This window comes from Micromys minutus (assembly GCF_963924665.1).
Source record: "Micromys minutus genome assembly, chromosome: X".
Classification (NCBI taxonomy): domain Eukaryota; kingdom Metazoa; phylum Chordata; class Mammalia; order Rodentia; family Muridae; genus Micromys; species Micromys minutus.
In genome coordinates this window covers 105,232,922-105,305,010 of record NC_137970.1, presented here as the reverse complement: position 1 = coordinate 105,305,010, position 72,089 = coordinate 105,232,922, and the positions used below count along the sequence as shown (strand labels likewise).

General features: G+C 39.6%; 1 protein-coding gene across 1 annotated transcript; it reads right to left on the bottom strand.

Moving 5' to 3' along the window:
- Positions 1-23,905: 23,905 nt before the first annotated feature.
- PHF6 (PHD finger protein 6) lies at positions 23,906-65,592 on the bottom strand. The gene is made up of 11 exons (XM_080909626.1): positions 65,488-65,592; positions 61,261-61,444; positions 60,919-61,020; positions 47,660-47,793; positions 47,099-47,142; positions 40,335-40,501; positions 40,046-40,189; positions 38,006-38,110; positions 35,202-35,335; positions 27,173-27,299; positions 23,906-26,864 (listed from the first exon to the last, which is right to left on the bottom strand). The coding sequence occupies exons 2-10, from the start codon at positions 61,396-61,398 to the stop codon at positions 27,173-27,175; spliced, it is 1,095 nt and encodes a 364-aa protein (XP_080765752.1). The 5' UTR covers positions 61,399-61,444; positions 65,488-65,592; the 3' UTR covers positions 23,906-26,864.
- Positions 65,593-72,089: the final 6,497 nt, after the last annotated feature.

Sequence of the window (72,089 nt, the reverse complement as noted above, 5' to 3'; positions counted from 1 at the left end):
GCTCTATTAAAGACCCTTGAACTGATCATGGAGATTGCTATGAGGTTATGTCTTCTAGTTAATGAACAAAGCAAGCTCCATACATTGTCACCAGCCTGAAGGCCTATGCTGGAGCCACCCAAGAACAACTCCAAGGGACATGCCAAAGTAGATGGGGAAAATCTCATTAGACCTAAACCTTACAGAAAGGAGTATATGAAGCTGAGGAAAACTAGGAGCAGGGAAGTGTTCTTCCCCAGGGAAGAACACACCAGTTCTTTGTCTAGTGCCAAATGGTCAGTCCTACAAAACAAAACACATAGGCAAGAAACATTATACAGATTAAGGTTTTAATATTAAGATATATATATATATATATATATATATATATATATATATATATATATAAGCAATCAATAACAATTAGTGAAAAAAGAAGTTATGAATTTGAAGGAGAGTGGGGAGGTATATATGGGAAGTTTTAGAGGGAAAATGGAATAAATTGTATTGAAATCTCAAAAATAAAGCTAAAAACTCTTGAATAATAAGGTGTTTTGCATTTCTGGGATGATCATCCTAGGGGAACAGTGTGACCTGAGGGAGCACGAGCACTTCATGACCCCACCCATACCCCACCCTACTTCTCATCCAACTAGGTGTTTATTTGCATCTTTTCTAATAGCCTTTAGAGTACACTGCTAAGCATTAAGGACTTCCCTGTACTACCACAACTGTTCTAACAAGAACTGAATCTGACAAGAGTATCCTGAGAACCTCTGTTAATTGCTGGTTGGTCAGAAGTACAGGTCACAGTCTGGGACTTGGAATTGGCACCTGAAGTGGGAAGGAGTCTTGTAAGACAGAGCCCTCAACCTGTAGGCTCTGATGCTATCTGCAACCTGTAGTTACTGATGTTATTTCTACCCTCTGAGATCTGTGAGGTCATTTGTTTTTTCCAGTCACAGGACATCCAAGTGTTACCTTTTGCAGACTCTCTAGGTATGTGGGGATTTTCTCACATGTCTGGCCACAAGCATACATTGTGCAATGTTAACTAAGAGTACAGACTATGGATGGGGCTGGAGAGATTGCTCAATGGTTAAGAACACTGGCTGCTCTTACAGAGGACTCGGGTTTGATTCCCAACATCTATATAGTGGCTCACAATCATCTGTAACTTAAGTTCCAGGGGATCCAAAAGCTCTTTTTTGCCCTCCAAGAGGGCACACATATGGAACACAGACATGCATGTAGGCAAAACACCTGTTTACATTTTAAAGCTATATTTTAAAAGTGTAGACTATGATGAACTCCAGTTCTGGTATCTAATGCTCTACCCATCTTTACAGTAATAATCTCCCAGATTATTACTATTACCAAAGGCTTGCTTCTTCATCTATCTCATGACCCAAATGTGGCATCAAAAGCAAAAGGAGGAGAGCAAGACAGTAGGCATAATTAACTGTGTGCTCCAGGAGTGGGTCAGTACTGAGAATTTGCAAGGTCCTGAGCGTAGCTGGCAAAGACTTCTACCTACTCTGTAGGCTGTCTGCTCTGTGTGTTCAATGTTTCCCTTGCAATGCAGAAGGTTTTGCACTATTTGGCGTTACTTATTGCGTTATTGGAACCTGTCTTGAAAGTTATTTCCCATATCCTAAAGTGTTCACATAATGTTTTCCTTGAGTAGTTTCAGTGATTAGGCTCTTACTTATATTAAGGTCTTTTTATCTGTTTTGAATAGATTTTTGTACAAGGTAAGAGACATTAACATGAAGAAAAATAAATAAAAAATAAATTAGAAGAGAAAGAAGGGCTAGAGAGTTGGCTCGTCTAGTAAGGGAATTTCCCACCAAGCCTGGTAACCTTAGTTCCAACTTCAAGATCCACATAGTAGAAGGAGAGAACCAAGTCCCATGAACTGTTTCTCTGATCTTCACACGTGTACAGTGGCACATGGACACCCACATGCACTACATGTAACAAAATTATTAGTTTTTTTAACAATGATTTTATTATTTACACATTATAATTTTGTTTATTATTAATTTATAATTTTAATTATTTTTATTGTATTGTTTTTATTATTTTATGTGCATGTATGTTTTGCCTACATGTATGTTATGTACCATGTAGGCACCTGATACCCAAAGAGGCCAGAAAAGGACTTCAGATCACCTAGAACTGGAGGTAGAGACAACTGTTTGCCACCATTTGGGTGAAAGAACAGACAGTGCTCTTAACCACTGAGCCATCTCTCGAACCTCCTGTCAAATTTACTCAAGTGAGAAAGAAGTGTGACTCATATTAGGTAAAGTACTTTTGTAACGAAATTATATCTTTTCCAGCCAGGCAGTGCCAAATTCAAGTTCACATGTAAATGGCTTACAGGGTCACTATTGAAACAGTCCATCTCTACAGATTTTCTTGCTATATGTAAAATCCCTTTAGTGTTTGAAAAGTACAATGTGGCAAACGGTGGCAAGGATGTGTATGACAAGGACAGGTTGGGGCTTGTGAGGTTGCTCAGTGGTTAAGAGCACTGAGTTCAATTCCCAGCAACCACCTGGTGGCTCACAACCATCTGTAATGGGATCTGATGCCCTCTTCTGGTGTGTCTGAGGACAGCTACAGTGTAGTCACATGCATTAAATAAACAAACAAACAAATAAATAAATAAATCTTTTTTTTAAATAAAGACAAGGACAGATTTTCACATCCCGAATGAGGCCTGTTTATAACCTGTTCTTTCAAAATGTGTGCTTACCCATGTGGTTGTCACAGGCTCAATAGTTATGTGTTACCATCTCCTGCTCTGTTCCCCAGAAGAGAATTCCTTCATTTGTCCATTATTAGTAAACAAGCCATAATGATTTGATCATTTCGCAAGTGCTCTCTATTTCCCCTCACTATTGCCTAAAGATCCCTGCTGTGAGTGAGATAGAACCATGCCATCCAGTATAGAAGACACAAACTGCAGATGCCAGTTTCATAAATATAGGACTGAATTAATTAAAAGTCGATTTAAATTGTAGCCATGGTGATAGAATAGCCATGGTGAGGAACATGTTTGCCATACAAGCCTAATGACCCAAGTTCAACTCCCATAATCCACAGTAAAAGGAGAGAACCAGCCCCTGAAAGTAGTTTTCTGACCTCCACAGAGCTGCCATTATGCATATGGACACAAACTCTCTCACATGCACATACCTACACACACACACACACACACACACACACACACACACACATACACTCTCTCACATATATAAATGTACATTCACGCATACACATATACAGTCATAATAATAAAAAGATTTCATGTAGATGCATTCATTTTATTTATGTATGTGAGTGTTTTGCCTGCACATATGTGTGTTTACCACATACTTCTTATCTGTGGATGGTTGTGAGCCACGATGTAGATGCTAGGAAGGAAACCTGGGCCCTCTATAAGGACAGCAAATATTCTTAACTACTAAGCATCTCTCCAGCCCCATAAATTAAATTTTTCATTTAAAAAAAAAATCAGACTGGAGAGATGGCTCAGTGGTTAGGAGCACCGACTGCTTTTCCAGAGGTCCTGAGTTCAATTCTCAGCAACTACATGGTGGCTCACACCATCTGTAATGGGATCTGATGCCCTCTTCTAGTGTGTCTGAGGACAGCTACAGTGTACTTATAATAAATAAATAAATCTTTAAACAAATTTAAAAATTATTAGTCCTACTGTTACAGGTGATGGGAATGGGAATCTGTAGCATGCACATATCAAAAGAAAATGAGAATTGGTAAAGGGAAAATGGCTCATTTACAGAGCTGGGCCAGAACTGGAGATAGAGGAGTTCTTGGTTTCTCTCCACCTTGCCTGCAGTACTGATAACGTTTGTACAGAAGAGATGAAGACAGCCAGGTAATACACACATGTAGACATAGCTTTGAGACGAGTCATCAGAACCGTGGGGACACTGTTTATAAAAAAGTGTCAGTAGGAAGGGGGACTCTCCATTCCCAGCAGGAGACCCCAGGAAAAAGTCACTATTAGAAGCATTTTGAGCGTTGTCTAGACTGTGCATATGCAGAGCATCTCTGTCATTGCATAGTACTTTTTCCTTACTGCATAGTTCTTCCATTAGTTCATTTGTTTTAGATAGGATCTGGCTGGGTTATACCGGCTGGATTCAAACATGGAACCCTCCTGCATCGGCCTCCTAAATGCTGGTTTTATAGGATATGCACCACTATACCTGGCTATATTAAGCTTGGCTCATCCTAGGCTAGAAAGTAGGTCTTCTAGAAGGTATGCCAGAACAGTCTCAGAGACCTGCTAGAGGACCGGAGCAGAGATAGCCCTTCCAGGATAAGGAGATACCCGTTGCATAAAATTGACAAGGGCCTTGGGACGAGAGATTTCTAGGACTATTTTATCTGTGGCAGATGGATTCATGAAGGCAGACTGCAATGTATCTGAAAGACAAACTATGAACCAGTAAGATGGACTGGAGGAATCTAGAGCAGATTTCTTTGGGAATCTTAATGGAATTGTTTCTTTATTTTCCAGTGGGCACAGGCACGCCCCTTGCCTTTGTGCTTCGTCTCCAATCCTCGGTTTAATATAAGCTGTCAGTGCTCACATTTTGTTTCCATGCTGTTGGGGATGTCTCCAGAATATTCTATGAGCCATGGAATCACTCTATTCCTGAGCTATATCCTTAGCTTCCCGGTACCATTAAGATGACTATATTGTCTCAAAACTTCATTACCAATGGACCACTCAACTCAATCTCTAAACCAAAAAGTGTGACTTGTTCCTTGGTTAGTTATTATAGTTATATGACTTCATGCTGGGATCACTGACAACATGTGAAAGCACGGACATTTTCAATATTACATTGTTTGCCTTTCAACTGTAAAAATAATGCTCACTACATTTATTTATTCATCCATTTATTTCTTTGTTTGCTTGTGTGTGTGTGCATGTATGTATGTGTACACGGATGCCATGTCGGGCTTATGTCAGAGGACAATTTGCAGAACTTAGTACTTTCCTTCCAGCTGGGTCGCAAACTCAAATTGTGAGGCTTGGCATCAGACAGCTTTACTCTAAGCTGTGTTTATGACCCCCAAAGTTTAAAAAATCTCATTTCAGTTCAGGCTGGTTGGGATCTGAGCATCTACCTAAGGCTGGCCTCACTCTTGCGGTAATACTTCTGCCTGCGGCTTCTCAAGTGCTGTGATTACTACGCACTCCTCTGATGCAATTTGCTTTCCACCGCTATGATAAAATACTCCAACCAAAAGCAACATATGGAGGTCGTCACAGTTCATCATGGAGGGAAGTCAGAGCAGGACTCCAGGCAGGAACCTGATCATTGGCTTGCACTATTTTGGTTGCTTGTTTTGTTTTGGAATTTGTTTTAGAAAACATTTTTAAATTTTCTTTTAACTTTAAAATGTGTGTGGGTGTTTTACCTGCGTGCATCTCTGTAAACCACATGTGTGCTATATCCATCGAGGCCAGAAGAGGAACCCTTGGAACTGGAGTTACAGATAGCTATGAGCTACCAAGTGCTGGGATTAGAACCTACGTCCTCTGGTACAGCCAGTCACCCAGCTGTCTCTTCAGCCTCAACACTAGCTTTCCTTCCTCCCTCCCTTCCTTTCTTTTCTGTCTTTCTTTTTTAAGACAGGTTTTTAACTATGTAGCTCTGCTGTCCTGCAACTCACTACATATATTGATCAGACTAGCCTCAAACTCACAGACACCTGCTTGCCCCTGCAATTTTGAGTGTTGGGATTAAAGGCATGTGCCACCATGCCCAGCCAAAGCTAGCTTTCCTTTATACCCAAGGTCCCGCCTGTCCAGCAACAGTGGTGTATCTGTATGTGTACATTTGTGTGTATGCATTGTTTCAGCATCCTAGTTGGAATAATAGCATTCTCAAGTATTGCAAAGCACTGTTAAAAATCTGGGGAAGCAGATAACAATAAAGTTCAGGTATGTTTCAACTGCATGCCAATCTGTAATTATTTCTTTACAATTTTAAATCAAATCAATCCAGTATGAATAATGTTACTTGTATGCATGTTTTTCATAACCACATGGCACTGGATAACCAATTGGTATGCCCTGTGTACTGGCTGGTTTTGTGTCAACTTGACACAAGCTGGAGTTATCACAGAGAAAGGAGCCTCAGTTGAGGAAATACCTCCATGAGATCCAGTTGTAAGGCATCTTCTCAACTAGTGATCAAGGAGGGAGGGCCCAGCCAATTGTGGGTGGTGTCATCCCTGGGCTGGTAGACCTGGGTTCTATAAGAAAGCAGGCTGAGCAAGCCTGGGGAAGCAAGCCAGTAAGTGACATCCCTCCATGGCCTCTGCATCAGCTCCTGCTTCCTGACCTGCTTGAGTTCCAGTCTTGACTTTCTTTGGTGATGAACAGCAATGTAGAAGTGTAAGCTGAATAAACCCTTTCCTCCCCAACTTGCTTCTTGGTCATGATGCTTGTGCAGGAATAGAAACCCTGACTAAGACACCCTGGGGGGAAAATCATTTTCCCACACCTTCCATTGATTCTCTCTTTGTGTTCCTGGCTGTCCTGGAACTCATTTTGTAGACCAGGCTGGCCTCCAACTCACAGAGATCTGTCTGCCTCTGCCTCCCAAGTGCCAGGATAAAAGGTGTGTGCTGCCACCACCAACCTAAATTGTGGTTTGAAAGAGGATTTTTAGCCTATGTTGTCCTGGAATTCACAAGGAATCCCAAGCCTGTCTAGCAGCCATAGCAATCTTCCTGCCTCAGCCTCCAAATACTGGGCTTATAAGAATAAACCACCATACCTGGGAAAAGCCATATAAGGCATCTGGGGAGATGACTGGGATGGGATCCAGGGCCTTGAAGATGCTAGGGAAACACTCTACCACAGGCCCAGCCACAAATCCTGGCTTAAAGAGAACATCTGGGAGTGAAAGTAGAAAACAATTTTGAGAGAGCTCTAAAATAAACAGCCTTGGTCAGAGTTACAGAAGGGGAAAATAGCATTAACCCTACTGTGAAGCAGGAACCACCACATCCAGCTCAGATGGAGTTGCTCAGTTAAATATTCCAATGGCTTTCTCAGGATTTCTCCTGTTCCTGGAGCTTGCCGTCCCTAGGTTTTACCTTCTTCAGACTCCCTGGAGAAGAGTTGTTGTTTTGGCTAGTAAAAAAGTTGTAAAAATGCACCCTTTGTTCCTAAACACTGAATATGTGTTTTCTAAGAACAATATTCTTTTATAAATTTCTTACATTTCTCATCCTCTCCCTCTTTCCTCCCAATTCTCTCCCTCTCCCTATCTCCTGCCTTTCCCCCTCACTCCCTTCCTCTCTCTCTCCCTCCCTCCTCCTCCTCCTCCTCTTCTTCCTCCTCCTCCTCCTCCTCCTCCTTCTTCTTCTTCTTCTTCTCTCTCTCTCTCTCTCTCTCTCTCTCTCTCTCTCTCTCTCTCTCTCTCTCTCTCTCTCTCTCTGTGTGTGTGTGGGTGTAATAGAGTGCACACCTTTAATCTCAACCCCCAGGAGGCACAGGCAGGCACATCTCTGTAAGTTTGAGGCCAGCCTGGTTTACAAAGTGAGTTCCAGGTTAGCCAGGGCTGTTTACACAGAGAAACCCTGTTTCAAAAAAAAAACAAAAAACAAAGACAAAAGAAGATGGCCCTGCCCCTTGCCAGTCGTAGCATCCTGGAGAGCAGGCCCTGAGGCTCTCCTAGGCAGCACAGTAGAGCTGGCCCTGCTGTGGCAGCACAGATTGTCTAATCCTGTGGTTCCTTTGGCATGAGCATGTGAGCATGGAAGAGCTGGCCCCAAGATCATGAAAGAGAGAAAGCTGCTCTTGCCCCTCACTGTTGGGAGAGAGGGCCTTACACCTCCTCTGGACAACACAGTGGAGTTGGCCCTGATCTTGAAGTCATGGGTGAGTCAGCCCTAAGGGTATGAGAGGACAAGAGCTGAATCACCCCCTTGCTGGCCACAGCACTTGGGAGAATGGGCCCTTGACTGTGCAGCACAGTGGAGCTAGCTCCAGGCCCAGGGCAGGAGATCAAGAGAACTAGCCCTGCCTCCTGCTGATGGCCTAGCAAGAGCAGTGCTAACAGTTTGCTCTGGTGGTGCAGGTAGGAGAGGCAGCTGCCCAGCTCAGTTACCACCCAGGCTCAGATCCAGGCGTTTGAGATGGCCCAGCCCAACATCTAAAACAGTTGTGAAGTCTTGGGGGCACTTCAAAGGTCCATGCCTGCTGATCCAAGGCTGCAGGATCTCTATGCAAAGGACAACAACAGAATAACCTGAAGGAGTCCAACACTGATGGTGTCACAGAAGCCAGAGATCTCAAACCAGACCAATGACTCATTGCAGTGAACATCAGCTAGTGAAGATGTGTGGACAGAGGGGTATACTGTGGGACACGTGTGACATACTACAGCTTCCAAGACAAGATGGTGTGTGCGCGCGAGTGCATGTGTGTTTAATTTTGTGAGAAGAGGTTTCAGGAGAAAAGGACAGATATGAGGAGACAGGAAGATGAATGGGACTGGGATGAATGATGGAAAACTCGCAAAGAATCAATAAAAGTTTGTTTTAAAAAAGATTTATTTATGTATTTATTATATATGAGTACACTGTAGCTGTCTTCAGACACAACAGAAGAGGGCATCAGATCCCATTGCAGATGGTTGTGAGCCACCATGTGGTTGCTGGGAATTGAACTCAGGCCTCGGGAAGAGCAGTCAGTGCTCTTAACCACCGAGCCATCTCTCCAGCCCCAAAAGATTTTTACAAAAGAAATAACCCCCAAACTGAGAGACAAATGGAGTATGAGAGTAAGACACACAAACACACACACTCGAGGGCACACACTCACATGGGGTGGGGGGAGAACACAAGAGATCATGAGAGCACAGGATACATAGAAAGAGACACAATGGAGACTGAATGTATGAAGGTCAGAGGACAAGGATTGGGAGTAAGCTTTCTCCTTCTACCACATATGTTTTAAGAATCAAACTCAGGGGCTGGAGAGATGACTCAGAGGTTAAGAGCACTGACTGCTCTTCCAGAGGTCCTGAGTTCAATTCCCAGCAACCACATGGTGGCTCACAACCATCTGTAATAGGATCTGATGCCCTCTTCTGGTGTGTCTGAAGACAGCTACAGTATACTTATATATAATAAATAAATAAATCTTTAAAAAAAATAAGAATCAAACTCAGGGCATCAGGTTTGGCAGCAAGGCCCTTTATCTGCAGAACCATCTCACAATAATTTTTTGTTCATTTTTACAGTGCTAGAGATCTATCTTAGGGCTTTTCCAGGCAGCAGTGCTACTGCGTTATACCCCAGACCAAGGATGTTGTTCTCTTACAGAACTGCCGAAGAATGACTACAATCAAGAAGTTGACCCATTATGTAGTATCCATTCCATATCTACCCTCAGCTTAAATACTTTCTAAACATATCCTTAGAGTGAAAAGCTTACTTTCTGATTGGGGGTGTAATTCTGGTCCGAGTTCTCTTGCCCCCTTTGTCACCATTTATCTCAAACAGAGCCTAAGCCTTTCTCTGTTTTTCAAGACTTTTTTTGAGGTGTTCATGCCAGTGATCACATAGAACAAACTTCAATTTGTAGGTTTCTGCTATTTTTTTAATGATTTCAGAAGGTCTGCTTAAAATACGTATACCAAAATAGCAACAATAAAATACTAAAAAGTATTCAAATGTCTCATGAAACAAAGTATGATATAAAATTGACTATTTGGTAGCCAGTAAGAATAAGGATTTACTTTATGACCTAGGAAAATATTGCAGTTTCTATTTTTTTAAGATTTATTTATTTATTTATTTATTTATTTATTTACTTTAGAATTCTGCCTGCATGTATACTTTCACATCAGAAGAAGGCATCAGATCCCATTAAAGATGGTTGTGAACCACCATGTGGTTGCTGGGATTTGAATTCAGGGCCTCTGGAAGAGCAGTCGGTGCTCTTAACCACTGAGCCATCTCTCCAGTCCAAGATTGCAATTTCTAAGTGGAAAAAAATCTTAGTAAGTGTGATGGTTTGTATATTCTCAGCCCAGGTAGCCACACTGTTGGCAGGTGTGGTCCTGTTGGAGTAGGTTTGTCACTGTGGGCATGGGCTTTAATAATTTTGTCCTAGCTGTCTGGGAGCAAGTATTCTGCTAGCAACCTTCAGATGAAGAATTCTCAGCTCCTGCACCATGCCTGCCTGGATGCTGCCATGCTCCCACCTTGATAATACTGGACTGAACCTCTGAACCTGTAAGCCAGCCCCGATTAAATGTTGTCCTAGTAAGAGTTGCCTTGGTCATGGTGTCTGTTCACAGCAGTAAAACCCCAACTAAAACAATAGGTAGAAAAGAACATTTATATAAAAGTTGTAGCCTTAGGTGGCCTGGAACTCACTATGTACACCAGGCTGGCCTTGAACTCACAAAGATCAAGGAGGCTGAGAGCAGGAGAAAATACTGCCTAGATTCTAACTTCCAACATTCAAATTCAGTCCCAGGCTTTTTGGACCATAAAACATATTCCTGCAGCTTGATGAAGGTGGGCATCTTAGGTTGCAGTTGGCTTGGCCTAGACACGCACCATTCCATTAACAATGTACCCAGCAACCTAAGATGCAGGTACATCATATTCTGAACAATGGAATTCATCTCTCTTCCTCTAGCTTCAAAAATACTCCCTTTTGTTTGTTTGTTTGTTTGACCTTACTGTTATTGTTTCTTTACAATAATCTGGGTACTTCCTTTATGCGCTGAAGGAAGAACAGAAGGTGTACCACAGGAGGTTCTCTGTTTTGATTGACAGGCTTATTAGATGATGTAAGCTTACCTACCCCACAAGGGCTTCAATGTTGGGTTTTGCTTGCTTTTGAGTCAGAGTATCACACCCTAGCCCAGAATGACCTGGAACATACTATGTATTCCAGGCTAGCCTCAACCTCAAGACAATTCTCCTTCCTCAGCCTTCTCCTAAGTGTTGGGATGAGGGGCAGAGGCCACCTCACCTGGCCTCAAGCTGAGATCTGTCTTTACCATGCAGCATTTTGCCTAAGCAAATGAGTTCTGAAACCCCTCCATTTCTCCTGACACACCCTGTTTCAGCCTCCATTACTCTCATTGGCTCCCGCCCCTTTTATATATAGGCCTCGGTATATACTATGTAGTTTGTCCACCCTTATATCTGGGCAGGTTTGCCTTTACTTTGCCAACAAACTGCCAGCTTTGGGGTAGATTCCCATTAAATATCTGCCAGCAAGCAAGAGGCTAGGCCAAGATCTGTAGAGCCACAGACTTTTAAATTTTGGTCCCACCAACTACGATATCACTTATATTTTTGGGTCATTGGAAAAAGCAGATTAGCTGAGGACCCAGTGACAGCACTTAAACTGCTGGGAATAGAAAAGAGAGCCAATAAGTAAGGGAACAATTAGAAAGGGCCACTGGTCTTTGTAACAGGTACTGCAAACTTTGCCAGAGTGGGTGAGAGTAAAAAAATGAAAGCAAAGTTGTGAGGGTTGAGGGAGTTTTAGAGAAAACTATGTACAACTGGACCTGTGGGACACAGGAGTAAAGTTGGGGAAGAAGTGAGGCCAGCACAGTCACAAATAATCTTCGAGTCAAGTTGAAGGACTGCCCCCCACAAAACAAAACAAAATAGCTGAAAGGACTAAAATCTTAAGTACTGCAAGGCTTAAAAAGGGGAAGTAGATTTTCATTTCCCTGATGACTAGGAATGAACACCAGTCAGAATGGCTAAGATCAAAAACTCAGATGACAGCAGATACTTGTGAAGATGTGGAGAAAGAAGAACACTCCTCCATTGTTGGTGGGATTGCAAGCTGGTACAGCTACTCTGGAAATCAGTCTGGTGAATCCTTAGAAAATGGATTTAGTACTACCTGAGGACCCAGCTGTACCACTCCTGGGCATATACCCAAAAGAGTCTCCAACATATAACAAGGACACATGCTCCACCATGTTCATAGCAGCCTTATTTATAATAGCCAGAAGCTGGAAAGAACCCAGATGTTCTTCAACAGAGGAATGGATACAGAAAGTGTGGTACATTTACACAATGGAGTACTACTCAGCTATTAAAAACAATGACTTCATGAAATTCTTAGGCAAATGGATGGAACTAGAAAATATCATCCTGAGTGAGGTGACTCAGTTACACACATGGTATGCACTCACTGATAATCGGATACTAGCCCCAAAAAGCTCTGAACACTCAAGAAACAACTGATAGACCTTATGAAACTCAAAGAGAAGAAAGGCCAGAATGTGGATGCCTCAGTCCTTTTTAGAAGGGAGAACAAAACACTCATGGGAGGAAATAATGGGACAAATAGAGGAGCAGGGATTGAAGAAAAGATCATTCAGAGACTGCCTCACCTGGGGATCTACCCCATATGCAGCCACCAAACCCAGACAATATTGTGGATGCCAAGATATGCTTACTGGAAGGAGCCTGATATGGATGCCTCCTCAGAGGCTCCGCCAGACCCATACTGATACAGAGGAGGATGCTTGCAACTAAACATCAGACTGAGCATGGGGACCTAGAATGAAGGAGCTAGAGAAAGGACTGAAGGAATTTAAAGGGTCTGCAACCCCATGAGAAGAACAACATCATCAACCAACCAAACCCTCCAGAACTCCCAGGGACTAAAACACCAACCATTGAGCACACATGGAGAGACCCATGGCTCCAGTTGCATTTGTAGCAGAGGATAGCATTGTCTGACATCAATAGAAGAGGCCTTTGGTCCAGTGAAGGCTCATTTTCTCAGTGTATGGGAATGCCAAGGCACTGAGGTAGAGAGGAAGGTTGGGAGTACCTTCATGGAATCAAGAGGAGTGGGGGAGGAGGGGGGATATGAGTGAGAGGGAAAGGGGATAACATTTGAAATGTAAGTCCAATAAAATGAGATTTTATTTCTCCAAAATTTATTAATTCAAAAGACAGAGAATATCCAATAAAAATGAAAAAAGGGGAAGCAGAAGGAAAGAAATTCTGTAAATGGCTTTTAAAAACAACTTCTCCAAGTTGTCCTTTGACCTTTGTATACATGCCATGGCACATATATCCCCATACATCAACACACATGTAATAAATATATAGTATATAGATAGATGGCATATGCATGCCCACGCATGAACATACATGTACCTTCATGGATGGATAGATTATATGGCTTTTGCTTGCTTTTGAGTCAGGGTTTTACACTGTAGCTCAAAATGTCTTGGAATGTACTGCGTAATCCAGGCTGGCCTCAAACTCATGAAAATCCTCCTTCCTCAGCCTCCTAAGTGTTGGGATTATGGGCAAGATAAATAGATAAGTAGAGAGAGGGGGGTAGAGGCACATGTATGCCCACACATGCACATACATGTAATTGGAAGGAAGTAAGGATGGATGGATGGATTGATCGATCGATCGATTGATGGATGGATGGATGGATGGATCGATCGATGGATGGGTAGATGTAAAAATGGAGAGGATGGATCTAAAAAACAGAGGAACATACTTTTGATAAATTTAGTAGTAGGTGGTTGTAGACTGTACACTTCTCCAAGAAGGGCTGGCTAGTTATGTGATTCCAACTAAACCTTCCCATTTTAATTAGTAAAATAAAGGAAAGCCAGTGACTGGGCGGGGCGAGGGAAGTAGAGTGGGCTAAGAGCTCTGAGGAGTCGAGAGGACGGAGGTTAGAGATCATGGCAACATGGAGCTTCCCAAGGATGAGCTAGATAGACCCAGGTGGGATTTATTGGTTTTAAAAAGCTTTGAACATTAAGGATTTTATAAGTCTAGCATCTTATATGAAGGCAGTTTGTATCTTTGTCTATTTGATGTAATCTTGTTGTGTAGAGGTCTTGTGGATTGAGAGTTAAATATATAAACCTGTATGAAAAGCTATCGGGCTGTAGAGTTGTGTTTGTGTAGGATTTTGGGGTACAGAAATACCCCAGGACAGGCGGAGAATGGGCGGTAGTAAACCGCCAAGGGAAGGGAGTTGTGCGGACGAGTTGGGCCGTGGTGGCTCAGACCAGAGGTACCTGTGGCTCTGTATCAGGGTAGGGCCTGAGGAGTGAGACCTCAGGGCCAGTAAAGAGACAAACTGATTTTTTATTTTTAAATATTTACTGCAACAGGTGGTGGTGAAGATGGGAGCCCATAGCTAGCAGACAGCTAGGACTGAAGTCAGGAGCATTAGGTTGGGATTCATGCTTGAGTAGACATCACCTAGGCTAGAAATGTCCATGAGAGGAGCTGAGAGCACGGAACATCAGTAATGGATAGACACGTGGAATATAGAGGTAGGTGGTGGTGAGAATATGATATGGCAGAGACTGGAACCCCAAGGCTATATAGTTTGAGCTAATGTCTCACAGGGGCACACATAAAAAGCTAGGCATGTTTGGCATTCCCTTGTACCTTCAGCTCCAGGGAAGCAAGACAAGAATCTCTTGGGCTTGCTGGCCAGGCAGTCTAAAGGCTAGGTTTGTTTGCCTGCTAGTGCTATTAGGAGGCTGTGGAACCTTTGGGAGGTGAGGCTAGCAGAAGAATTTTAGGTTACTGGCGAGTATCAGTGTAGGAGAGTGCGGTGTGCTGTTCTCATCCAGATAGCCTCCTGGATGAGAGGAGCAGTTCTGCTCGGCTATGTGCTCCCATCATGGAGGACCTCATTAGAGACCCAAAGGAATGTGCCACTTATCTTACCCTGGGACTCCGAACCCGAGAGCACAAATAACTCCTTTTTCTTTGTGTGTGTTGTAGGGAGGAGGTACATGCATTCATACATGTGCCTGTGTGTGCATGTGGAAGCCAAGGTCATTGATGCGTCGTGTCTTCCTCTGTCATTCTCCAGCTTCTTTTTTTAAATGACAGATATCTATCATTTTTTTAAAAGTTTATTTCTGTATTTCATGTATGTGAGTACACTGCGGCTGTCTTCAGAAACACCAGAAGAGGCATCAGATCTTATCTGATGGTTGTGAGCCACCATGTGGTTGCTGGGAATTGAACTCAGGACCTCTGGAAGAACAGTCAGTGCTCCTGACTGCTGAGCCATCTCTCCAGCCCATCCAGCTTGTTTCTTGGAACATGGTCTCTCACTGGAGCTTATTGATGAAACCAGAATGCCAGGCCAGTAAGCCCTAGGGATTCTCTTGTCTTGCTTCACTAGAGCTGATGGTACACATGTATACCAACCATACTTAGCTTTTAATGTGGGTGCTGGAGAAAAAGAGACAGGTCCTGATGTTTACACAAGCAGCACTGAGCCATCTTCCCAGTACCTCCTTTATCTTGTGCATGCCTGAGTGTTGCATAGGTAACTGTGTGTACACTTGCCCATACATATTCCCATGACATCTAGAGATCAATTGATATCTAGCATTTTTACTCTATTGCTCTCCACTTTATTTGAGACAAGGTTGCTGACTTAGACTGCAGCTCTTCCTTTCAGCTAAACTGACTAGCCAGCAAACCCCAGGGATTCTCTCTTCATTCCCCAGCATTAGGATTTTATACAGGCACTGCTACACTGGCCTTCTACATGTATGTTGGGAACTGGAACTTAAGTCCTTATTTTTATACTTCAGGCACGTGACCCACTTACTCCCCAGACTCTTTCCTGTACCTTTTCCTTTTTTTAGATAAAGGGTTATATAGCCTAGTGTAATTGTATATGCCTGGGTTTAGGAGGTGAGGCCCTGTTGGAGTAGGTGTGGCCTTGTGGGTGTGGGCTTTAATACCCTTGTCCTAGCTGTCTGGAAGCCAGTATTCTGCTAGTAGCCTTCAAATGAAGATGTAGACCTCTCAGCTCTGCCTGCGCCATGCCTGCCTGGATGCTGCCATGTTCCTGCATTGGTGATAATGGACTGAAACTCTGAACCTGTAAGCCAACCCTGATTAAATGTTGTTCTTATAAGAGTTGCCTTGGTCATGGTGTCTGTTCACAGCAGTAAAACCCTAACTAAGACACCTAGCTTGGCCTCCAACTCATTAAGTAGCTGAGGATGTCCTTGAACTCCTTCACATAGTGCTGGGAATGAAACCTGAGACTTCTCTCATGCTAGGCAAGATCCCTACCAACTGAGCGACATCATGAGCTTTATGTTCAGCATTTTATCCTTAAAGCCCCCAGAATTCTGGCTAGCTCCCTTAATTCACTGGGGTACCTAGCATAGGTTGAAATGCTTAAGAACAGTTCTTTTAACACACATCTAGAAAAAATGTACTTAAAAATCATGTTAAACTGGAGTAAAGTGGGGGTGCAAGTCTTTAATCCTAGCATTTATGAGGCAGAAGCATATGGAGGTCTGAGTTCAAGGCCAGCCTCATCTACACAGTGAGTTCTAGGACAGCCGGTTTTACATAGAATAACCCTACCAATAAACAAACAAACTCAGTATGTAAATTAAGCCTGCTGCCGGGATCCTTATCTTTAATTCCATCTCTAAGGAGGTAAAGGGAAGCAGATGTCTGTGAATTTGCTGTTTTTTAGTCTCATCCCTATCTTCCCTATATCCTCATTAGAAGCCCTAGCCACTCCTGTCTTTAAACTATTTTCAGAAAGTTCAATTGAATCATTAATCCTTTTAAAACCATGTTATCCTGGGAAAACATCACTTTTATCTTGTAATACAGGTAAACTGCCCAGAGAGGAGTGGGAAGCCACAAAATGATCACACCAAACTCAATACAAAGAGAACAAGTTGGGGTGAAGCACAAGGAGCCCTAGTAACAACCAAGGGCACTCTTGGTAACAATCCCCACAGGACTTTGCTTCTGCAAGGTACACTCAGAGGAGCCATGCTAACAGGTGTGTTCCCCTAGCTCCAATGCTGGATGCAGTTCCTCTGGCCTGGACACCGCTAACATAGCAAGTTCCAGGACAGCCAGGACTACACAGTGACTCGTTTCCCTCTCCCACAAAAGAATGTTAAAATTTCAGCTTTTAGGGTCCTGGGAAGAAGATGCCTCAGAGGGTAAAGCACTTGTATGTAAGCACAAGGGCCAAAGTTCAAATTACAGGAACCAATAAAACTCCAGGAACACATGCCTGTAATTCCAGTGCTCCAATGATGAGATATCACCATAGGCCGGCTATCCTGGTATAAGCACCAGCAAACAAGGTGCAAGGTGAGGGCTGACACCTAAGGTTCTCCTTTGACGCTCCCCACCCCCCAGCAACTCTGATCAGTAATGTGCTTGTTCTCTAACTAAAAATGCACAAAACCATATTCCAAAGAATCATATTGGGGAGGTGGAGAAATGGCTCAGCAGTTAAGAACACTGTCTGCTCTTCCAGTGGTCCTGAGTTCAATTCCCAGCAATCACATGGTGGCTCACAACCATCTGTAATGGGATCTGAAGCCTACTTCAGGCCTGCAGGCATATATGAAGCAGGAATACTGTATTCATAACAAATAAATCTTTATGTATTTTATATAGAGAGCACACTATAGCAGTCTTCAGACACACCAGACCCCATTACAGATGGCTGTGAGCCACCATGTGGTTGCTGGGAATTGAACTCAAGACCTGTAGAAGAGCAGACCACTGAGCCATCTCTCCAGACCCCATAATAAATAAATTTAAAACAAAAAGAATCATTGTTTCCAGTGCTACCAAATCAATATCAAATATAGAACATAAGTATATTGGGAGCTTAAGGATTAGGAAGATTTAAAAACGCCTTTGCATTCAACTGCCTGGGCTGCCTCTGAAAGGTAAACGAATAACCACAGTGCCCGTGACTGCTGAAGTTTTAAGTTACAAAAATGGATTCTCCTGAAGCCACTTTATTTTGTGTCCCCTAACTATTTAACAAACTGACAAAGATCAAATAAATATAAACATGATCTAAGGCTGGGTTACTAGTAAAACATCAAAATTATTTTTGTAATGCTTAGCATTACAAAAAAATAAAATGTTTTACAAATGTTATAATACCAATTAGCATAAAATGTAATTTTTGGAATTAGAAAATAATTTCATGTGTTGATTCAGCCTTGACTTCATTCATTTAGATACTTTCATGTGACTAGCCAGCATAATAGATCCCTGGTTTGTTTGGGTTTTTAACTAATAATTTCTTTTCAGACATGTAGACATTGCTAAATTCAAATTGCTTGAAATTGCCTCATGAAACAAAATCATTTCATTGAATGAAACAAAAGCTCATTTCCTAGCTAGTCTCAGTATTTATGCAAAGCCAAAACAAACAGCTGAAAAGTTAGAAGTTCAAATGATGCTTTCCTTTTTCACAAAAGCAGCCAGCTGCTAGACACAGTATAACTGAGGCTAAGAGCCATGCCACAATGCAAGTGCTTCAGTAATATGTCACCCTGGCCAAGTCCATGGGACTGAAACAGTATGACCCCGAGTGTGGAGAAGCAAGCCTACCTGGAACTACTAGACAATGGTGAAAAACCCGCTATTCTTCAGAAATCAAGAGAAAGGAAAATGCCTGTCCACCATGGTTAGTAAAACAGGAAATGAAAACAGTGTGTTTTGGGCTTGAGAGGAGTGGGGACAAAGTCTCATGGTAGCACATTCTGGCCTTGAACAAATTTTGTACCAGAGGATGACCTTGAACTGGTTTTCCTTGCTTCAGCTTCCCAGATGCTGGAATTCTGGGGTAAGCTACCAATCTCAGCCAGAATAAAGCCTCTTAATTCTTTTGCAAATGGAACACAGTGAGTGCCTGTTTTTAAAGATTTGTTTTATGAATGTGAGTACACTGTACTGTGTTGCTCTTTTCATATACACCACAAGAGGGCATCAGATCTTGTTACAGATGATTGTGAGCCACCATGTGTTGCTTGGAATTGAACTCTGGACCTTTGGAAGAGTAGTGAATGCTCTTAACCACTGAACCATCTCTCCAGCCTAGAGTACCTGGCTTCCAAAAATAATTCACATATAGCTGAGATATAGGCATGGCTTCATGATAAAATCCAAAACCCGAAGAACCACACCATGCTTCCCCTCCTCACTAATTTTAGCACATTTTAAATGTTTTTCATTTTATGTAATTGGTGTGATGGTGTCAAATATCTAAGAACTGGACAGTTACAGTTGCAAGCTGCCATGTGGGTGCTGCTGGGAATTGAACCCAGGTCCTCTGAAAGAGCAGCCTTAACCACCAAGCTACCCCTCCAGACCCTTTAGTATATATATATATATATATATATATATATATATATATATATATATATATATATATATATATATTGGAGACAGGGTCTTACATTCTACTCAGGGCTGGCTGGAACTCACTAGGGAACCCAGGCTAGCCCCAAACTTATGAAAATCCTCCTGTCTTAGGCTTGCAAGTGCTGGGATGGGATTGTAAGCATGAAACATGGCTGCCAGTACCCTTCAGAAGTGGAAAAACAGACAGACAATTTACAAATGGGATAAAATGTTTGGGTGACCATTCTTATCAAAACTTAAAATATACATACTCCCCCACCACACCCATAGGTTGGAGGGAAGGAGGAAGACAAGAGGGGGGAGAGAGACTTATATATGCATAAAAGCATGGACAAGGAAACTTATGAAATAATTTGGGACTTTGGAGGGGGCTCGGTTGTGGGGACAAGGAAGAGTTCACACATACCTGTCTATATTTTAAATGTATGTAATGACCACCTATTGTATGTAGGGGAGGGATCTTATGTAGCACAAGTTGTCCTCATGTTCACTATGTAGCTGAGAAATGTCCCTGAAATCCTAACTCTGCTTCATCCTCCTCTGGGTTTCTAGGTAAATGCTAGGAATCACACACATGTAGCACCATTCCTGGCTTTAGTTTTGTAAAATGCTGAAGTAAAACTCATACAACATAAAATTCTTTCTCTTGGGCTGGAGAGATGGCTCAGAGGTTAAGAACACTGACTGCTCTTCTACAGGTCCTGAGTTCAATTCCCAGCAACCACATGGTGGCTCACAACCATCTGTAATGGGATCCGATGTCCTCTTCTGGAATATGTGTCTGAAGACAGTTGCAGTGTACTCATATGCTAAATCTTAATATATATATGGAGCTGGAGCGATGGCTCAGTGGTTAAGAGTACTAACTGTTCTTTCATAGGTTCTGAGTGCAAATCCCAGCAACCACATAGTGGCTCAGAACCACCTGTAATAGAATCTGTTGCCCTCTTCCGGTGTGTCTGAGGACAGCGACAGTGTACTCACATATAATAAATAAATAAATCTTTAAATTCTTAGTGTGTTAATTCAGTCACAGTTAAAGGCTCAGAGATCATTTCGGAAGAGGGATCTGAAAGAGTCCAAGAGGCAGTAGGTCAGGGAGTTTACTTTGAGATTGTGTCTTCTAGGAATGTCAAGCTACCCGAAAGGTCTCAGCAATACAACTGACCAGACATGAGCTGAACAAAGATAACAACAGACATGCTAGCATCTGTAATAGGATCTGATGCCCTCTTCTGGGGTCTGAGGACAGCAACTGTGTACTCATAAATAAAATAAGTCTTTAAAAAAGGCCATGAATTTGAAAGGTAACAAGGACAGGTTACATAGGGAGGAAAAGGAAGGGGAAATGGTGTAATAAATTTTATTATAGTCTCAAAATATAAAAAATAATGTAAAAACAATTTGTAACTTCAGTGTGTTTGTAAGCTCATAAAACCATCGACCATTATCTTCTTTCAGACACTCTTCCTTGCCAAAAGATAACCCTATACCTATTAACACCTTCGATGCCCCATCTCTGTGGGCCTTTTTTTAAACTTTCGACTCTCTTGGAACTTCATATAAATTGAGTCATACCATTTGTAACTTACTATGTCTTGCTTCTATTAGCTTATTTTCAAGGTTCATCACTGCAGCCTATACTGAGAATGTTCTCCATTTAAGGCTATAGGTGACTTTTTTCTCTTTTAAGTTATGTGTGTATGCATGCGGGCATGTGTTTGTCAATGACTACAGAGGCCAGATGACCTGGAACTGGATTTACAGAGTTGTGAGCCACGATGTGGATTCTGGGAACTTATCCCAGTCCTTCTGTAATCCATCTCTCTAGTCCCTAGATTACTTTTTAAAAACTATGTGTCTGTATGTGGGAATGTCCATCTGTGGGTACAAGTGCCCAAGGAGTCTAGAAGAGGGGTGAGACTCCCAGAAACTGGACTTACTGCTGCTTGTGAGCTGCCCAACATGGGTGCTAGAAGGTGAACTTGGGTCCTTTGCAAGAATTAACTCCTGAACCATCTCTCCAGCTCTTACACATTACTTCTAGAAATGATTTATCTGTGTTTAATTATATGCATATGTGTGCATCTATCTACATGTGGGCACGAGTGCAGGTGCCCAATGAGGCCAGAGGTGATGAATCTTCTAGAACTGGAATTAGAGGCAGTTTTGTGCTGCTCAATGCTGCTCAACTGCTGAGTCATCTCTCCAAGCCTCTAGATTACTTTCATAAATTAAAAAAAAAAAATCTGTAAGGTTTGATTTCTAAAATGTACAGAAACACTTCACCTTTAGGTACAAATAATTTTATAGAAATCCCACCAGAACATCTTAAAATGAATCCATGTTACACTATTTATTTTGGCTTCAATAACACTCTTTAATGTCTAGTAAGCGATCTTATTTCCAAGATTATCAACCCCAACCCAAACAGTTGTTTCTTTTTTTGAAAAGATGGGTTCTAACAGTTCCCAAAACATCTTTGTTTTCACATCATGCTATTTAAGTACTATTATTCACACAGCACACCTAGTTGGGGCTTATTCATCTAGCTTTTATTTTCCTACTCTCCCTGCCAGTACTGTAAAAGAAACACAGCAATAGAGAGGTACAGACGAAGGCATAAAATTTGGAAGTCTGTGAGTCTTTTCTGAGACAGTCTTTGGTAGCTAGGCTAGTCTTGAGCTTGTTAGGTAGATGAAGGTGATCTTAAACTCCCAATCCCCTAAATGCTAAGATTACAGGTGCGCGCCACTGTTTATTTTTGAGACTGAGTCTTACCAGGTAGCCCAAAGTTGGCTCAAAGTGTGTGATCCTCCTGCCTCTAGCTCCCGAGTTCTGGGATAACTTATGAGCCACTTTGCCACTGCTTCCTTCCCTTTGCAGGAGATTATCTCTCAATATGTAGCTTTGTAGACTAAGCTGGCCTTCCACTCACAGAGGTCCACCTGTGTCTGCCTCCCAAGTGATGGGATCAAAGGTGTGCACCATCATGCCTGGCTCTCTGCTGTATTTTGACAAAAAGTCAGGTCTTATCGACTTCACAATATTAACCACATGGGCAACATGTTTACCACAGTGACATTTTCAAATGTAACTTTCCAAAAACTTGATAGTTTTCCTCTTCTGAATAAAGCAAACTGAATGTTTGTCTTATCCTGTTTTATGCCCACTGGAATCCTCATCCAAACAAGGTGAACAGAGAAGTCAGAACTAGCACTTTGCCTACATAACTGAAGACAATATACAAGGAGGAGGTTTTCCTTTTGATATTTCTAAAAAGTAGATGTGAGGCTCAGTGGTTTAATCTATTGCTTTTGTAGAGGACACGAGTTTGGTCCCTGGCACACATCTTTCATATGGCTCATAACTCCAGGAGTTCTGGCAACCTCTCCTGGACTCCTTGGAAACTGGAATGTATATCCCTCCCCCCCCCACACACATATATAGAGTCATGCAGACTCCTTGTTTGAAAAAAATGGACCTGTAGGCAAACTAGGCATGGCTGTGCACACCTGTAATACCAGAACTTGGAGAGGTGGAAGCAGGAGAATCAGGGAGAATCAGGAGACTATATAGTTTATGCTATATGACACCGTATCTTTTAAGTTAATACACAGATGACCTTGTCATTGATTTTGCTAGAAAACAGTAATAGGGTTTTGGTATGACTTTCAGCAATTGCTAGGGACTATAGTTTGAAACAAAAGGCAAGTTGTCAACGGGTGTAATTAGCTGAAGAATACCACATAACACATTTCCATGTTTTTAATCTTTTAGTTGAAACTTAATCATGCATTTTAAACACATACATACATACATACATACATACATATATACATATATACATACATATATACATATGTGCCAGGTAGGTAGGATGTATAGGAAAGCTTACTACTGTGTGTCTCAGCCATCTTTCTATAAGAATACAGGGCTAGAAACTATGTCTGGGAAAAGTGAAGTCCAGGAACCAAATTTTGATTTCTGATCTGTGTAGGCTAGGCCACCACAAATGTGCAAAGTTCCAGCAGCAAGCAGTCTGTGGAAAAGGGAGTAACCTAAGTCTATGATGTGGAATAGCCAAATGACCTGTCAATCTGTACGAGACATTTTGAAGTGTTCTTTTTCAGAGTTACATACTGATTTGGAGGCAGTGGTCTTGATTTTAGCCATGGGGATCTTAGAAGGACTAAGATAAAATGCAATTCTACTGTCTTTCAAAGGCTATTTCTCTCCATGATGACATCTTTATATTGTCAAACTCTGAACTGATCATATTCATTTTGCTTAACCACACCCCTCCAGTCCATCTGCATTTTGAGTATGTGCTTTGTTTTGTCATACCAGGGGACTGAACTCAGGGCTTAGAGTATGTTAGAAATCCTCTCTAGCCCAGCTCCCATAACTGTTTACTGTCCAGCTATTAAACATCCTAGGCATTTGTAGTACCTTTAAGTAAAGCAAGAGAAAGAAACATGGCACTACAGCTGTTACCAAAACCCCCGATAACAGACTTTCACAAAACAGACACACAGACCTGAAATTCAGAACTCATTTATTGAATGAATAGTATATGCAAGAATACCATTAAAAGGAAACTAATACTACAAACTACAATTTTGAAAATAAAGCCAATATAACAGGAACAAAATATACATAACATTGAGGAATGTTTGATTTCTGACCCATGATGCATTCCTTATCTTTACAATTAACTTAAATGTCTGTTAAAACAAAACTGTGCCTTGGTCTAACTTCAGTGCTCTTTCAAAAAGCAACAACATTCTACAACACTTTTGCTTTGAGATATTTGAGATTCACACATTTGTTCAAGTACATAGATTCGAGTCAATAGCAGATCTATAGATCATGTTACTCTCTTCGTATCTTGAGTCATGTGTACTAAGCAAGTACCACCTCAAGTCTGAAAACTGCTGATCCTTGACATGAAATTCATTTCAGGTGTGGGTTTTAAAACAATGAGATGAAAGAAAAACTCCCCCCTCCCCCCAGGAACAAAGAGGTCTTATTAAAGTATAGAAACTCAAGTCTACCCTTCTACTCTAAAGAACATGTCTTACTAACATTTCTGGTAAGGCAATAAATGCTCCAGAATAATCTTCAATATACGCTTGCAAAGATTACACGGTTTAATATTAATAATGACAAAAAGGAACAAAACAAACAAAGGAAAAGAAAACAAGAAAAAAGACATCAAATTTTCAGGCTAAAAATATGCATTAGACAGCAATGGCAGTATTTTTGGAAATGATGTAAATGCCATATATTTGCCAAATAATGTCATGCTTATTAAAACTACAGTTAAGGACTTAAAGAGTTGTACAGTAAATACACTGCTGAGGTCTATTTATCTAAATATTAATACCACAATGTGATTACTAGCCAGATGATGAAGATGCTACTTGGGAACGTAAGTACTGTACAATTTTTACATTGTAAGGCACTTTTACTCAGCATAGAATGAAAAACAGGAACAAAGAATCAAAATATTGGAAGTTTACAACCAAACGTGAGTGTTTAATGTGACTTCAGTTTACATTTTAACTTTAAATGAAGGTTATTTAGCCAATCACACCACAGTGAGAAAAAAAACAGGTAGTTAGCCACTTATCTAACCAACCAAAAGGTAAAGTGCTTTTCTGGTTGCTAGTGGCAGAGAAAGGGCTGAAGAAACCCATACAAAGTCATACAGGTATTACATATCAAATCCATCAACTGACAGCTACAGTAATTGAAGTCCTTTATATAATTATTGACTGGCCATAATTACCCCTGGCACCTTCCATTTTTCTTTAAAAAAATCATTACAGTAGTTGTCCAAAAATGAAGGAGCTCTATTTCTCCATGGGTAAATTCTATGGCACACAATGTAAAAATTACCTAGACACAGTGATTTAAAGATTTAAAAAATAATGGTTTTCAAGCTGTTATAAGGAAATAAAGTACAGATCCTTTGGGAAATGTCACATCACTTGCCAAACAAACTGAGGTCTGTCCTTGCACTTCAAGTCATGATGAACCTTGAAAATGATTCACATACACATCATGGCATATTAAGAGTGAAAGGAGAAGACACACAAGGCAATGCACTACTAGAGCTACTTTCCTTCTATAACAACAATAAATGATGGTTAAAATAAAGCAGGCATTGGGTCCCTTGATTTAAGTAAATGTGAAAATACACATCCTAACAAACATGATCTTAAGGGACTAGCAGTTTCAAAACTCAGTCAATAAGCACAGTGTAATTTTCCACCTGTTACTTTTAAAAACGCTGCTCTACCAGTTACAGAACAGATCCATGTACAGTCACATTAGGAAGTTATTTCTGATTTGCAAATCTGATTCATGTGGTTAACTAATGATTTGGACACAGAACCCTTACCTTTCATACTGAGGTGCTATGGTAATATTAGGCAGACTGCAACTACATTTTTTTGGTTTTGCCATAAAGAAATATGTAAATGTGCTTCAGCAGGTGGATGTGTGTCACGAGCGAGAAACACCAGTGAAAAGCCTTTCTAAAAATCCGGTGACTGAGAAAACACTTCCGAGCCCTCGAAGAAAAACAGGGCCCAAAAGCTTATTCAATATGTAAGCAAACTGATGACTGAAAGCATTAAGTAATGTTTCTAAAATAGTGGTCACAGAATCAAAAATAAATACTGTTTTGCACAAAGATGGTTCCTTGGTTTAAAAAACTCTGTTAGCACATAAGACCTCCTTATATACATTGGGCCAATACGTGAAATGTTCCACACAACAGGGCACTTGAAATAAACTGGCTTCAGACATGATGTCCAAAGTCCTTAGCGCATTGGTGACCTCTTTAATGTCAAAGAGGTTTACTCTGATGTGGCCAAATGTTATTTTGATCTTGATACCTACTGATTCCATCGTCTTGCCAGAAGCTCTTTCTACAGCACAGAAAGGTGGATTACCCAGAGTTCTGGCAGAATCACTGGAGCTCAGAGCTCACCTTCACCAGCCGCCCAGAGTCCATGCTGCTCAGTGAGGACAACTCGAGAAAGGACCAAAGGAAGGCTTCAGCGCCCTCCTTGAGAGAAATCCTTAGAGCATGTGCTGCCGAAGCCAAGATCAGAAGAAAGGTCTCTTCATTGTACTTTCCAATGCTTGAGTATGAAAACAAGAAAAAAGTCCCCAAGTTACCAGGTACATGTTTGCATGGTGAAGTACAACGTGCTTCCGGTTTCCTCTGAGCACGGATCTACTACACAAACTTAAACACTCTAAACAGTAGAACTTTGTTCAGTCCAGAGATACAGTTTACTTCATTCAATGTCTGCTTTAACTGTTGACAGTATACACAGGGCTAATAGTGTTTCGATTGCTTCCCAGGAACTGCAAACTACAGCTACGTAATATCAGTATGTCAAACCCAGCCTTCTACTGAGGGCTCAGAAAACTAACAAGGTATTTTTAGACAGTTCAGTGAAGGATCTAAGAGTCGGGCAGTAAAAAGTTACAAACCCTTTATTTTAGAAAAGAGTGGAAAAGCACAGGAGTTATAGTTGTCTTGTTCTCAGTTTTCTAACTCTCTCTGTCCCACGAACCTGTATAAAAGATGATGAAAAATGTGAAATATGATGCTTAAGGTGATAAACCGACATAACATTACTGAGGAACAAGGGTATCTTATTAACGCCATATTCTAACTACATTTACTGGTGACGTAGATAGCTTGTTTATGGCTCTAAAACTGACCATCTAAGGAAAAACAAATACAACTGACAGGGATACACAATCCTAAGCATCCTGGCCCTACATTCTCAACTCCAGGCTTAACATTTTTGCTGCATCTCATCATTCTGTTTCAGTGTCATGGTATTCTGACAATAGAGCTTTAAATCAACTTCCATACCTAGTTTCCATTAAGCTGCTGCTGGGTTAGTTGCTGATCAATCGCTAATCTTCCACGGCTTTTACTCTCTCGCTCCTCATCTTCTTCATCTCGCTCATCATTTCCACTATGGTTTTTACAATATAGTCTACAATGATGAAAGACAAACACCTCAAAATTCCTTTTCTAACATTGAAAATAATATAATCATACCATTGCTAGCAGAGGAGGTTGATTCCCTTGTAAGACACGGGTTTGCTCATTCATACTTAGTATCATGAGACATGTCATCAGGTAACAGCACCTGATGATAAACCCACATGGTGGAAGGAGAAAATGGACACCCAAAAGTTGTCCTCAGATCTCCACTTGCACACCATGCCACATGTATGCCCCCCCAACAAATACATAAAATAGACTTAACAAATTTCTTCTAAAATGCAACTTCTATGGATAGGAGGGCTTTTATGAGTTCGAGGCCAGCCTGGAACTATTCAAAACGAAATCTAAAAGTCAACTTTGAGGTAAACAAATGAACTAATCAAACGGCACAAATTTATTTCACATACATAATTTACAACCACATTTTGAGAAATATAGTTTAAAAACATATTTACTTTGTATTTTTCTTTGTGTATATGCACACCCAAAAGCCAGAGAAGGGTATCAGATCTTCTCTGGCCAAGGAATGTATTAAAGGTGCTCTCTACCAATCCTACTGGCCAGTGTTTGATCTCCAGGTGGGAGAACACAAATGAACGAATGAACAAGCAACACACACACACACACACACACACACACACACACACACACACACACACACACACAAGGGGATATTTATTCTCTATACGCTGTTAATTTCTGCTTGTATTTTGATACAGCCTTCCTCAAAGTCTTCCAATGCTGTCACAACACGCACAAGCTTCCTTCCCTTCTATCTCTTCATAAATCAGCTATGCTCCCTGCATCTCACTTGGCTGTGTCTCTCTTCCTCTGTACTGGACCTTCCAATTTCCTTTCATGTCACAACACTGAGCTTTAAAACAACAACAATAACAACAAAAAGCTTTAGCTTTATTTACTATGTAGTGTTCTACCTGCACTGATTCCCAGAGGCCAGGAGAGGGCATCAGATCTCATTACAGATGGTTGTGAGCCACCATGTGTTGCTGGGAATTGAACTCAGGACCTGTGCTAGAGCAGGCTGTGCTCTTAACCTCTGAGCCATCTCTCCAGCACACAACACTGATCTTTTAAAGACCAGACTGAAACAGACAGTTTGCCAGCTGCACCATACTGTGGGTTTGTCTAATGCCATTTTCTTTGGTTCTCTTACTCCATTTCATATAAACTAGGAATCAAAGCTGAGTTTGGTAAGCTTCAGGTCCAGCTCTAGCCCATCAATCAGGATGCTCTGTAACTAATCCCGCCCACTTCTAGAGGCAAGTGATTTCTAATTTTCCCCTATCAATGATAGTACAGAGAAATCATATCAGTAAGGTAGCAGAAACTAAGGCAGAGCGTGTACTTGTATATAGAGAATCCTCCTTAAACACAAGCAAGTGGTTACTGGAGTGAAGTTTTTTGACACTGTGCTGTTCCAGCAAATGTTGATTTAGGCAAATAACTATATATTTGAAATTAATGAAGTTTTTAAGATAAAATAATATAGCTTTTGATAATTAGCTGTGGAAGTAAGAATACAAGTTTAAGGGCTGACTAGAAAACCTAGTGAGGCTCTGGCTCAAAAAATGAGAGAGATAAAAGAAAAAAGGCCTAGGAATATATCTCAATGTTAGATTTATTTATCTAACATGTGCATGTTCAGTCCTCAGAAACACACTCATACACACACATGCACACAGTCATAGGAAAGGTGATCTGAAGAAAATATGCTACATGTGTTCAATAGAGTTTTGCTTAGCCATCAAGAATATATTTGTATTGGTGCAGGAAAATGGATGGAAGTGGAGGACATCTTGTTAATCAAGAAAAATTTCATGAAGACAAAGTGTGTGGTGGTTACAGGCTGGAAAGGCCTCGAAACTAAAAAGGGTACTATTAAGGATGGGGCGGGGCAGAAGAAAGTTACAGAGCTGAGTGTGATTAAAGTGTATTATATGCATGCTGCAACAAAACCCACTTATAAAGTTAGTATACAGAAACAAAAAAAAGAATGGGGGGAGAAAAAGATGATGATGATGATGATGATGATGATGATGATGATGATGATGATGATGATGATGATGATGATGGCCTAACTCAAACCTGGTTTCAGGTAATTTTTACACTACACAAAGAACAGTAACCTCTTGTGGTTAGGTCTGAATAAAAATAGGCATTTATTCCCCACAAGGTTTACAACTAACATTTGAATAGAACAGAAGGTAAGGATGGGCTTGGGGTATTACAATAACTGAATACAAGCTATGTGAATCGTTTTTGAGATGGGGTCTCATTATGTAGCTAATGAGAACAGGCCATCCTAGAAGCCAACCTAGAATTTTTATGTAGCCGAGACTCAGTATGGTATGAGTGACATCAATGAGCTATATCTCCTGTCATCCTTAATTTAGGGCTTTTTTGTTTGCTTGTTCTGTTTCACCAAGACAGACTTAGATAGTCCATGGTGCCCTCAACTCATTGTAGCTGAGGCTGGCCTCCACATTCTGAGTGCTGGGATAACAAGCATGTACTATTGTTGCCCAGATTGTCAATTTAATTTTGTTCATTATTTTCCTTCATGTTGTAAGACATCTAACAGTGTCGCATAGAATCTATACTCTTCAAAAACTATACAGTGGGACTGCATCATGTACATGAATTATTTTAATTAAAAACATAGGTTCAGAAATCCGGAGTGAAGACTCAGGCAGCACCATCATCTGTTAAGCATCTTTCCGCAAACATAGCCCCAGTCTAACTTAAACCTTTGAACCAAATTAAAAGTTTGCAGGAGAGGTGGAGAGGAAAGAAGAAACATAGTAAGAATCAGGACAGCAAACAGATAAATACAGAATTAGGGAACTTTTCCAAGGAAGCTTACAAAGGGCCTTCAAGTAGGAGACGAGGTGGGAGTGATGGGGTGGAGACTGCCCTAAGTGTTTACTATTCTACAGAAGAACCATCATGGCATCTGCCCCCCCCCCTCTCACATCTCTCTGGCATGTACCACCATGCCCAATTTCCCTTGACTTTTCAATATAAAGTAGGTCAGAGCTCAAAAATAATTGTTAAAGGGGCAGGAGAGATGGTTAGGTGGTTAAGAGCATCAGCTGTTCTTCCAGAGGACCTGGGTTCAATTCCCAGCACCCACCAGGCAGCTTACAATCGTCTGCAACATCTGTTCCAGGAGATCTTATACCCTCACATAGACATGCATGCAGTCAAAACACTGATGTTTATAAAAATAAAAATAAATAATTTAAAATGGCTGTAAAAGAAAAGAGGCCATATTTAAGTGGTCCAGATGCCACTTCATTCAGAAACATTTCTTTGCATTTGCACCTATTTGACTATCTCTCTCCACGATCTATGTGCACAAAGACACCCATTTGAAGTCAACAGTCTAATCTGCAACAGATATTGCAGGGATTTAAGAAGGATATATATGTATGATTTTAAAAATAAGTTTCATAAGACCTATTTATTATGTAGTGTTCTGCCTGCATATAAGCCTGTAGGCCACAAGAGGGCACCAGATCTCATTATACATGGTTGTGATCCACTGTGTGATTGCTGGGAATTGAACTCAGGACCTCTGGAAGAGCAGTTAGTTCGCTCAACCTCTGAGCCATCTCTCCAGCCCATAAGAAGTATATTTTACTGTGAAAAGTTTAAAGAACAATTTAAATTATCATGGCCAAATACTTTTTAGAGGTGGCCACTGAAACATGATTATTTTCTTTCTTTGCTTATTTGAGAAAATAGGTTCTTATGTAGTCTCATATGACCTTGAGTTTGTAATATAGCAGAGGATAACCTTAAACTGCTAAATACCTGTGTCCACAAAAGTGCTATACACACCCATTTTATGCTATGGCAGGCTTCATGCATGCTAGGCAAGCCTTTATCACCTAAGCCAACCCAGGCCTGACATATGATGTTTTGACAATCAAGAAGTTAATCTAAATGTCTAAAACAGGAGCCAATAAAAAAGTGATTAACTAATACAATGAAAAACCATACAACCATAAAACAGATGTAGAATTGTTAAATGTCCCAGATACAACAAATGGAAAACAGATTGTAACCAACTGCTTCCCACATCTGACATCTCTCCTGTGTGCCTCTCAACCCCGTTTAATTATGCTCTGATTACTGCTTAGATAAAATTGTTAACATTTTTGGATCTGCCTAACATTATTTTTTTTTAACATTTAAATGTGTTTTAATTGGATTTAAGGTCAACTTTACAAGATATTACTCATAACTGACACTGTCAGCAAGACCAAATTCTTGAGGCTATATGGGTACTTCACCCCAGGAGAAAACCTATTATTACTCTGCTAAAGGAAGATTGCGACAAAATTACTTTTAATGACATATTGTCATACCCAAACATTAGTGTATTGATCAAACATCATCAAAGACACTTCTTACAATAAATAGTAATTAATGCAGAAATGCATAACTGGGCAACATGTAGAAAGTAAGAGACTTTAGAATTCTCATCCCTGATTGAGGTGACTATATCACAACTCTTCCCTTAAGGATTAGATGGGGAAAAGTATTCAGAGAAATTCTAAGAGTCAGAAGTGCTAGATGACTTCAAAGAAACTGTATTTCAGATAAAACTGGTCATATGCACAAATGAACTCACAAATACTGTGACAGCATGCACTGGACCCACATAAGCTTTAGACAGACTAAACCGAGCATGGTCAATAGGAAATAAACATGCTAAATGCCTAGCCAATGATAATGGCAAATGACAGTTGCTAGAGGAGAGAAAGCCATCTTTCTTCAATAGTGGGATGCAGGGTATAGAACACATACTCTAGTGCAAGCTGTACTCTTACTTATTTTAAACGTAAAGAGAGCAATAACAGGAAATTGAGTAACAGGGAAATAAGGGAGGCCCTAGGAGGAGATGCAGATAAAAGAACATGATCAAAATATTTTGTATAAATTTTTAAAGAAATAAACAAAATGTTACTTAGCAGTACTTTTCATCCTCAAAGGAATGACAATTAAAATAAAAGTAATAGCTTTATATTCAACATCCTAAAAAATAGTTAAGCAATTATAAACACAAAGCCAGTGAAGAAAGGAAGAAATCACAATTTTAATAGAACACTGTTGAGTGTGTACATTACTACTGTGTTTTAGACAATGAGGTTTTGTCACATCAGAAGACATACAATTTATTTAAAAACACTGTATAGCAATTATAAGCCCATTACATACAAGATGGTTAGCATAAGGGAGATAGTTAATGATCATTTACCCCCTGAGATGTGCTACGTGTTAGCTCCTTTCATTTCATGTAATCCACTATCTGCCTAACATTACATTGGTTTGTACATTAATTTGATGACCAGGTACCTTTCAATGATAAGTCCTTCTACTAAGGAATGCAATATAGTTCACGTGAGTGCTTAGCAAAATGCAATTGTTTTTAAAGTTAGATAAAGTGTGTGCATGTGTGCACATGCACATAGGGAGAGGGGAAATATTTTTCCTTTACATTTTCAAACCAATTATAACTGAAATTGCCTTTTAAAAAGTATCTCATATTGTGCAATCTTGATGTGCTTTCATTAGTTTTCCTGAGTTTATACTTGATCCTTTTGAATTTTCTTAGTAGATAACATCAGCAAGAAGAACTCATCACTATATTTATTATATATTTGTTTTTCTTTTTGTACTGGGAATGAAAATTGGCTTCATGAATGTTCTAGTCAACGATGCTGCTGCTGAGCTGCAATCTAGCCCCCCTTTCTTTTCTTGTGCAAGAGCTCAATTCACTGTGCAGAGCATGTGGAAGATGTTGGTGTTGGTCTTGTTCCCAATGTTAACAAATATGTGTTTAGTCTAATTGTCCTATTATGGATGAACATGAGATTCACCTCAAGTTTGACCCTCATTGCAGACCTGAATTAAAACATCTGTGGTAGGACACAGGCAAAGACAGTTCCAAAAAGGTCCAGTCTAAGTCTGATGATTCTGAGGCTCAACCCTGGGTGGGACCATTGCTTTTACTACAACACTAAATAAACTATTTGTTGATTTATCCTGGACACCCTATTATGATTCCCAACTTAGTAAAAGTGCCCTTGATACAATACTCAAAGATTCTGAATTGACACTCAAAGTTATAAACTGGACTTTCATCTTTTACCTGGGAGGTGGTAACATGGTTTTTCTTTACTAATTTACAATAATAGACCACATGAACACTTACTGTTTGCCATTACAGGTAAGCATGCCTTAAACAATAAAGTAGAAGTCTTCCATTTCTTGCTTTGTGTTAGATGTCTATATAATAATCTTCACAATATCTGTTGCTTAAAGGCCTGACAGCATTACCATATTATGTGGGCACCGAAAGGGCTTGATGACTTAATGCATAACTGCTTTATCCACAGACACTAAATCACAAAGTAATTGTCTCGTCGAATGTTAGTTATTGTTTTACTGCATATTAACCCTGTGAAAGTGCTTCACAAGTCTCAAAGGCACATCAAGTTCAGGGATTGCTATCCAATTACTCTGTATCTGATGGACAGAATGGAGCCATTATAGATACACAGGTAAGTGGAAGACCCATTACAAAGAGCGATGTGCAGTCCTGAATTTCAGAATATATTGTCTCCTCTTACAGGAGGAGTGAAAGCGGAACTCACAAACAACAAGCAAGCACCTTAATCTGAGTACATCAGGTGGCGCAGAAGCAAAAAGGAGACAAGAAGAATAAACAGGCTACTGATAGTGATCCAGTGATATTGGTACTGTAGACTAGTGTGCAGCTGTGAAGGTAGCCACCAAATGTAAATACCTTTAATCCCAACACCAAGGCTGGAGGCCAGAAGGGGCTACACAGTGAGGCCGTGTCTTAAAAATAAAATAAAACCAAAACAAAGTCCTAGAGCTAGAGCTTCTCTCAGTGTTGAAGTGCTTATGTGTTGTGCAAACACCAGAATATCTGTACCAGGTTCACCATTGCCCTTTAGTTAGGTCTTAGCTCCAGCATATTTTAAAAGCAAACTAAAACACTTCTTACCACAGGTTACGTTAGCTCTTTCATCTCCAATATTATAGCTGATTGTAACTACTTCTAAAATGAATAAATAAGTAAATTTAGTTAAAAAACTAGCCTTATCTTTTTGAGGGCACTAGGTGTTTTTATAATTTATAATTGAGCACTGATTTGTCTGGCCATTTAATTAACAGGCAGAGCTGTTGGGAGAGCCCAATAAACTACAAGCTTCATGAGGACAGTTTTGTGTATAATCAGCTTCTAGTACAATGCCTAGCACATAGTTTACAAGTGAATGAGTGCTAAACTAGGGGTTTACAGTCAGAGGAAAACGTCTACTGTAGCCCCTACTCCTTATACAATAGCATTCATGTTCTAAATTTGCCTGAAATATTGTCAAAGAACAGAGATTCAGAAAACTAGTGTTTCCCTGAGGACTCCCAGACTGAATCACCAACCAAAGAAGGATCCCGGGCTGGACATAGCCCCTGCACACATGCAGCAGATGAGCAGCTTGTCTTCATGTGAGTCCACCACCAACTGTGTCTGAGACTGTTGTGTGCCTGCCTGTGGATCCTACACCCCTAAATGTCTGGCCTCAGTGAGAGGACATATGTGCCTAGTCCTGCAGCAACCTGATGTGTAGGGAGGGGGAGTAGGGTGACACCAAGAAGAGGGAGTCCTCCTCTAAGGGGAATGGGGAGAGGATTTAGGTGAGGGGTACTGGAAGAAGAGGAAGGACTGAAATTGTGTTCTAACGTGAATAAATAAATTTAATAATAAAACTAGTATTATCTTTTTAAAGGCACCAACTGACATGTTAGGGAAAACAGATACTTGTTATCTTACTTGTAAATCCCTCGTGACATATTTTCAATGTATTTTGCCTTGTCTTGTACTCCACAGTGGTAATGGTAGGTTTTAACACATGCTTTTATTTCACATCCAATAGTAGCACCAGGCTGACTGCAAAGTGTACATTTCTGTTAAAAGAAAGAAAGGAAGAATAATCAGAAGCAACACTTCAAGGTTTAGGCAATCTTATGTACTCTAATTTTAGCCAACTACTTGAGTTCACACACAAAGAACAGTCAGGAGCCGGTGCGATAACCCAGTGGTTAAGAGCACTCGCCATTCTTACAGAGGATCAGAGTCCAGTTCCCAGCAACCATGCTACACAGCTCACAATGCCTATAACACCAGCTACCTGGTACTCAGGGGTTGCAAGCAGCTTGCAACTACCTGTAGCTCTGGGTACCTGATTCCTGCTTCTGGCCTTCATGGTCAACTACATACATGTGTGCATACAGGCAGACAAACATACCCATAAACAAAAATAAGTATTAAGAAAAGAAGAAAAACAGTAGCCACTTTTTATAGCAAAAATACACCAACAAAGTAAACTTATATAGCATATAATCAAAGTCATGACACCATGTAAGGCTGGACTCTAAATACAGATGACACTCCTTAATTTTACTAGCACTAAAAGAATAATATTATATGTTTTAGTGGTTTGACTCCCTTTCCTTCCTGAAATCAGATCCTTTCCTATTATGATTGGAAAAAAAGAGAAAAACAGGAAAGCAATCATGAAGAGGCTCTCTACAAAGTTTACAGAATGGACCAGGGAGAATGATGGAGGTGATTTTCCTATTAGGTTTTAGTACTAAAGATTTCAGTTTCAAAGTGATCAAAATTAACAACCAAATAACCTGAATCTAAAGAAAAGATCATTTTCATTTTAAAATAGGAAGCTGCACAAAGAAACAGTCATTTCCAGTGGAGCTGGACAAGAACCATAACCATCTGAAGCTCTCACATGAAAGACTGAAGAACTTCACAACAGGGGGAACAAATGGACCAACTCATCCAGGACAGCCATTATACACTTGATAGGTCCACATGGGATGATACAGTCCTTTCCGTTTAATAGTATTATGGCTCTGAGAGGTGAAAGTGAATTTGTCCGTGTCCTTATGTGTAATTCTATTTTACTTCTTTTTAAAAATCATCTTATATTAGGAGTGTTTTGACTGAATGTATATATGATTACTACATGAATGCCTAGATCCCTTGGAACTAAAGTACAGGCAACTGATCACTGTATGGGGACTGATCCAGGTCCTCTGTAAAAACAGTCAGGAAGTACTCTTAACTGCTAAGCCATCTTATTTAATTTTTCAAATTATTTCTTTTATTCTTTTAAAATATTCACTTATTTTATGCATGTGAGTACACTGTAGCTGTCTTCAGACACACCAGAAGAAGGCATCAGATCTCATCACAGATGGTTGTGAGCCACTATGTGGTTGCTGGGAATTGAACTCAGGACCTCTGGAAGAGTAGTAGTCAGTGCTCTTGATTGCTGAGCCATTCCTCCAGCCCTATTTCTTTCATTCTTAATTAGGTTTGTATGTATATATCTATGTGTGTGTGTAGAAATGTGCACATGTGAGTACTGGTACCTGTAGAAATCACAAGTGGGTGTTGGACCTGGAGCTAGAGTTACAGGGAGTTAGTTACAGGGAGTCATGATGTGGGTGCTGGGAACCTAACTCAAGTCCTCTCAGAGACAAAAATGTCTTAGGCTTTGAGCTGTCTCTCAAGCCTCTGTAATTTCCACCTTAAATATAAATATGGAGGATGGAAAAACAAGATTAAAAAGTCGTTAGCGTTCTTAAATAAATCATAGAAAATGAAATAGAGGGGGTACAGAGGTGGCTCAGCAGTTAAGAGTACTAGTTGTGTTACCAAATGACCCAGGTTCAATTTCCAGCAACCCCATGATGGTTCACAACTGTCTTTTTACCTCCAGTTCCAAAGTACCCAAGCCCATTTTCTGACTTCCACAGGTACTTCATGCACACGAATATATGCAAACAAAACACCCGTACAGATAATATATGTCACGTACACATATATAATATATATGCATACATAGTATCATATATTATATATTTTATATTATAATGCATTGTATATTATTTATGTACACAGATATGTGTATATATTTTATATACATATATTACATATACATATATATAATATGTATGTATATATGAACCAATGTAGGAGCTGGAGAGATGGCTCAATGGTAAAGAATATATATTATTCTTGCAGAGGATAGTCTGGTTCAAGCATCCACATTGTGGTTCACAACCTCCTGTTACTCCAGCTATAGGGAATCTAATGCCCTTTTATGGCTTTTTCAGGCACATGCATAAACATGTATACATACATATAGAGAGGGGGAGGGAAAGAGGGAGAGAGACCTAAAAACTGGAAAAGAAACACATAAGCCATTTCATAGGAAGAGTACTGAAGTTTGCCATCCACCAGCCTAGCTCCAGGTTCAGAGAAAAACTAGCTCAAAGGAACAAGGTAGAGAAAAACAAGGCAGGACACCTGACATCTGACTCTTGCCTCCAAACACACTCACATAGGCACAAAGCATTCCACTGACACCCTCTACAGTCACCAATTCTAAGGCTGTACTTAAAGCTACTAACCAGTGGCCACATTATATTTAAAACTATGAAGTGCTTTACTTTAACTTTCTTGATAAATAAATAGGGGATGGATCCTAAATTTAAAGCAGAATCAAGACTATCATGAGATAACACAAATACATATATAATAAAATCACAGACCATCCTTTTTCCTCGCTTAATCTCCTGAAGTACAGTTTTAATATCAAAATCTCCAAATTCTGCTCTTGATGTTGTTGTGAGCTGAACAGTGCCAGATGAAAACAACTACAAAAGAAAAACACAAAACATCACCACTGGGCAGCTCTCAGAATAAACATTAAACGGCACATTAACACATTATTACATTTCTGAAACTCCCAGAGCAAAAGACTTTGCCTAAGTAATCGGTATCAACTCAAGTCATTATTTTCTTGTCTTAGTACATGATATACCAAAATGGAAAAATAATTAAAAAGCCAACTAAGATTGTCGATTGGAGCTAAGATTACATACCCTGCTTTAAAGGGCAAAGATTTCAATAATGTCATCATCCCGTCTGCCTATTTAATATTCACAGGACTTTTTGAAAAAAAGTTTAAATTGGCAAATTTCAACCAAGGATACAATTAGGATACTTTCTGATCTTCTATTTCCAAAATAAATATATAAACTAAAATTTAATCTATGGGGGGCCCTTAAAACACATATTTTGGAAAAGAAAATTCTGGGTAAATCTAATACGCGCTCTAGTCCAGAACTTCTGTTTGGGGGTTATTGTCTTAAATTTTTATTATAAGTATACACTTCTGTATGTGATAGTTTATGTGGGTGGAGGTCAAAGAGTTCATAGTTGTCAGTTCCTTCTAACCTGTAAGTCCTAGAAGCAGCAAATGCCTTTACCTGCCTGAGCCATTTCATAGCCCCAATGTATTTGGATTCTGAGACAGTGTCTCACTATGTACTATAGGCTGGCCTTGAACTTAAAACATGAGACACTCTTTCTGTTTCAGCTTCCAAGGTGCTAGGTTCACAGCCTTGTGACTTCATACTGGTAATAACACATAACTTTTCAAAATTATCCTAAGTGAGGTGAGTAATTCAATACAATCTAGCTCACAACATGAATCAGGTCAGGGTGTAGAGGTGTAAAGATATAATCTCTCCAATAGAGTCTAATATAAATAACAGCAATACAGTGTATTATGTACCAATAACAGTGATATTACAGTGTGCTATGTACCATTAACAGTAATATTTATTGGGTTTAAGGCCCAAAATATTTATACACATTCATAAATGTTTTTAATGATGATTATAAAGATTAAATTATTATACTATAAATTAATTATAGAGTATTTCAATATAACTATAATTTTTACTTCAAATCCCATTGTTTTAAAAAGTCTAAAATGTATTAAGATTTGGGGTCCAGTGGTGGTGCTTTAAATCTCAGCATGCAGGAGGCAGAGGCAGGTCGATCTCCAAGTTCAAGGCCAGCCTAGTCAAGTGCCAGGGCAGTTCAGGGCTATACAAAGAAACTGCCTTGAAAGAAATATTTCATAGTATAACATATTACTTGTGATGGTTTGTATTCACTGCCAATTTGACACCATCTGTAACCATCCTGGAGACAAACTCCAAGTATGTCTGTTAGAGAATTTCTAGATTAGACTTAGGTGAGGAGGCGTACCCTAAGTGTGGGTGGCATCATTCCATGGGCTGGGGTCCCAAACTGAATAAGAGAAAGTATGCTGAGCACAAACATTCGCTGTCCTCTGCTTCTTGACTGGATACAGTGTGACAACCTACCTGATGGTCCTACCACACTACCTCACATGCCCTTGGTCCTACCACAATACCTCACCATGGACCTTCCCCTCTCAGTACAATCCAAACTAAACAACCCACCAACGCTCTTTCCCTCCGTCCCTCCGTTTCTTTTTGTCTTTTGAGACAGAGTTTCACTATCAGGCTCTGGCTTGCCTTGAACTCTGAGACCTGCCTGCCGCTGCCTCCCTAGTGCTGGGATTAAAGGGAAGAGTACCACTCCACTCCTCCCAAACCCTTCCTTTCTTAAGTTGCTCATTTATTTTTGTCAAAGCAATAAGGAAAATAATACTTCACTATACAAAGCCCAAAAACAATGTTTAAAGCAAAAGTACCATATTGGATTCCAGCTAAATGATTTTTTAAAAAATACATAACAAATACCATGCCTACCATGCACTTGTAATGCGCAGCTGCCTTCTTGGCATTAAATATATGCAATTTCCCTCTCGCTTCATTTTCTTCCTCTCCTACATGGCAAAATCCACATTTGGGCCTGGTATCATTAGGACTGCTCCTGTGCGGAGACCTATCTCGCTGTAAATATAAATGGAGGAAAACTTTTATAAATGGATTCAACGCTTATTTAATACTTCAAACAGGAAAACTTAGCTGTAGACACAGTTCAAATGAAACTATTCATGTTGCAACAAATGGGAGGAGTCCACTAGGTTCTACTTACGTAGGAACTGCTTTCCATTTCATCTGTCCCATGGGAGGATGTGGACCTAGTATCTTCTGCCAGACCTTTCAGGTTGGTTTTTCTTGGTCTTCCTTTGCGACTTTTCTTCTTAGTCTTTGGAGATGAGGGCTCCAGTTCATGCTCATTAAAACTTTCTTCTAAATCACCTGCTCAAAAACAAACAAGAGCTTTCCACGGATCAATCTTAACAAGCAGTTCCATGAGTCTGCAGAAACTATGCTTTTCACTAGCATGAAATGGCCCCTAGAAAGAAGGGCGCCTGGTCAATGGTCTGCTCTACAGGGCTCAATCCAATGTTTCAAAGAACTGCATAGAAACCTTTTGATTGTAACCATTGTAGCCTTATTTCCTTTGACTATGTAATTCTATAAAAAGGGGTTCTGTGATACAGGTTGTTTGGCTTTTAAACATTATTAGGTCTCTTATAATAAAAGAACCTCACTTTTCAGTCACACTGACCACACCTGCCAACACACTGACCAGGCATGTGGTGTCAACGTTGTCAGTAGACATCGGACCTCCTTCCATTACTGCAGCTTTATGACTGAGCTAATTGATCAAGAAATGAAACATGTCCCAAGAACAAAAAGAAGCTAGAAGATAAGCAATAAAAAACCATTTTGTGAGTTAGCTGTATATACTTTCATGAAACTCTTAGAAATACAACTACTTTTCCCATAAATAAGAAAATAATTCTACCATTAACAGAAAGTGTTTCACTCAGTTATTCACTATAAATATTTATCTATTAAAGGCCCACTATCTGGGCGCATGAGGTGGTATGTTGGGTGAAAGTGTTTGCACCCAAGCTTGATAACCTAAATTTGATTCCCAGAACCAACATAATGGTGGAAAGAAACAATATCCTGAAGTTGTCCTGCCTCCACATGTGCTCTCTGACACATACATGCATCATACATACACACAGCAAACATTTTAAAATCTCACTATATAATGTGTTTAGTATTCAAAATGGTATAAAGACTAAATATCAATTCACCTTGGGGACAAACTATAAATGTTTTAGGAAAAGCTCTCTAATACATTCATTGGTTTTCCTTTAACATGCCACTGATTATAATTCTAGAAACTAATTTTTCTCTTAGAAGAAATTATATCAGCTCCTATTCCCAGATGCTTTAGGACATGCATTCACAACAGTAAAAGACATCTCAATTGGTGTATCTGAATACACATAAACTCAGGCATAATACAAGTATTAGATTCTTCAAAAGTTATATCAATTAGTCCTAAAGGGTGAGAAGAGCACATTGGAAACCAATTTTGGAGCCTGTAAAATAGTGACTCAGTAGGTACCTGGTGCCAACCCTGACTGCCTGCGTTCAATTCCTAAGATCCACTTGATGGAAGGAGAGAACCAACTCTCATAAGTTGTCCTGTGATCTTCATGTGTACACTGTGGCACATGCATGATTCCCTGACACACACACACACATACACACACACACACACACACACACACACACACACACACACTCAAATGCACGTATAAGTAAATGTTGCAAAACATTTAAACTAATTTTTATTGTGCCTTTGTACTATTTAGTGGTTTGAATAAGCAATATGCTGCTTTTCTAATTGTAAGACTGGAGACTATTCATCCACCACTGATGAGAATATATCTAGTACAGTTTTTATTCTATTTCACTTAGAAAGATTTGCTTATTTTTATTCTATGTGTATGGATGTGTCAATATGAATGTATGTTTATTACATGTGTACCTGATTGCTGAACAAAGTCAGAAGAGGGCACTGGACCCCTCAGAACTGGAATGATAAACAATTATGAGGCACCCTGTGGGTGCTGGGAACCAAACTCAGGCTCTCTGCAACTGCATTGCTCCAAACTTCTTTTAAACTTTCTTTCAAGGTAGGTTTGCACTCTGTAGTCTGAGCTGACTTTGGACTTATAATATTCCCCCTACCTTGACCCCTGAGTGTTGCAGCTTAAAAATTATCTTAAATAAACCACATTTCATAATCATAGCTCCTTATAGCTACTCACATGCTTAGTGGTTATAAATTGTGCTATCAAGTTACTTCTACAAGCATAGAACAGTAGTAATAATTAAGTATAAGCTAGACCTAGTTGCTATTACTAATCCTCACCTTTCAGAAGATTTGTTTTTGTATGTGTGCATATTCATGGTGTTTTCTACAGAAGCCAGAAGAGGATGCTGGATCCACAGGAGCTAGAGTTACAGGAGTAGCCACCTGATCTATGGGGACTGTGTCCTCTGAAAGAGCAGCACTGCTCTTACCACTGAGCCATCTCTCCAGCCCCACATTTATTAATTTAAAGCTTCTTTTGAAGTTGTATTTCTTTTATTTAAAGATTTACTTATTTATTTATTATATATAAGTACACTGTAGCTGTCTTAGAAGAAGCTACCAGAAGAGGGCATCAGGTCTCATTATAGATGGATGTGAGCCACCACGTGGCTGCTGGGAATTGAACTCAAGACGTCTATAAGAGCAGTCAGTGCTCTTAACCACTAAGCCATCTCTCCAGTCCTGAAGTTGTATTTCTCCTTACTGTATGTGTATGGGTATTTTGCCTGAATATATGTATGTGTACCACATATGTGCAGTGTATGCCTTTAAAAGAAGTAAAAAGAGACAAGAGATACAGTTCTGTGGGTTAAGATGCTTATCACCACACTGACAATCTGAGTTTAGCTCCTCCATATACATGCAAACTTGCAAATGCACAAACACATAAACCTGTAAAACTGTGCAAAAATAAAGTGAATAACTTAAGAAAGTAAAATAAAAAAGTATAGCTCCTATCTAAACACACACAGACACACAGACACACAGACACAGGAAAACCGCATAAGGTGCAGGGTTTGGCTAAGCATGGTGACAAATGCCCATAGTCCCTGAACTCAGGCAGAAAGGACACTGAACTGGAGGTCAGCCTGGACTACACAGTAAGACCTTGTTTCAAAATAACACAACGTGACAAAACACATCGGACTTGATTCTTGATTTAATTATATGAAAACCCTTGGTGTCACCTCTGATACCCCTGTCTCATCCTGATATTAGATTTAACCTTCAAGTTTTATTTTTAAAAGAGATGACATGGGTTTCAGGCATTTAATATGAAATACTATTTTACTTAGGGTTGGAAAATTAAATTACTTTATTATAAAACTATTCTTGAATTTAGTGTTTCACAACACTTCATGTTGCATAAGGCTAACATAACAGAATGATATCAGAAATACTGAGCTACAGACAGGAAATGTTAAAGAAACTGTCACATGTATCAAGTCTCTTTTCTCTAAGGGAACACCTGAAATAAAATCCTCTAAATCCCCACCATAAATTACAAACAAGTTTCCCATCAGAACAAATCTTTGCCAGTTCTGATAAATTACTCAATAGAAAATAAATTTGAGCTAAAAAGCCAACTTCTCTAAATATAAACACTGCCAACACCGGGGCCAGAGAGATGGCTCACTGGTTCAAAGCACTGACTGCTCTTCCCAGCACCCACACAGCAGCTTACAACTACAACTCCAGCTCCGAGCTATCCAGAGCCTTCTGGTCTTCTCCATGGATGCAATACAGATGCACACACAGGGCATAACTGTAAAAATATATCTTATAAACTGCAATACTTGAAGATTATGCCTCAAATTCTAGAATGTATGTATAGACATACACTATATACCAAGGAAACAAAAGGGCCTGGTATTCTATAGAAGTATACTGTGAACCAAAACTCAAGCCAATTTGAAGCTGTTCATAAAGTATGAAATAGAATTAGAACTCTCTCACTAAGCAAAAGGCACTCAAAATCATTTTAGTTGAGTCATTGAGAGGACTCAGACAGAAAAGGGCACTTACTAAGGCTGAAGACATGAACTCAATCCTGGGTTACATGTGATAGAAGGAAACCGACTCCCACAAGTTAGTTTCTATCACACACACACACACACACACACACACACACACACACACACACACACACACACACACACACACACAGTGTTAAAAAAATAACAATTTTTAATCATTCTTTATACAGTCTGAACTGTAGTGGCTTTTCTCTACCACTAGAGGGTAGCATTGGCTACAGAAGTCTAGAAAGTAAAATAGGAGCCAGCTATGTTAATCAGTATGTATTAATCATCTTTAAGTATTTCAAGTATCCAGTTCCAGTATATTCATATACTGTATTAATCATATCATGAATCTTAATCCTCAGCTCTTAAAATAGATGGCTACTCTAATCATAAAAGGGCACTGCATAAATACACTGTTAACATCTTGAGGTAATGAAATTATAGGAGAGCTTCCTTACAATGTTTCTTTCTTTCTTTTAGGAATGGAATGAAGGAAAGTGTCCCTGCAGTGGTTCTTTCTTCCTTTTGAAATGTAGTATTGGGGCTGGAGAGGTGACTCAGTAGTTAGGAGCACCGACTGCTCTTCCAGAGGTCCTGAGTTCAATTCCCAGCAATCACATGGTGGCTCACAACCATCTGTAATGGGATCTGATGCCCTCTTCTAGTGTATCTGAAAACAGCTACAGTGTACTCATATGCATAAATAAATAAATAAATCTTTTTAAAAATTCATCCATCATTTGTGTACATGCATGCTGCTCATCTATATTCATGTTGAGCTGAATTTATATTAAACTTCCATTTTATTTGTACATATTTGTGCAATGCAGCACAATAACTCAATACATGTGTACTATGTGTTATGACCAAATCACGGTTACTATGTATATCTCCTAAATAATTTCTTTTAAATATCTTATTTAACATATAATAAGTATGATGTATATACAGTACAGGGATATTTTAATACATGTATATGATGAATATATTTTGAACCTGCAGTTAAGAAGTATCTGTATTAATGTGAATTTCAGATGTGAAAATAGTATGGCTTTCTATTATGAAAGCAAATTATGTCATATTAAAAGGAGAACTAGTTTTAGTATTTACACCAGGAATTGGATACATCAATTTTCTAAAGATTTACTTTACTATTCTTGCGTGCATGTGTGTGTGGGTGTGTGTGCGCGCGCATGTGCATGCGTGCATTAGGTATATATGAGTATAGGTGCCCATAGGAGCCAGAGACATCAGACCCCAGGAGCTGCCAAGCATGGGAGTCGAGAACTTATCTCAAATCCTTTACAAGAAGGCTCTATCTCTCTAGGCCCTAGCTAAGTCTTTAAAAAGATCAGATTTCTAAAGCCCAGTATGGTGGCACATACCGTAGATCACAGCACTTTTGGGAGGCAGAAGCAGATGAATCTCTGAGTTCAGGCCAGCCTGTTGTATATAGTAAGTTCCAGGGCAGCCCAGGCTACATAATAAAGACCCTGTCTCAAAAAGATCAACTCCCTAAAGTATCAGTATCTGATCCATCTTCATTTTGAACAGAACAGTCTTAGAAGCTAACAAAAAATTAAAGATTGAGTCAAAGCTAAATGGAAACATAGGATAATCTGAGATTGAATCTAATCCATTTTATACTGCTACTAAATGTATTACAACCATCTGTTTCAACAGGTTTGACCCAGAGCTGGAGAGGTGGCTCAGTGGTTAAGAGCACTAGCTGGTCTTCCAGAGGATCTATGTACAATTCCGACTTCCAGAATATTTGACCCCCTTCTGAACTTCATGGGCAGCAGACATGCTCACGGTGTACAGACACACCTGCAGGCAAAACACTCACACACTTCAGAGTAAAAATTAGAAAAAAAATTTGACCCAAGTCATATCTGACAGGCTTTTCTGACCTCCACTGTTATCAGACATGCTCACGGTGTACAGACAAACCTGCAGGTAAAACACTCACACACTTTAAATAGAATAAAAAACTTTTAAAAGTTTGATGCAAGTCAGAATTCAACTTGAGAACTAACTTCCCCATTCTTTTAAAACCAAATACAACTTGGCTAACAATTTACAAGCATTACTAAGCCAAGTTTTCTAAATACCAGTGGAAACAAACTATAAAATAAATTGGTAAGTTTCTATTTTAAATTTAGTTACAAACTTTTTTTCTGGAAAAGTGTATAGTATGTCTCCACTTATTATTTCTCAGTGGGGGATGTGTTTTTACATTCCCAGTGGATACACAAAATCATGAATAATACCAAATGTGGTTTTCCTTACACATGCCCACACATTATAAAGTCTGACTTATAATTGGACACAGTAGGACATTAACAACTATTAATAAACCATAACATATTATAAACAAGCTGATCTAAAACATGTTTCCTTTTGGAAACTTTCATTTTCAGATAATGACAGCTCATGATGCAATGAGCTGAACCATGAAATAACTGGGCCATGAAAAGCAAAAGCATAGATTAAGGCATTGAAATTTCACCAGACTGCACACTGATCCAAAGTACACTAGCATTCCTAGGATCACAATGTCTGTAATACCGGATGGGAGCAAGGATCCTAATTACCACCCATAGAGAAGCATGTCACCCCTACCATTGTTTCTTCCTAATATGACATAAGTTTTCAGTGTATACTTTATAAGATTTCTGGAGCATTTTTTTCTTTAAAAATTTAGCTCTTTTTGACTATTTACACTGGTTTGATGTAATACCATCCCCAATTATAAAGATATTGAATAATAAAACCTATCTTAAGAAAAAACTTAATAGAGAACTGTTCATTCATATTACTCTAATTTCTTCTTGAGACATAAAAATGGCTAATAAAACATACCTTCAGAGTTATGTGCAGTTTTCTTGTGTTTTCGGCAATAAACCCTGAGGGGAGAGAGAATACAAAATTATTAACTATGCAAATTAAATTCAATTCATTTTTAATAATTTCTATCTATCTATATCTATCTATCTATCTATCTATCTATCTATCTATCTATCTATCTATCTATCTACCTAACTATCTATCATATATGAGTACACTGTAGCTGTCCTCAGACACACCAGAAGAGGGCATCAGATCCCATTACAGATGGTTGTGAGCCACCATGTGGTTGCTGGGATTTGAACTCAGGACCTCTGGAAGAGCAGTCGGTGCTCCTAACCACTGAGCCATCTCTCCAGCCCTCAATTCATTTTTCAAATTATAAAAGTGAGCATCACAGTCTGCCCTATTCATAAACTGGACTTATTTTATAAACCTCAGTAGGACACTTCTTAAATCATTTCTTTAACTATTATAAATCCAAACAGCCTTCATCAGGACGATGAAATGCTTTGAGTGGAGGAAACTAAAGGCCTGAAGGGACTGCTTTAAAACCCAGCAAAATGAAGCAGTTACATGTAAATCCCCTGCGAAGGTTTCTCTCGGATCTGAGCTTTATCATGCAATGCACAGTGGTAGTGGTATGTCCTGTGGCAGGTTTTCACATCACAGCCAATGGTTGCTCCAGGACAATAACAGAGAGAACACATCTAGGAATAAACAACAAAACAATATTCAACTGTAGCTCTGCTAATACTGTGGCAAACGGGCTAGGGACATTTCAATTTCTGTCAAGAAAAGCAAATTGGTTATAGAAAAAAGTCTAATTCATGTTTTTTTTTCTTATTTTGTCTCCTGGAAAAAAAAAAGTTATCCCGGCCACAGTGGCCTACTGTCAATCTAAATACCATTAAAGATTTAAGGAAGATCAATAAAGATTTAAATGAAATCTTTGAGAAAAATTTCTCTATTTTGTGAACCTGGTGAAGTTAATTGGAAATTAGGCCAGTAAAAAGGATAAAAGAATTATATACTATGTTTAATACTTTGAGTTGTGAATACTTTGTGATAGCTACTTGATTATACTGTAAAAAATATGCTTGTCTGCTTTAATTTAATCTTAGTTACCTTCTGGATTATGAATTCAAGCCAACAGAAAAAAAAAGAATTATTCTTTCAAGTCAATTTACCTCACATTCTGAACTTACTAGATAGTGATTTACCAGCTCTATATTTCAAAACCAATTGTCTTTTAAAAGTATGCAACAATCATTGTTATTAGTTTTGGTTCACAAAAGACAGTGTACTGTACCCAGTAGGCTTTTAATGTGCCATCTCCTAAGCTATAAATGCCCTATCAAAGTGAATCACAGTAAGGGAAAAAAAATAAAACCTTCACTTTGTTTCCTGGTTGCCAGATACCGTGTTCTAAACACTGATCTCAGTACTCAGAAGGCCAAGGCAGGATTGGGCCAGCCTAGGCTACATTAGAGACTCTACCTCCAAAAACCCAAACCAAGATCAAACAACAAGCAAAGAAACAGAAACTTACGATCCAACATTTGGACTACTCTGTCCCTAAGCAATGTTGATGTACTAAGAGGCTAATATAATTCCAATGAAATTTCTTACATTTCTCTAAGAAAATCAAACACTCAAACTCACTCATAGTATAATTTTTAAAAAATACCCATGTTTTAAAAAAAATCTTCCCAATGTAGGTACTTTCCAGAAAACACGAGGGCTCCTATCCACTATTAATATACAAGAAATAGCCCACTTCTTCAAATGAGTACTGAAACTTCAAGTAATTACCATAAAAAGAAGTACTGTAGGGCTGGGATTTAGCTCAGTGGTAGAGTGCTTGCCTGGCAGGCACAAGGCCCTGGAGTCAGTCCTTAGCTGGGGGAAGGGGAGCACTGTGCTGATAGAGGTATAGCCAAATCATAGTGCAACTGCCCACACGTGTGAGGCACTAGGTTCACATTTCAACCCCTATAAGGATAAGAAATATCCTTGTATAAACTTTCCAAAGTTTATAGCCCCAGTTCTAGTGATTATATTTCAACTTATTTGCTGAAAATAGTAGCAGGCATAAACAATGAATGTACAAGCACATTCACTGCAGAATAGTTTTTGAATAGTCCCAATTATAAAACAACTGAAATATGTTTAAGTGAATCATATCCACATGAAGGAATATTTTACTGTTGCTCCTTCTGAGAATTTTTTCTTTTGAAGAACATATCAGATTATTGCCCAAGCTGAACTCAGATTGTAATCCTGTAGCCTCAAATTACCAAGTACTGGAACGGCAGACATGTCCAGCTTCACAGTAATGGTCTATATATTTTAAATGGAAAACCAATACAGAATATGAAACTATGTGCATTTCAATCTCAGTAGTGTTCCTAGTATAGTCTCTGAAAACAGGTGGGATGCTAATATAGCAAAATGCTGAGTTGCTATCTTTGAGTAGTTTCCTTAATTGTCTATATTTTCTGATTTTTCTACAATATTGAAAGTATTTTGTTATACAAAAATTTATATTAAAAAGTATCAGGAGTAGTGTGACCAATGCATTCAATGCCTACTTTTCAACTGAAGAAGCTAAAAACCAAAATATTTGAACAATTTGGTAGGGGTGTCTATAAACTCAGATCGGCCCGAATTAAGTAGTTTAAGCACTAAGGTAACAAAAAGCAGTTTCATAAATAATAGAAAACACAAGAAACCCGTTTTTTAAATTTTATGTAACGTTAAGTATTCAGCTGCATGTACACACACCTGCCAGCAGATGGCACCAAATGCTCTTATAAATAAATGGTCATAAGCCAGCCCGTGGTTGCTAGGAATTGAACTCAGGACCTTTGAGAGTAGCCACAGTACTCTAAACTACTAAGCCATCTCATCAGCCCTGGAAGATAATCTTTTTAAAGTGATCAAAGGCTTATTTTGTTTTTAGTTCTATTCAATGAAGAATAGGACAAAATATCAAAATATTTTATAGTAGAAAATAATTGTCAAGATAAAGAACAGAATTTCTTTGGGGCTTTAGATTTTGGGGAGAGGGTTTTTGTTTTACTTAATTTTTTCCTTAGTTTTTTATTCTGTGTATGGGTGTTTGTATGCCGGAGAAAAATCAGAAGAGGGTGTAAGATCCCTTGAAACTGGAGTTACATATGGTTCTGAGACATATGTGGCTGCTGGGAATTGAAGCATTGTCTTCTGGAATAACAAGTGCTATCAACCACTGAGCCATCTCTCCAGCTACTTATTTTACTTTTGGAGATAAGGTACCACTTTGTAGGCCAGTCCAGCCTCCAACCGGCAACCATTCTATGTCTGCCTCCCAAATTCTAGGGTTTTAGGCATACACTCTTAGACATCTCACAGTCCTAAGAGTCTATACCCAACCCCTGTAATAATAATTCTTCTCCCTGAACTCCTATGGGACAGGACACATACCAACTTCCTCTTAGCTCTTATCTTGATCCCTATTTGACTATTACTTTATAAAAGGATAGACTCTACCTAACTATCCCTTCTATATTGTTTTTGATAACACTGGAGAAAGACCATGGTAAGCAAGCACTCTCTTACTGAATAACAACTCTAGCCCTAGACTGAAGGAACTGGAAAACTAAGAGCCTATTCAGTAAATTTGTTGATTCTAATTCTGTTACTGAAGATTGGAACATCTTATATCACATTTTTCCTCATCCATGTTTTGTTATTTTTATTGCAGACTTGGGCTGGGAAAATAGCTCAGCAGGTTAACGTGCTTGTCTTGTGACCTGAGTTCAATCTCTAAAAGTCACATAAAGGTAGGAGACAACTGACTCTACAAAGCTGTCTTCTAACCTACCTACCTACCTACCTACCTACACACACACACACACACACACACACACACACACACACACACACACACACACACCTACCTAAAAATTAAAAACTTTAAAAATATTTTTTTAAATAAGTATGAACTGGATGTGAGTATATGCCTTTAATAACAGAACTCTGGAGACTGAGGCAAGAAGACGTTGTGTATAATGGCAACCTGAGTTCAGGTTTAGCTACACTGAGACCCTTACTCAGAAACAGTAAGAGAGATGACCCAGGTTCAGTTCTCAGGATCAAAACAGTGGTTCATAACAATCAATTAGTTCTACTTCCAGGGGACCCAACACTCTCTTCTGACATCTGAAGGCAGTGTCCAACACATGCATGACACTCACATACATTAAAACAAAAAACACACAAAATAACTTATGAGCTACATAAGCAAGAACCGGAAAAGTAAAACTGAAGACAATTCAGTTCAATAAACACAGAATGGAAGGAGAACAGATTAGCTCTTCTAGAAACAAAATTGAAAGCTTACAGATAAATATCATAATTAAAGAAGCCAGGAAAGAAGATAGGTGGGTAGAACCATTTCTGAAATGCTATGGCAAATCAAATTGAAATAAAAGAGAAGGCTTTTCCTAAAACAAAACAAAACAAAAAAAAAAAAAAAAAAAAAAAAAAAAAACACTAGAAAGGAAGGGAGAAGCACTGTCCCAGAGGACGGCCTCACACACATGCACATATGGGCAGCAATAATTGGACTCATGGGGCTAGGAATAACAAAAGGAAGGCCAAGAAGTTAGCAGGGTGACAAGGTGGGGGCATTAGGAGCTATTGGAGAGAGGTAATGGCAGGTACATATGATAAAAATAGCATACATGTCTGAAATGTTCAACAAATGAAAATTTAATTTAAAAGCATGTTGAGCACACTGGCACATGTCTTAATCTCTGTTCTAGGGAGTTAGAAGCAGGGTCAGGTCTGTGAGTTTTAAGCCAGCTGGGGTACAAAGTCTCCAAAACAAGCCAGTGTCTACCTTTACAAAGAACACCTGCTCCGAAGTTTGTCACTCACTCTTTACCACTACTTGTCGTCCAGAAGAGTGTCAGCTGCCATTTTTTTTTAAATCACACTTCCAATGTGTCCTGGTTGTCTTCAAATGTGGGAAAAGAAAAACTAATCTGACAGGAACATGTTTTTCAAGAACAATGATGTCCTTACCCTGTTCAAAAGGGGAGAGGCTGACTAAATATTCTCTTGAGAGCTAATTTCCTGTCTCCTATGTAGGTATAAATGTTAATTCTCAGCTTACTCTGCTTGTATCCTATCCCACGTTCTTGTTTTAGGTAGGCAAAACCCTTGTCACTGATAATGCTTTCCTTTTACCCCTTCTTCACCAGAGAAAACTCAATTATGAATCTCTGGCTCCAAGTTTAGGAAAGGAGATCCTGCTCTACCACAGGGGATTGCTCAGCCTTTCTGTAGTAGGTTCAGAAGCCATGGTAACAGCCAGAAGTTCTGGCATGCTAAAGTGGGTTAAGCTGTAACACAGAAGCAGGTCTCAAGGAGCTGACCCCACAGATGAAAGAGAAACCACGTCACGCATGAGAGGCAACACAAAGAACTCATCGACTAAAATTTAGCTGGACCTTAGGAAGCAGACAGAGAAGCATACCTGCGCTTCAGTCAACTGAACAAGGCCAAGAATGAAACCAAGTCTCAACAAAGTCTTAAGGATCAAAAGGAAAAACAGGGTTTCCTCGGTAGCCGCGGGGAAGAAAATGAAAAGGAGGTTGCCAACTTGATGGCTAGGCAGAAAAAGAAAGCATCTGTGGAAAACTAGAATCCAATGGCTATCTGGAAACCCTTACAACAGTCTCACAGAGCTCAGCTGGAACAGAGAAACTTCCAGCACACACACATTCTCACAGCAGATCAATGTGGTTAACTGCCCTGGAGACACTTGCTTCAAAAAACTGCTTTGAATACAGAAAATGCAAAGGAAGATATGAAAAGAAGCCACAGTCCTGAGCCTGTAAGGCAAAGACACAGACTGTCAAAAGCACCTGAAGAAAGAGACACCCATATCTAGGATGTTTTCACAAGAGACAAACCTTACAGTGGCCTAGCTCGTTCTTTTGGCTGTAATAACACTATCTCCCATAAAAACCAGAAAGCAGGACAGTACGGTTAGGGCAAACAGTCAGAAATGTCCCCATTCTGCTACACAACTCCAGGATCATAGTTTAAAATAATAATACCTCACGTAGCCAACATAGACAGAAGCAGCCTCTGGCCTACCTAGTTAGTTGACAGTCACCAAATTACTGCCAGAGATGGGGCATGAATTGCAAACTGCTTCGATGTTATATTATAGGTTTACTCTAGTTTTCAAAAGCAGTCTTTTTCTAGGTGATCACAAATAAAAACTTGCTTAGAAGGTCTAAAAAAGAAGCTAAAAGCCCTCAATAAAACACTCTCAAGTCTTTGAAAAGTGACAAGTTGCTTACAAGACAGATTTGGACTTCAAATTCCAGGTACCTTTAAAAAAATTAGAGCCAATGAAAAGCACTTGTCATATATTTTACCAGAGTAAATGGTAGTGGAGGGAGACTTGGAATCTGAAGGACAGGAAACTTGGACTGGGACATCTTGCCTAATTTAACCCCCTATGACCTGCTGAATTCTCAGCTGTTCCAACTCGATCTAATTACCCAAACCATGTAGGATAAGAAAAACACATTCTCCCATTGGAGCATTTCAAGTTTCTTGTTTCCCTTTCTTCGACTGAAAATTTCAGGCATTTTGCAAGCGCACACTTTTTTGTTTAGATTTTTCTCAGCTATGAGCCTTTGCAGCTGAGAATACTGTGAACTGCCAGGCTGCTTGCTATATTTAATCTGTGAAAAAGGCCCAAAACGCAGGTATACTCAAGTGAGCACCAACAGAGTTCCCCAAGCCACACAGAAATTATTTGACATTACTGGTCAGTTGTTTTGGAGGCTCTGAGGATTGAACTCAGATCCTTGAACATGCTATGCAAACAGTCTAGCAGCTAACTGCACCTCCTAAAGCTCTGGTGTTATATTATTGGTTTTGGTTCTCCTCCATTAGCAAACGCAAAAGAGAATTTTATGACATAACGTTACAGTGTTCCAATTATAAAAACTACTACAGGGGGGCAAAGGGAAAAAAGACTGCATTTAAATAAAGGCATTTCCATAATAGCCAAAGACAGTTTTCTCCATCACTGCTTATTCTACTTAATCACCACAAAATAAAGCTCACCTGAATAGAAATTTCTGATAAAATACCTACTGACATGAAAATTAACCTGCCTGCCATAACTGGCTTTTTAAAAGAATTCCCACTTGCATGAATACATTCATAATGCATATGCACACAGTTAAAAGATGAAGACAAAAATCTTCATGGTGAAAATTTACCTCTTTTCCTCCCCAGATACTCTATGGCAAATGTCCTGGGAGAGCAACATGGCCTACTTCTTGTTCTTGTAAATGAAGTTTAACTGCAACACAGCAATAAGCATTTGTTTCTTTGCTGCCTTTGATAAAACTTAAGCCCAAATAGCTGAGGGAAAGCCTTACAACGCTATTATCTGGTATTTTATGAAAAAGTTTGCCTCATGACAGACACCTGTACTCCTAGCAGTCAGAAGATTGGGGTGGGAGAATTTCAGAGTCAGCCTAGAGTATATAGTGAGACTCTATATTATAAAAGCCAAGGTGTGCTTTTCTCCTTTATTCAAGTTGGTGAAGTATCACTGGTTAAGAATTTACATAGCATCCACGGTCACCCAACGCCTCTTCCTTGAAATCCTCCCTTCCACCTTTGAGTTCCACAGTATGAGAACACATTTTTGTGTTTGTTTTGTTTTGTTTTTACAGGAAAAGGTAATTCTCTGTAGCCTAAGCTTCCTAGGAACTCCCAACCTCCTCCTGATGCCTCAGCCTCCTAAGGGCTGACACTAATGATGTGGGTCACTGCACCAGACTTAGATGTCATTTCCCACAAAGCCTTCTGACTTCTCAGGTACACCAGCTGTGCTCTTCTTTCCCAGCTCTCCCAAGGCACTCTTAACTTCTAAGGCTAATTTATTTCAAGTCTATTTCCAAAGTATACAGCACTATGCATGTCATGAAGTAGGTGCTGGAATATTTGATAAACACACATAAAGGTAAAAATCTAAGGTTTACTGACAAATATAATGCCCAAGAATATAACAAAAGTAACAACACTGGGTGAATGATGCTTAAAGAGGCATCTGAAAACATTTCTTATATTTGAGAAATACACATTCCCCATCATACTGAAGAAATAACCAGGCTTTTTTTTAAAAAAACAAAGTTCATTCTACACCCCTTTCAAACTGCCAAAACCTCAAAACAACACTACACTGATTAACCAAATCAGGAATTGTTATGCTATTTGTTTAAATCCAGCCCATTATTAAAGACTTCTCACTTTCTCCTCTCCAGACCCATTCCTCTTTGAAATGTAAGGACTGATCAGTGCCCACTTATGTATTAGAACAGTACTGAGCACAAAGAAGATTTGAAGCACTGTGCCAAACACTTCCATGTACTATGCACATGTGATGCTACACCAGGCAAAGAGAGTATAGTTTCAACTCTCTCGGAGACCACAGTTCCATGGAAGAAAAAGCGTGTCCATGTGTCCTGACTACGAAGCATGCAATGCTGGTCTATGTGGCAGAGACAAGCATGAGTTTGAGCTGAGCCATACAAAAGGAACTTTTGTGAAGTAGGAGTGAAGGAATACAGAGATGATATCTGAAAAGCTGGGAAAGGAGACCAGGCTAGAAAAAGGCAGGATTTCTCAGGATCATATTGGTTCTCTCCTTCCACCATGTGCTTCCTACGGAACAAACTCAGGCTGACGGGCTCCTTGACAAGCACCTTTACCAGAGCTGAACCATCTCACAAGCCTGGCAGTAGCTATTAAAAGCAGGTAAGCAAGTACTAGTGGTTATGTTTAATAGAAAACAAGAAGAGGAAAGCTTGATATAGGACACCATTAAGAAAGAAAAGACAGGCTGGAGAGATGGTTCAGCGGTTAACAGCACTGACTGCTCTTCCAGAGGTCCTGAGTTCAATTCCCAGCAATCACATGGTGGCTCACAACCATCTGTAATGGTATCTGATGCCCTCTTCTGGTGTGTCTGAAGACAGCTACAGTGAACTCATATACATAAAATAAGTAAGTCTTTAAAAGACAAAGCATGCTCAAAAAGAGAATCTACAAAATGGATGTGTGAGGGTTGAAGGAAAGAGACTGAGAAAGAAAGAGAATCCGATTTCAGGGTGGAAGGTTATAAATACTGGTCTAGACAGGTGGAGGGGAGCATGCCTGCAGGACATGGGCAGAAAGCAGGCAGGAAATTGTGACATTATGCTTCTTCACTCTCTACAGTAGCCGTGGCATAGAACCTGTCTCCAAAAAACATCGCAGTTTCTTTTTCATACTGAGTTAAAACTCTTGTCTGATATTTAACCATTCTTACTCAACTCACTCTGGTAAAACTCAATGGATTTCCTATATTCATTCTAGTACCTGACTATCTCTAGGAAGAAATCTTAACCTTTTAAATAGGGAACACCCTCCAAAAAAAATGAACACACCCTAGGAGTTGTCTATTTAGATCATAACTATACACACCCTGCCTCTGCCATGCCACATGCCCCCCTCCTACTGAGTAAACACAATGTAGAATGCATTTTCTTATGGTCAGAGACTACAAAAAGTATCTTGGGTGTAAAAATATTTTTACCTGGGATACTTAAGAGATTTCTGTCCTAACAATTAGCCAGAAAATGCTATTGACAAAATACATTAAATAGAAATCTGAGTATTCCTAAATTTGGCAATCTGCATTAGAAAGCTATCATACTTTTTTTAAAAAGTGTGATTTGACATGGAGCAACTTTAAAAAAAAAACAGCTAGTATATAACCTGATGATTAGGAGCTCCAGCCATGGGTTCAAATCTGTAGTCGGCCATGTGCTAGCTATATGACCACAGACTTTACTTCTCTGAGCCTTAGTTTCCCTTTGTGTAAAGCAGGAACAAATACTTTGATTTCTTGCAGTATGATTGTGCGGATTGATTAGGATCATGTACTTAAGCTAGCTTAGTCCTCAGCACATATCAAACCCTCAATGTCGGCTGGTTCTACTACTAGAAAAAGTATAAAACATTCATTCAGGGGAGTTTATACGGTGTGGTAGAAAATTCTTATTTAAAAATAGGACAGTTTAAGAATCATGTGAGAATGGCCACTGTGTATAGGAAGAATTCTTTTTAAATAAAGGGAAGGGAAAAACCTGAATATTTCTTTAATGAAAAATTTAGAATAAAGAGCTTCAAATTAAGAGATGTGTTTGAATTACGGAGGGGTGAGTTTCTCAAATACATTACTGTTCTTATTTTGTGTGACTTGAGTAGAATCAGTTTCCTAATGGCAGAACAGGGCAGAGGAGCATTCCATCCTGGGTGACTTAGGTAATCTTGCCTAGGGGTAAGGAAGGTGAAAACTACATGACCTCCTGAATTCTTTTGACATCCGTTATCTATCTGACACAGGTAGCAATTAGTAAAAGTAACTATCAGTGTTAGATCTTAGTGATCGCATCAAATTGCTTCAGAAAGAATATATTCTTCAAATACAACTCACAAGGTTCTCACGACAAATTTTTAAAAAGCAAAGGTTATTTATTACTTTATTTGGAAATTACATGCTCCACCAAGCACAGCTTTGGGTCTATTTATTTAATATAATGGAGAAAAGAGATAAATAATAAATATGTTCATACAAAATAGCTTTCTCTCTCTGATCCTTGAAGCTGATGTGGAAATGTGCTTATGGGTACAGGAACCGTATACCTGCAGGAACCACATACCCACATTTCTTGCTCTACTGAGCATTCCCACCTCTGCAAGATTTCCAACCAGCCACCTGCAGCCTGCATCAAGCCCTGAGTCAGCCCCTCTTCCATGGAGCAAACACCTTCAGGAGCAACACGAGGTACTGACTGAATTTTACCATGAATGCACAGCAGCCCAGGCTCCTGCTTTTGACTGTTTTCAGTAGGTACCCATAATCCTTTTCATCTCAAGATACTTAAGAACCAGAGCAAAAAGGCTCACAGAATCAAATGCTTTAAAGCTTTAAAAAGCTGACTAGAGAAGCCAAGTTATGTGGCTTATATGTACTTTAAATATATAAATCTATTTTTTATTCTTTCCTATTTGTTCTATGGTCTTTTTATTATTTAGACAAAGCTACACCAGGGGGGAAAAAAACTAAAATCAAGAGTATTGGTCAATTGGCAGAACCTCATTGAAAGGAAAACAATATAATGTAAAGAGGAAAACTAAAAGCTGTTATTTCAGTGCCTGGAGAACTTAGCATTTAAGAGAATATACTACTTTTGTAGAAAACTCAAGTTCTGCTACCAGCATTAATATCAGGCAACTCATAACTGCCTATAATTCCTGCTTCAGGGAAGCCAATGCTTTCTTTCTTCTGGCCTCCCTGAGAAGCTGCACTCATATAAACAGACCTGTACACAGAAGCAAACATGCACAGAAGTGAAACAAAACTAAGTCTTAGAGAAAATTTTAAGAGGCTAATGAGATGGCTCAGTAGCTAAGGACACTTGTTGCTCTTTCAGAGGATCTTTTCAGAGAATTATCTACACGGCAGTTCCAATACTGGGGAAATCCAATCTCCTCCTCTGGCCTCCATGTGCCCTGGGCATGCACATAGTGCCCATACACATATATAAGCAGGCAAACACTCATGCACATAAAATAAAAAATGTAAAATTTAAGAAGTCATTTCAAACTGAAACATATAAATGCTACTCTCCAATTCACCATATAAGTAATTTAAATTCTATGAGTATGGATGACAAAGAAGAAAAGAGTCCAGGCTCCAATACATTCGTCTTTTGCTGATATCCCACAATGCAAGACACCCACAGTGTCAACTAGCTTTTGAAACCAGTCATAAGTCTTAGTGAATTAGTGTTTGGCAACAGTGTGAATACTTGAGAAATTTTCTAGCAATGAGTCATCCCACCAGCTTATGGTAAACCCTTCTACCTTTTATAACAATTTCTGGTCACTGCTGTTTAGTATGTGATGATAAAACAGTATCTACTGATAAGTGGCAAAAGACAAGGAAGTTAGTGACTTGTCTAAGATCACATTAATATATCCATGTTAATTTTCCCGAAAAAAAGGCTATAGGGCTGGAGGTGTAGTTTAGGAGTAAAGCATTTGTTCTACATATTTAAGGCATGGATTAGATCTCAGACACCTACAAATATTTGATCTCATGACTTGTCTGCTTAACATGCTTTCACTAGTCCTCAATGACTTTAACAGGATTTTATTTTCATCTATAAGGAATAACCACAGAGGTGGCTACCATGGACCAAGTCTTAACTATGTGCTGAGCACCATACTTAGTCCTGCATATTCTCTTCTAATCCTAGTAATAACTCTGCGAGGCATGTAGCTCATTATTCCGTATAGAAGAATGCATGGCTTAGGGAAGGAAATAACTTACTCAGAATCACCCAGTTAGTGACAGAGAAGGGATTCAAGCCCAAGTCTATTACTATTTCTAGACATTTAACCCTCAATATTATTCCACTCACTAGATCAAGGAGCAACTTGAGTTACTTATAGCACACTACACCTGGGGTGGGGGTGGTGGAGGAGAAATTAATACACCAGTTTATGACATTCAACACAAAATAGTTCCAAATAGTAAAACATGTCAAGTTCTGGTATTTTCTTTACAAACAGGTTCAAATGAATTAAATCTTGATTCGATATAGCAACAATGACAGATGTATACTTCTGCTTCATGTAACATTCAAAACAATGGCACTGAGTTTCTTAATCCTCTTTCAGTATCAGGGGCCAATATCAGGTTTGACTATAGGAGGCAATGTCAAGTGGGCCCTGTTTTAACGCATCAAAAAGAAAAAAAATTACTTATAATGACAAAGAATAAGGGGAGCAATAAGGTTTATAGCACTATTTTCAAGGAAATAGCATTCTCTTATTATATCGGAAATTGTTTTAAGGACCAGGAAATAAAAACATGGTGTACTGGTCTCTTTAAAAAGATTAGCATACTACAGTTACATGAAGCAATGAAAAGTCATCAAAGGAAAAAAAATCTCATTAATGCTAAGATACATTCACAATTAAGATCTCACTATAACAATGGATATAATTTCAATTAAGAGATCAATCAAGAAAACCAGCCAAATGAAAAGAAATCTTTCTATCAATTAAGTATTGCATGATAAGTCAGGAGTTGTAAATACCAAATGAGATGAGGCTACTTTTCCCAAGGAGCAATATAACATCTTGCCAATCTGGTTATGGGTGGTGAAGGCAACTACAGGAACATAACTCTAGCGCAGCTTCGGAAAAACTCCTGGAAAATTCACCAAAAGTTATCCAAAGTCATACATGCTGTGCCATATAACCAAACCCCAGACCAAGAATCGGTTAGCAGGAGTTATCATTTTCCTGCTGAGGGCCACTGTCACCTGTCTGTGATAATCCATACTAGCTTTATGATGAAAAGGGAAGACATACCAGAATTATGAAAAGTACATTTGAAGAAAATTTTAAATGATACATGCAAATTAAGTAAACTCTTTATTTTGTAAGTGATCACAGGCTTTAAGAAGATTTTCTTTTTGAGAAGAAATGTTTCAAGGTATTGATTCACTCCTTTCTGTTGAGTTGTAAACAAATCAAGCTTTGGATTTACTTGCTAGAAAATAAAAAACAGCCCACAGTTTAAAATTATAGGAAATTTACAAAGTAATAAATACATTTTTTAAAAAGTAATTTTCTTCTTCATGAGTTTTATGTAATTCTATGCTAAAGAGGCAGAAATACCAACTTACCAGTTTTGTGCCTCTTTTAATTTCCTTTTGGACATCTTCAATCGAAAATCCACCAAGACTCTCATTATCAGAATGTGAGGATACCAAAGCAGACGAAAACAGCTATAAGTAATATTTGAAAAAAATTACAGTTCACATATAATTACATCAAGACAATGACTAAAATGTTAAACTTAAAATGAATTTGCTATTAAAATAACATTGCATAGTGTTAAACCATTCCTTAAAAAAATCTAACCATTTTTGCTTTCATATTTAGCAATACTAATATAACATGTTAGTTATTAAGAATCTTTCTCAAGAATGGTTTTGAGGTCTCTTGATGGATGCCAATATACTCACCATGCACTTATGGTGTGCTGCCACCTTCTGGTTTTCAGATATCAGCAATTGTCCACATTCCTTGTCTCTATTTGACTTACAAAAGCCACATTTGCGCTGTCTCGTAGACCCTTTTTTCTGTTCGATTGAGCTTGACATGATTTTTAAATTGTTTAGAGAATGCCACTTTAAGCCTCAACAAATGCTACAGAGAATAAGAACGGCAACAAAATGGTTAATTTCAATTAAAAATTAGCTAATACTTAGCCACACAATGGTTTTAATAGTTACTTAAATATTAATATAGCTAAATATTAAAAAATCCAAGATGCCTTCCATACATAATACATGTTAAGAAAGGGAGAGGAAGAAGTGGCAGGAATGCAATCAAATCTAGAGTAATTCAGAGAAATCAAAATAAATTCAAATTAGAAAATATGTAAAATAAAATTACTGTGTGCTAAGAATGTATATCACAGCTACATATAGTGATGAATGGCTATAATCTTAGCACTTAGGAGCTTCAGGCAAAAGATCATGAGTATGAGGCCTGCCTGGGCCACAAATGAGCCTGAGGACTCATCTCAAAAACATACAGAAAAACAAAACTCCCAAAATTAAATTTTCCACTAGTATAATTAAAGATAAAAAACATTTTTCAAGTTTAGGTATATGTCTATCAAGGAAACAACGTTATAAAGATCTAGCAACAATTCAAAACTATAAAGAATACTACAAAATATTGAGAGAACTGAATTCTTTAATTGCTTAATTTCTTCCAGTTCCCATAATGAATAAAGTATTAAAAGTAAAATTAAGAACAACTTTGAAACAATTGTTTTTAAACCTTGAAATACTTCAAATTTAAGAAAAGCATGTTTTTGACCTGAGACTATTGCTATTCTGTTCCTTTTTCATGTAATGAAATAACAAAGCTTCTAACATTGTACCATAAAACACAGTCTTTAGGGCCGAAGTCGTTACTAAAGCATTTTATTTGACTGAGATTTATCCCAAGTCTACTTATGAAAAAAAAGCCAATCTGACCGTGGTCTCCTACATTCAGTAACTTCCATACATCAGTTAGCAGTGCTGTGCAGTGGGAAGTTCTGAATGAGCCTTACATTTGATCAGATTATAATTATAGGTTGTACAGTCAAACCAAAAAGGGGAAGAAAAACTGTAACACAGAAGTCTACAGATTTGGATCATCATTTTCAGCACAGATCATTTAATACCATCACTCAACCAATTTCAAATCAGTGTTTTGATCTGTATAATTCGCCCAATTACTGGGAATAAGCAGCTCACCTAGATTGCTATAACACTCATCACAATCAATAGAATCTCAAATTTCTGTCTTCAAATTAGCTTATTAACTTATTGCCATTTATACACATTTAAATATTTTCAGGACCTTGTGCTTAGAAACTTGGCTCACTAACTCAGTTGGTAACTCTCTGAGAAGCATCTCTTCACCACCACCACCAGCAGCAGCAAAGGTAATGCGCCATTTAGAGCTATTCTCAGTGGCTCATCAGGATGTAACACAATATAAAGCCACAAAAGAAAATATTTCTTCTATTAATTTTTATCTACTCTTTGCTTTTGAACAAGACTTCAAAGGTCTTTCTGTCTCTCCTTTGATGGGCTTGAACAAACTCTTAATGCTGTCTATAATTTTAAATACCTCAGTCTCCCAAGTGCCATGGGGTACTTCTCAATAATGCTTATTGCAGAACACTGGCTAGAAACTGTAAAACTGATTGGAAATAGGCAGCAAATCTTTTAGCACTGAAAAAAATGCAGAAAAACAAAAGAAACAAAAGAGGAAGTGTGTTTGCATTTGCTTGGGCAAGTATATGTTCACTTGCTTTATGAAAAATATAGCTGCTCCAGTTTTTAGAGCTATGCAAAAACACCAAGATTCATAAATAGCACCCAGATCTGCTACTGGAGTTCTAAATGTGTTTTCTTTACTACTGTGCAATGAATAATAGGCACTGGTAAGTCACCATGATGTATTCAGCATTTCTGCAGGTCATCCAGACCAGCTGAAAGGATAGTACAGTATAAATCTAATCTTCATAAGCATCTTTCATGTGCTATCACTACACAATCCTAGCACTAGCTTTAACAAAAAAAATGGCTGAAGATAAGAAAAATACTTAGAGGGAACATCATTCTTTATTCCCAAAACTGACTCTGAAATGGTACCCCCCCACACACACTCTTTATTGAATATTGCCACTTTTAATTAATCAACAGTGTTTTTTTTATCTTAATTTTCAGAACCTGCTTTTCTAGATAACAAAGATTCCAAAATCTAAGAGAATATATATGCATATACTTACTTTGCATTGTAAAACATTCGTGTATTTCTAGATAATTTATATTTTATTTGTAAAGTGAACAGAAACACACAAATGTGCAACAAACGATTAAAATCTTGCCCTGCTATGCAATGACTAATTGAATTTTTCCACTAAAATTCAAATAATACATGTGTGCACAGCTTGCTGGTTTTTTACATCTGCCTTATAAAACATGCACCAGCAGAGCCCATCATGGAAACAATGACGCCTAACAAAACTGTCTATCAAAAAAAAATACAGATTTTTATCTACTGCTGTCACACTTGTGGTCTAGGGTTAAGCAAAATAAGGACATTCAATCAGCAATACTATGGGGTTCGGAAACATCTATTTAGAGCTTTCGTTTTAATTTAAAGGTTTTTCAAGAACAAGCAAAGCTCAAAGTTTAATACTTTAACCCGACAATGAGACCTTTCCCTTCAAAGAAAGGTAACATTTTGGGATCATTTATAAAGGTGAAAGAAACAACAGTATCTTTATGGGAAATACTGTTTAAATGTCTGAAAAATATACCCGGCTGAAACAATGAATGCATTTCCGATTTTCCAAGATGCCGTGAAGCATCGAGAGAAACCACCTGGATGACCAAGGAGGGTATTCGAGAACCAACTCGAGAGCTCATTCAATGGCTGGTGTCTGAAAATAATGTTTTCTACCGAAAAACAAACAAAACAAAAACTGCCGTTCCGGAAGATGAAAAACCTTCCGCATGTAAGCCAGTTGAAATTCATAGATATAAGTGCGATCCTCCAAAGATAACACGGTCATTCTATCAGCAAAGTTGCAATGAAGAGAAATAAATGAATAGAAAATGTACCGGAAGGGCACCTGAATTTGGTTGCACGATATTATTATATGCTTCGCACTGCTTTTTTTTTTTTTTTTTTTTTTTTTTTTTTTTTTTTTTTGCGGTTATTCAAAAAGAAACTAAAGGAATTTTCCAGTTGTTTCAAGCCAAAGGGTAGTGAAGAAATTTGAACTGTATGAATAAGACCCGATATTACGTAGGAACCAGAGGAAAATTAAAGGCTTTTCAAAGATCAAAAGATTTGTTTTTCACTTTCACACAGAATATCGAAACGAATAGAAATTGCAAAAGAACGCCGTGCTGTTCGCCCATGTAATAAAGGACCAGACAGGAAACAGAGCGGATTCTCTCCGTTATTTATTCCCCAATCGCACACCAGCCTCCTAGATCTCCGTCTAACCAAGGCTCTGGATAAAGTCGGAAAAAGTCTCTTCCTTCCCAGCACTTCAGTAGGTTCCTTTCAGCCAGAAAGTCGGGGTTCCCCCCCTCCAATTGTCCTTGGCCAAGTCTCTGGAATTCAGGAAAATATCACCTTCTTCACACTCCTCCCTTCCCCAGGAGTTCGTCCTCTAAGGACGTGACTCCAAAGCATCTCCGTATCCATCACTTTCACCCGATTCTCCTTACCAGGGAGTTTTTCTTTTTCTCCCCCTCATTCCGTAAGGCTCACCCTCATGCCATCCTAACCATTTTTTTCCCTCTTACACTTCGAAAGTAGAGTCGCCCCCCTTACCATTAAAACCATCTAAGTGACGGCAGAGGTTTTTTTTTTTTTGAACCCCCCCATCCCAGTTTTTCTCTCCTCCCATGCGAAGCCCCCTCCCCCGAAGTCCAGGCTGCCGCCTAGCATGTCCCTCAGCGCCCCCGCGGTACTCGGTTGCCAGCCTCTGTAGGGAGCACCGACAATGCGCGGCGCCTCTGGGGGTCCCTGACAATGAAGAAGACCACCGCGAGGACCCCCCCCCGTAACAACGAGCAGGGGCGGCGGCCTGGCCACCGCCATCCTCTTCGTCTTCTCCCGCCAGATAGAGAATGGGGGGCCCCTGGTTACCGCGGGGAACTCACCAGTGGGGCTCACGACTGGGCGAAGGGAGGACAGCGTCCACGAGGGGAGATGGGGAAGGCGGGAGTCGGTTCTTCGGCACTGCCGAAGAGCGGGGCTCCGTCGCCAGGGGTTGTTTCCTTTCATTCGAGGAGAGACGGGCTCGCCGAGCGCCCTTACGTTGCCTCCCTCCGCACGCACACGACCCACAGGACGTTGACGTCTCGAGCGCGCCGGGGACTGTGATTGGCCACCGAGCCGGGGCGGTTGAAGCCGCCGAAGAATGGCGCACGCGCGCAGACCGGCCCCTCGAAAGGTTCGGGGCGACAGCCCCGCCTCCTGCTCGCGCGCGTAGCTTCTATTCTCCGCTCTGCCGCCCGGCTGAGGCTTTGGGGGCTGGAGCGAAGGAGCCAGAGAAAGAGATTGGAAGAGAAAGCTGGGCACTGGGAGGAGAAGGCGCTGGGTTGGGGCCAGAAAGCCTGGGACCAGGTCTTGGGGAACCGGTTTTCCCGCGACGCAAATGCACAGGCCTGAGTCCTTGCACTTGTTCGTCGAGGCCTTTTTACATCCATTATTTCATTGTGCTCTCCTAGCATCCCTATGGGGTCTTCCTTTCGCCTGATTTCACTGCCAGCAAAGACAGAGTTCCCAGTGTAATTTGCCTGTTTGCATGGCCGTCTTCGGGGCTAATCGTTTTAATCGCTCAACCTTTTTTTTTTCTTTCTTTCTTTTTTTTTTTTTTTTTTTTTTTTTGGGAGGGGAAATGTCTTGGAAATGAGGATGAAATGCCTCCCAAGTTTATTGTGAAGAAGACTAAGGATGCAACTGAAGCATGTATTACCGTCCCTGATGTAATAGCTGGCTGCCTCTTTGTAAATGCTGGAGTTGCCATAATCAAAAAAGATGAACACTTTTCTTTATATATTCCACATAAACGAGCTACATACCTAAACCAGCATTTTTTTAGCTTATTTGAGCCATACACTTCACTGAATCTCAGCTTCCTCACTTCCAGCTCTATGACCTTGATCACATTATATTACCCACCTCTCAGATTTGTCAGTTCTAAAATGGAGAGCATATTGTTATCCCTCACAAAATGTGAGAAATGAGTTCATGTATACAAACCACATTAGAACAATGCTTGGGGCCATAGTATACCTTATGTGAGGGTCAACTTTTGTAATTTTCGGCTGGCCTCTGCGAAGGAAAACCATTTTTTAAAAAGAAATCCTGACTATCCAGCGAGGCTTTGATCTGACCATGTTTCCTGCAATGGGAGTGGATTTACACTCTGGATCCAATGTTTTTATACATTGTTTCATCAGTCTTTAATTTTTTTTTCTTTTCACGGTCAACCTTAAATTTCGTTGCACAAGAAAACAGTTACCGTGGTGGTGTGCCATTGATTCATTCAAATGGAACTCAATGAGGACCTACAAATCAGTCATTTGGCTACAAGGTATCTTCCTTTAGTGCAGGTGCCGAGCTATCTGTTGGTCCTGATCTTAGCAACTAGAAGTGTACTCCCCCCCCCGCCTTAATTCGTGTCTCTCCCATGCTCTGGTAGCTAGCTCCCTTTGCTTCAGGCACCATTTGCTTTGCTCCAGCTTGCCTCCACTCTTAAAAGATCCATCTGCTTCCATTGCCCTTTGCCTCGGGTTGTTCTCTAAGGCAGTGACTAGAGATCTGCCTAGGAAGATCCACAATGTGTATTCCATTTAAACTGTATGTAAATCATAGACCCTCCACCACCATCTTCCAAGTTTTTACAGGTTTATCGATGCCACGATGACACAGATAAATAAGAGAAAATGCAGTGCCTGAACAGCATGGTTTTTTTTTTTTTTTTTTTTTTTTTTTTTTTTTGACGCCCTCGCCCCACATTTTTACCGTCTTCCATTTATTCATTCATCCACTCACCTGAACACAATTTAAGCCAACAGAAGTTTGCAAAATTAAGTTCCAAAGGGAAAGGAAACATTAATCTGACACAAGTCCATTGAGCTCGTAGTCTAAACACTGAGGCCATCAAATAAACCAATACAGAGGATGTGCTAAAGGTGCAGAGACCAGTACTGCCTGATGTGTTCACTATGACCAGCCACAGCACAGTGATTAAGACACAGCCTTCCCTTTCAACTGATTACAGTCTAGTACGAAAAAGACAAATGGCTACAAGAAGGGTTGTTAGCAGGAAGTACCTTACAGACAGTGAGAAGTAAATGCAGAGTTTCAAGAGAGTTGTCAGTGGATTTAGTTCCTTTTGGACCCGGGTGTGGTGACCGGTCCCAATTAGCATGACTGATAGACACAGCCTGTTATTCCCCAGTGCCTGGGGATATAGCATAGGCCACACTGATCTCCCATTGATTCACCAGTACCAATGCTCCTCTGCTCTTCTCCTTTGGGCTCCAGTTACTGCTTTTTTTTTTTTTTTTTTTTTTTTTTTTTTTTTTTTTTTTTGGTACTTTATACTCAGCAAAGGCCCCAGCATCATCTAAGCTAAGATCTTCTACATCCATCTCGCTCTGATCTAGTTGCTCTGCCCTGGGGCAGCAGCTGCTTTGCTCCAGCTTGCCTCCACTCTTAAAAGATCCATCTGCTTCCACTGCCCTTTGCCTCTAGTTACTCTCTAGCCGGTTATTCAACAGAAATTACAGATGGCTTCTGTATGGCAAGTAGTATGGGAGGTTCTAGAGATCTGAAAGGGGACATGGCCTAACTCCTTACTAAACACAGCAAGTGGGGGCTAGCTGTGACCGAGGGTGCTGACCTGTCACTCCTGATCTCAGGAGTTTGAAGTAACTACATTGTACTTCACTTCCCCACCAATGTTAGCTCCCAGAATTCTACAACGTTCTGTCTTCCAGAAAGTTTATCATCGAGGCTTTGCAACATTCCTTGGTCTGTCTAGTCCATGTGACTCTTCAGGCACCTGCTTGGGAGCTAGGTGTTCGAATAGACCTATCTGTTGATATACCTTCTTTGCTTGGCAATTTGAGGCTTAATCTGATATAGCCTCTGCCCAGGAAACTAGCTATGGAGACCAGAGGAATGATTTAGGGAACCATGGGCACCCCTAAAGTACTGTTGAATAAACACAGAAGCTAAACTCAATATATTGATGATACTGTGAAAGTAACTGAAAAGTGACAATGTAAACGACAGTTACAATGTAACAAAGTAGTTTCCGCTTGTATCTATTTTCTTCTTTTCCACTTGTTGTATCTTACAGAGGAAGAGGTGGTTGAGCAATCAAGTAACTCTTCCAAGATCACAGAGACAACAACAAGAAGAAGTTGATTCAAAAGGCTCCAAAACTTGTGGGGATACTGCTCCCAAAAGTTGTGCTCTGACTTTCACCCATGTGGTGACACACATAGAAATGTCCCCAACCCTTTTGTGGAATAGAGACATGTGAACTTTTGATTCATCACATGTCACTCTTAACTTCCTAGAGCCCCCTTTTACAATTTTCTTTTTAAAATGTTATTGCATTATTTTACATGTATGGGTGTTTTGCCTGCATGTATATCTGTGCACCACATGCATGCCTGGTATCCATGGAAGCCAGAAGCGGTCATTGGATCCCCTGGGACTGGAATTACAGGTGCTTTTGTAGGTACCAGGAATCAAACCCAGGTCTTCAGGAAGGGCATCCAGTGCTTTTAACTTTTAACTTCAGAGTCCTTTCTTCAGCACCTGCGGCTATGGATTTATCTAGCAAGGCTGTGGTGCATATACAACATAAAAGTTTAAAAGTCATTGACTGGCTGCCAATACAGTGCAACACATATGAAATCTCAGGTAACTCATTTTGTAACATTGGAAGGCCCAAGAAACTTCATTCGATAATATTAATATCATCCCCGAACACAGGGTTTAATGAGGCTATGCACTAATGTGTTGTTGCCACTGGCTTTGGTCCTACTTTGACTGTTGGTTATATAACATGACCAGGTTGACAGCTCTACACCGCCTCAAGGGTCATATAATGATAAACTAGAATATGGGAGAAATTGTATTGGGATAGTATTTGTTAAGTACCTGATATTCCCAAGGAAACACACATTGTGGAGGCAAAGGGCAGAATGAACTGAGCAAAAATAGTGATTGACACACGCGTACCTGTTACTTCAACTTCAAGAGACCTGACAGCACTGCTTTTACATGCTCAAACACACATGTGCAGCACACACATACATGCACACATACACACACTTAAAAGTAAAAATTAATTTTAGTTTTGAAAAACGTAATTTTAAAGTAAAAACTTTGACATTTTCTGTCCCATAGAACTCTTCAAATATTAGCTATAAGAGGTAGTTTTAGGGGGCCAACATGATGGGTAAAGGCACAGATCTCCAAGTCTCTGAGCTCATTCTTCCAGTAAAGAGGAGGGTACGGTATAAAGTGAAGACACAGTTGCTCCATGGCATGGTTAAGGAGACGTTTTTAAATTGTAGATGGGGGGGGTGGCGGGGAAAGAACAGCCAGGGGTATTTGGATGAGTCCAGAGCAGTGGGAGAAAGAAGTAGACTATTGATGGGCAGGAGACTGAACAAGGCCAGGGCTATCTGAGAGAGAGGGAAGAATAGGAAGAATAAGAAGGGTTAGAGAATAGAAAAAACCATAGGGAGAGAAGCAGAAACACACACACAAAGAGAGAGAAAGAGAGAGAGAGAGAGAGAGAGAGAGAGAGAGAGAGAGAGAGAGAGAGAGAGGGAGAAAGGGAGAACATTGAAAATAGCAGGGTTACAAGGAGACTGAGTAGCTAGCTGGAGAAAGGGAAGCCTATGAGCTGGACTTTAAGGTAGAGGAGCAGGTGAGAAGGCCTAGGATGCTACTAGCATGGTCTTTGAAATGTGTAACAGGTACTTGTGATCCTATCATGTGCTTTGATATGCTAATAGATTCGACAGATAGCCTTTTGTCCCTTCTGCTAGAGATAAGGTAAAAGACTCCTTTCACTAGGTGGGGACCCAAAAGTTACTGGGGAATACTGGCTTTTATCTAATCTCCAGAAATCCTCCTATAGTCCAAGCGGAGCTCATTTCTAGATAGTTGGACTGCCTATTGGACTTGGGGGGCATTGGGCTTACCTTTATACCTACCTGATGGGTACTAATTCTCACAAGTTGATCTCTGATTTCCACGTGGGTGAACATGCCTGCACACTTGGACACACACAAGATGAATTTTAGAAATTAGTTTTACAGTTGCTGATTTGGAATCATTTTCCCTTTATTCTATGTACAAGTTACTGAGTGTCCCCCAGCTTTTTTGGTAAGTGAAAGAAAGAGAAAAAGCCTTTATTTTTTATCAAACATCACTTTCTTACTTCCTAAAGCCCCCTTTTTATAACTTTCTTGCACTAAGACACCCTAAGTTTTCAAGATTCAGTCTAAGTGGCAGCCCTATGTGTCCCTAGAGCCATGCCTTACTCCTCTGACCAGGTGAGGCTTCCTTCCAGTTTGTCCCCATCCCAGACCTCTGTCTTAAAATTCCACATTCTACTGAACTTACATGTGCTTTCTTCCGCCACTCCCACTAGGCAGCGGGGTTGTTTGAGAAAACAACCTACAGCTACAGCTTTTTGTATCCCACCTAGCAAATTGTTGATCTAAAGTTCTCAAATAAATATGTGACAGTCATTATGTTTGAAAAGATTTCTCCAGTCTAAGACTGTTGCTTTACATACTCTGGGCTCTGGATCCAGTACCTTCCTGCAGTACACACAAAGCAATTTAGCATTTAATTGTATACAGTGGGCAGGCTGCTTGTTATTTTCTAATTGATTCATATGTTAACCCGCCACTTAGATTGTCTACCTTCAGGCCCAAAGAGAAGACATTATTATGAATGCAAAGTAAAATACCTAGGTGTAAGCCACACCCAGCTGTCAATCAACTCTGCTGGCTGACTGTTTCGGGAATAGTATTGTTCGTCACCAGAGGTGAATGCTGGTCCATAGCTATTTCCTCAAAATTGAAACATTCCATCCTGGAGGGAAGAAGGAGGCTCAAAAGATTCTAGAGCTAACAAAACTTTAAAAGTTCAGGAAGCTGAGAAAGATAGGAGAGGAGGCCACACCCTAAGGAGTTAGTTGTACTGGGAGAAAAGAGACTTCCTTGGAGCTGCCTGCCAACGCTGGGCAGGGCGGTCCAGAAATATAACCTTCATGAGCCCTCACCGGTGCTGGGGTGGGCTTTTTGGTGATGCAGTTGCTTTTGAGTCATCCAAGCTCCTTCACAGCCCCGTAAAATTCATTTCAAGCATGCTTTGCTTGATTGAAATAATTTTTGTTGTCGTTTTGTCGTGAGTATCCTGTCTGGAATGGATAGATGAGTGTCACTTCTGGGGAAACTTCATAGGACAAATGCTAATACAAAGGCAGGATCGTTTGATTATTTATCATATGTGCTGAGAAGAATGCCTTCACAGAGTAGGTAATCAACAAATATTCTTTGAGGGGACGAAGGGAGAGCTCTGTGATGGAGCACACGTGCTGTCTTTCCGGCGGGGGGGGGGGGGGAGGGCAGGGGGTGGAGTTCATGTCCTAGCTCTGCTACCATATCACTTTCAAGGACTTGAAACTCCAGCTCCAGGGGCACTGGACACC

Coding starts and splice junctions, on each gene's coding strand:
- PHF6 (XM_080909626.1), bottom strand. CDS start 61,398: ATGTCAAGCTCAATCGAACAGAAAAAAGGGTCTACGAGACAGCGCAAA. Junction 47,794..60,918: donor TTAAAAGAGGCACAAAACTG/GTAAGTTGGTAT, acceptor GTTTATTCCTAG/ATGTGTTCTCTCTGTTATTG. Junction 47,143..47,659: donor CCTTCGCAGGGGATTTACAT/GTAACTGCTTCA, acceptor CTCTCCCCTCAG/GGTTTATTGCCGAAAACACA.